General features: G+C 34.3%; 5 protein-coding genes and 1 long non-coding RNA gene across 10 annotated transcripts; 4 read left to right on the top strand and 2 right to left on the bottom strand.

Annotated features, from left to right (window-relative positions):
• Positions 1 to 16,229: 16,229 nt before the first annotated feature.
• On the top strand, positions 16,230 to 18,339 carry LOC121234295. Its single transcript, XR_005934363.1, has 3 exons — positions 16,230 to 16,436; positions 16,540 to 16,609; positions 18,245 to 18,339. It is a non-coding gene; the product is annotated as an uncharacterized LOC121234295 (long non-coding RNA).
• Positions 18,340 to 21,169: 2,830 nt separating this feature from the next.
• On the top strand, positions 21,170 to 23,537 carry LOC121234294 (probable calcium-binding protein CML18). The gene is made up of 3 exons (XM_041130185.1): positions 21,170 to 21,433; positions 21,505 to 22,188; positions 23,136 to 23,537. The coding sequence occupies exon 2, from the start codon at positions 21,673 to 21,675 to the stop codon at positions 22,162 to 22,164; it is 492 nt and encodes a 163-aa protein (XP_040986119.1). The 5' UTR covers positions 21,170 to 21,433; positions 21,505 to 21,672; the 3' UTR covers positions 22,165 to 22,188; positions 23,136 to 23,537.
• Positions 23,538 to 24,071: 534 nt separating this feature from the next.
• On the bottom strand, positions 24,072 to 34,861 carry LOC121234292 (dolichol-phosphate mannose synthase subunit 2-like). 5 transcript variants are annotated; one of them, XM_041130183.1, is made up of 5 exons: positions 31,865 to 32,708; positions 29,368 to 29,589; positions 29,084 to 29,329; positions 24,552 to 24,665; positions 24,072 to 24,420 (listed from the first exon to the last, which is right to left on the bottom strand). In XM_041130183.1, exons 4-5 carry the CDS (start codon positions 24,639 to 24,641, stop codon positions 24,268 to 24,270), a joined length of 243 nt encoding a protein of 80 aa, XP_040986117.1. In that variant the 5' UTR covers positions 24,642 to 24,665; positions 29,084 to 29,329; positions 29,368 to 29,589; positions 31,865 to 32,708; the 3' UTR covers positions 24,072 to 24,267. The 5 variants fall into 5 exon arrangements, with proteins under 5 accessions (XP_040986117.1, XP_040986116.1, XP_040986118.1 ...); XM_041130182.1 differs by lacking the exons at positions 29,084 to 29,329; positions 29,368 to 29,589; positions 31,865 to 32,708 and adding exons at positions 25,437 to 25,525; positions 25,608 to 25,649; XM_041130184.1 differs by lacking the exons at positions 29,084 to 29,329; positions 29,368 to 29,589; positions 31,865 to 32,708 and adding an exon at positions 34,812 to 34,861.
• Positions 34,862 to 35,788: 927 nt separating this feature from the next.
• LOC121234291 lies at positions 35,789 to 40,628 on the bottom strand. Its single transcript, XM_041130179.1, has 2 exons — positions 40,361 to 40,628; positions 35,789 to 36,577 (listed from the first exon to the last, which is right to left on the bottom strand). Exons 1-2 carry the CDS (start codon positions 40,489 to 40,491, stop codon positions 36,112 to 36,114), a joined length of 597 nt encoding a protein of 198 aa, XP_040986113.1. The 5' UTR covers positions 40,492 to 40,628; the 3' UTR covers positions 35,789 to 36,111.
• A 10,468-nt stretch (positions 40,629 to 51,096) lies between these two features.
• LOC121236128 lies at positions 51,097 to 52,147 on the top strand. Its single transcript, XM_041132637.1, has one exon. The coding sequence runs from the start codon at positions 51,225 to 51,227 to the stop codon at positions 52,074 to 52,076; it is 852 nt and encodes a 283-aa protein (XP_040988571.1). The 5' UTR covers positions 51,097 to 51,224; the 3' UTR covers positions 52,077 to 52,147.
• Positions 52,148 to 53,416: 1,269 nt separating this feature from the next.
• Positions 53,417 to 54,398, top strand: LOC121236039. The gene is made up of 3 exons (XM_041132533.1): positions 53,417 to 53,752; positions 53,843 to 53,887; positions 53,996 to 54,398. The coding sequence occupies exons 1-3, from the start codon at positions 53,482 to 53,484 to the stop codon at positions 54,130 to 54,132; spliced, it is 453 nt and encodes a 150-aa protein (XP_040988467.1). The 5' UTR covers positions 53,417 to 53,481; the 3' UTR covers positions 54,133 to 54,398.
• Positions 54,399 to 60,989: the final 6,591 nt, after the last annotated feature.

The following is a 60,989-nucleotide window of genomic DNA, read 5'->3' as shown; positions in this document are numbered from 1 at the left end:
ATGAAGATTAAATATGAACTGGATAATGCTTATATTTGCTAAGACAAATATAGGGTAAATCAGCAAGAAACTATTCATATATTGTTGATTTACCCTCCTTAAAATAGGATAAATCAACAATATGTTTCTTCCTATGCCAAAAAGCATTAGGAAGATCAACAAATTTCATCAACAAACTTTTTTTTTTTTATTAAAACTATCAATTTTTTACTATAACAATTTATCACATAATTGTTCAGGATTTTTTTAGTATTTGATTTCTTGCTTTAGGAAATTCAAATGTTTAGTTTTAGTAGAGATCAAAGCATTCAAACATTTATCAACATCAATATCAAACTTTGAAGCAAACTCAAACTTTATTTTCTGCCCAAAAGGGTTAGTAGTAATGCCATTATGTTCATTTGAGAGCCATTAGCATAAAATAATTTTTCAATGGACTTTTCATAGTATTTACTAGGAATTATACCCTCTTGGATACAATTCATATCAGCTTCTAAATCAATCAATGTACTAGAATGGATTAGCAAACTGAATCCAACTAGTTTTGTAAATAGCATTGGCATCAATCTTAGGAATACTCCATTTGTGGAAATCAGGGCAATCATATTCTTCAACAGAGTAGTCTTCCTTATTAATAATATTAGGGGGTAAACTAGATCTGGAGCTAACAGACAAATTGAATCTAAACATCCTATTCATTCTCAATCACACTAAAACCCTAAGGTCAACACTTACTTATCATGTTTTCTCTCAAGTCCCTATTGCATTTCATAACACATACCCTAATTAACCATATACCGCTCATGCTCTACACTCTAAACGGGTCTTACTACTTGGTGGTTGGAATTCACTTTATAACTAGGATGCACAACAGTGGCTAGAAATAGACACAATAGAGAAAATGGTGAGGATCGAAAAATAGAAGATAGAAAATGAACATAAAGAATAGAAATAATATGACTATCACTAGCCAAATCGAGTTGGCTCTAATACCAAAAGAAGGCAAAAGTAAGAATGAGAGAAAGTGACCAGATGACTGGAGTTCAAAGGGACCAGATAACTAGATTCAAAATAAAGAATGTGAAATTAAGTAAATATTGGGACCAGATAACAAAGGGATCAGATGATTAGAGTGTAAGTTGTAATTAAGTAGTAAGTAAATAATGGAAGTATAAAGAAAGTAAGAAAGATAAAATACTCAAGATACTCACAAATTCTCAATTGAAATAGTCATATTTCTTCATTTAAGATGAATAACAATACATGAAAATATTTAGGAATTACAAGGAAAGAGCAAGAGAGCAGGAGAAGAGAAAGGCTCTTAGGTTTTAAACTTCCTCAGGGTTCTCGAAAATAAAGTTTTGCTTTTCAATAAAGTCAAGCTCTCCTTACACTTTAGAGCATTGGTAATGGTGCCAAATCTAAAATTTGACTAAAAGTTGAGGTTTTGACTAAAGTCAAAACTATTGGAAAGGTTAATTCACATTGAACTATCAATCTAAAAGTTAAAATAATAATATAATCTTAGATATTTTAATAATATTTTTTTATATTTTACAAATACACTCCATATATTAATTAATAATTTAATTTTTACTTAAAATTATTATTTCCTAACTATTTTTTCCTCAATCTAATTATTCAATAGTAGCTATTAGGAATATTTTTAGAGTAAAATATTATTTTAGAGATGAATAGTGGTTGACCAAATTTAGAGAATTGAATGAATTTACTGTAGCTCAAAAGTGAAGCCTTGGAGTTGTGACTACTCCAATGCAGACCACTTTTAAACTATTTAGCCAAAATTTGGCTAGGTCAATGCTAATGCACTTATATAGGCAAAGAAAGGCTTACTAGTACAATAATTTTTGGGATGAAAAATAATGAACAGTATATTTGACTTTTTTTTACTATTCATTTGACCATAGAAAAGCCTCAAAAGCATGGATAAAGTAGTGAAAATCTGTTCAAATGTAACAATTTGTTAGACCATCCATTTGAATCTCTAGCAAACTTGTGTGCTAAAGGAGATTTTCGCTTTCAAATGGATAAGTGAGGGTTTGAATGTTGAAATCATATGGCAGGAGTGGAGAATCATATCCATTTTTCCCTTTATCCTCTACCCGTTCCCCACACCGATAGATAGGAAGATCCATTCCTTAACACATAATCGAGAGTTTGTCTTTTCTTTTGTCTTTATCTTGTTTTCTATTATATATAACTTATTTGGTTTTACAAAGGGATCTTAACATTGCCTTAGAGAGAGAGAGAGAGAGAGAGAGAGAGAGAGTGAAGGATCCTGACATGATAGTAAATTGTATGCACGTTAGTGTTTTAAGGTACCTAGAGTAATTTCATGCACACTCAACACAACTTTTGATAAATTTTTAGACAATACATAAATGGAATGATTAATTTGAGAATTTAGAAATTAGAGTTTTACTTCTCCCTCCCTTTAATTTTTTGGTTTGACTTGGGGATTAGAACCCACATCAATCTACCCTTTAGTATAAATGGAGGACTACCAATTGAACTATAATTTTCACAAATACTTGCAAAGTTTTAAAGTACCAATTGAGGACTCCTGCTTTAATGTCATGTGAAATCACGGCTTCTTCTATAAGGCTAAGTTGATAGGAAGATATAGATTTTATTATTGATTTTATCTTTTAATATACAATCACTTGGATGATTATTTATATAGAAGAAAAAATAAAAATCTCAAAGCTTCAGAGTGTGGCCTAGTTTGGATGTTGAAAGCCTCCCATCTTATCTCATCATATTCTATCACATCTCAATATCCAACACTACAAACATATTTCAATTTTAAATTTTTAACTTTTTCATTTAATCATTTATCTAAACATTACAACTTTTTCAAACTTCCACACTAAAGATAACAAACAATTCAATTTTCTCAAATCCCAAAATAAGAATTATACTAAAAAATTATATTCTAACAATATTTCTACTTTATATTATCTTTATTCAACTTTTTCTCTCTCCTTTCTCAAAACACATAAACATCTCAACTCAAATATTTTACTACTATTCACAAATCATTTTACTACTTTTTTCAAATCATCTCATCTTGCTACAAGAGATTGGGTTTTTTTAGACAAAAAATTGTCTCAAAAAATCCAAATTTCGTCCCAAAATATTTTTGGAGACGTCTCTATTTTGTCTCGAAAAGACCGTCTCAAAAAATCATTTTTAGGGACGAAATTGGGCGGAATTAATCAAAATTGTTCAAATGGGACTTTTTTTTTAGACGAATCAATTTCATCTCAAAACATTGTTTGAATGGAATATTTCTCAGTTCGAACCGACATGTCCATTCGAACAATATGAAATTTTGATTCGAACTAATAACTATATTTGATCTTGTTCGAACGAACGGAGTGTTCGAACAAATTTTATACTTTCAAACAAATAAATTTTTCAAATGACTTTTACTCGAATAAAAATTATGTCCATTCGAACAGACATTTGATTTTGGAAAATTCTGTATGTTTGAACTGGGTTTTGCATATTAGTGTTGTTCAAAAAAATATTTTATTGTTCGAACAGCCGTATGGATTGTATTTCTCGATTGTTGTTCGAATATGTTAGTTTTTGTTCGAATGGGTTTATAAGTGGTAATTTACCATTTGAACTGGTTATTTAACGTTCGAACGGTATTAATCATACATAACAAAATTTAATTAAAAATACTATACTAATATTATACAAATTGTAATTCAAGCATCAATTGTTCAAATGTTTTGAATCATCATAATATAAAGGCAATTAAAGAAAAAATAAATTTTAAGATTGTGGTGGTGACATAGAGTTTTGGGACATCACGATTTACTAGAACTTTTCAAACATTTTTTGGTTATTCAACTGCAGCCTCTCTTCTAATCTCGCCTCTAAATCCGTTGATTGATCTAATCGGGTCAGCAAGTCTTTTTCCTTGGACCTTAATCGTTTTATTTCAAGTGTTGCTTCCTCCAATTCCTTAGTTTTGTCATCATTCGATTTGGCTCGAGAAGAGGATGATAATGTTGATGATGGCTTTACGCAACATCCTAGACTCCTCAAATATCCAGAACGTGATCTAAGAACTTGAGAAATGATTTTAGCATCATTGACAGATGATTCATCAGATGGATCCACGGCACTTTCCTTAAAAGATATCATCTTGTCCTACAAAAACAAAAACATTAAAGTTAGTATAAGTAACAAATATATTATTAGACAATAGAATTAAAGAAATTTAAACTTATATAATTTGCCTTTGCTTCGAGATTTGTCCAAACACCATCACGATTTTTATGCATTTTAGCATACAATTGGGTCAGATCATAGTCAGCATAACTTTCTTCTTCCTGCAAAAGGAAAATCTATATTAAAACTTAAATCAGAAAAGTGTATTATATATTAATATTTAACAGAGACTAGAATAACTTATAATTTTTTTAGATGAATGATGAAAAGATCAAGAACCCACATGATGGTGTATATGATGGTGTATCGTTAATTTTGATCTATTTGCTTGGTTTATAGTACTTCGTTGTTAAAAAAAAATATTATGTCTATATGTTTAATACATTTATCATATACTATTAAAAGAAAGATAGCAGCAAAATTATCTAATAAGCAGAATCTTCAAACATATCACAAATCTTCTCTTATTCATTTGGTGGCATTGCATTCAATGGATTTTGGCACACCTATGGTGTAGTACTAAACTTCTTATAATGTGCATGGCATCGACCTTTGTCCCTCCAGAATACATTCAACATCAATTCCTCAATCGTTAATTGATCATTTCGTTGGCCAAAATTAAGTTCAAACTCGTCTTTTCAAAAATTATAAATAATTAGTATAAATACAAAATAAGTTTAAATTAACATGTTATATACTCAGTTGTTTGGGATGTAACTTATTACCAAGCAACGATTTTTTATGTGGTCTTTCATAACTTGGGAAACTTTAGACCAGGAGGATGTAGTCATTGGTGAATACGTGCGAAGTGTACCAACATAAGAAGCAAACCACACTGCCGAATCTCCGAAGTCACCGATGTGATAATCAAGAATATCAATTTTAATTTTACCCATTTTCCTTACTTTCTGTATGTAAACACCCCTCGTAGTGTCTCGACCTCACGTTGGTTTACAACAGCAATATATACAGTAATTAAAACATATATTTTAATTAAATCATTTTATTTTATAGATATATATTACTTAAATTGATCATAAAATGTGGTATTTAATTTGATAAAATACTTTATTCTGGGTCTGGTATGTTGGCCCACTATTGATGGCAGGTGAACTACATGGGGAGTCGGTAATGGATGGGGATGGCACACATGTTACTTTGTGTTTGGGAAGTATATCTGTTTAAAATTGTATCAAATTATTATTCGAACAAACGTTACGGATATTTATAAGAATAATACTTACAAAAATATATATTTGAAATTCATTCACTATCAGTTTTGCTGGACCAGTGGCCCTCATCCTCATTAGACACTTCAGTTGATTCATCTTCTTCCGACATTTCACCCTCATTTATTTCGAGTTGAACATCTTCTCTACGCAATGAAACCATGTTATACTAACTTTGATCAACAAATAAATTGATGTCTTATTCGTTTTCTTGATATTAGTATTATTATACTAATAAGTATATATAATTAATAATAATCTATTATATATAATATTTTAATCATCTATAATATACATATATACATATATACTAAAAGCAACTATTTTATATTATAATTGATAATATATAATATATAATATACTTTTGGTCTAATAGTTAATATAATACTTATACTGTATGTAGTAATTATTAATATATAGTACTTATTAATATATCCTATCTCATTTAAAAACTATTTTTTCTAAAAGTAAAAATAATTTATTGGAACAAATATCTAATAAATTAGAAAAATTAACTATTAGTAATATATGCATTAATTAAATACTTTGTTGGTGATCCTAGTCAATTCAACGAAAGAACCAGTGATTTATTGATTAAATGAAAATGTACTCAAGTATCTGATTTATGTTGGTATAAAGACGTGTTTCTAACTAAGGTTATTATCAGAAATGACTGCCAGCAGCCATACTAGAAGGAAAAGTTTATAGCTAAACTTCCATATTATTTCACCCAAAAGGTACGGAAATCATTAGTAAAATCAGATGGTATTATTGACTTTCATAATCTCACATATGGTGATATAATAACTATTATTAATAGAACTGGTTTAATTATGTGTAACGAATTAAGATTAAAAAAAATGGAGAAAGAAAAGAAATTTGCTAAAAAAGAATTAGGTACCTTTTGTGAGCAGTTTGGTTATACCCCATTATTAGCCCATTCAAGAAGACACAAAAAGGGAAAAATAATTTATAAGAATTATTCTAACAAAAAAAAACCCTATAAAGGACAAAAGATAAACAAATATATAATAAACCAATAAAAAATCCTAAAAAGACTAATAAAAAGAAAAAAATAAATTGTTTGTTATAAATGCGGAAAAATTAGACATTATAAATCGAATTGTAAAGTCAAACAACAAATTAATGAACAACATATATCTGAAACATTAAAAGAAAAATTATTGGATATTTTTATAATACATTCAAGTAAAGAAGAAAAAAATTCTTCAGAAGAGGAAGAAATATATCAATTAAAAGAATTAAGTTTTTCAGATCAATCTTCTGATAGTGAATTTGAAGAAGATGAGGTACAAGTTGCAATTGTTTCGATAAGAATAATTGTATTTATAATAAAACCATTAATGTACTTTCAAAACAAGAATATATTATATTAGAATTAATAGAAAAAATCAATGATCCTCAAGAAAGAAAAGATTATTTAGAAAAATTAAAAGATACTTTTAATGGTCAAAACACTTCAGTAACATCTTCAGCACCTTACAATTTTTCAGAAATAGTAGAAAGATTCAAAACAAAAAATTACGGTACAAGATCTACAACAAGAAATTAATGAGATAAAATAAGAAATTTGAAATTTGAAACATCCAACCTTAAACTAGAAGCTTCAAATGAACAATTATTATAAGAAATTATATTATTAAAAATAGATAAAAATTTAAATAATCTTCATAATAAAGAACATAATAAAAAACAATGAGACTGTTCAACAATAGTTATAAAAGACGAAACAGATAATTTCATTAATATCCTTGATAAGATAAATTTCTAAAATTGGTATACTGAAATAATAGTCTCAATTAATCAAGAATTTTCTTTCACTACAATTGCCCTATTAGTTACAGAAATATATTTAAATTGTATACAAGAGAGATTAATACATTCTAAATATTTTGAAAAAACAAAAGAAACATTATCACAAGCCAATGGAACAAAATTAAACATAAATTATAAATTATCCAAAGCACATATTTGTAATAATGAAATTTGTTTTAAAACAACATTTATTTTAGTAAAAAATATTAATACCAAAGTAATATTAGGAAATCATTTCCTTACCTTACTTTACCCTTTCTCTGTGACAGAAGAATGAATCTCTACTAAAATACTTGGACAAGAAATTCAATTTAAATTCTTATTTGCCCCTGTATCAAAAGAAATTAACTCTTTAAATGAAGTTTCATTAACCAGAGAAATTAATTTTTTAACAAAAAATAGAATTAGAAGAAAGGAAAAATAGATAAGTTTCTTAAAGCAAGAATTAAAATATAAAGGAATTCAAGAACAATGAAAAAACCTGTTATTAACCCAAAAAAATTGATAATTTTAAACTATAATTGAAAATGAAGTATGCTCTAATCTGTCCAATACTTTCTAGAATAGAAAACAACATATAGTTGAATTATCCTATGAAAAAGAATTTTCTGAGAAAAACATTCCAACTAAGGTTCGACTGATTCAAATGAATAATGAATTATTAGAATTCTGTAAAAAAAAAAAAATTAATGATTTATTAACAAAATGATTAATTAGAAAAAGTAAGTCACCATGGAGTTGTGCTGCCTTTTATGTTAAAAAATAGGCAGAATTAGAAAGAGTAGTTCATCGTCTAGTAATCAGTTATAAACCTTTAAATAAGGTATTACAATGGATTAGATACCAAATTCCTAATAAAAATGATTTATTATCTCGACTATATAATACTACAGTATTTTTAAAAGAATATCTCAAACAAGATTATATAAAAGAAGATTATATGAAAGAAGAAAATAGTCATAAAAGATTGATATTTTTTTCAACTTTTACAAAAATAGAAAGAGATTATATTCAAGAAAAATATTATGAGTACTTAGAGAAAATACAGATTAAGATACCTTTTTCTACATTGTTTGAGTTATATAAATCAAATCAATTGTCTACCATAAACATGACTACTAACCAATAGATTAAAAAAGAGAATAATCAAATTGTTTATGAAGAATACCCCCTTAACAGACCTCTCATTCTCAGGATAACTCAATAGCCACTCTTTCTCAAGATTACTCACCCTACCATCCAGTACATCTGATGGAATCCCAAGACCCATTCGATCTAGAATTAGCAAATTATGACCCCCAGATTATGTGATTCTAGAAGATTACTACTTTCTCAGTTAGTCAGCATGACAGATGGAAGTTGTCATATTATTGTCGCTGCCTAAGATTATTATCTAGGAAAACGATAAATGACTTTGTATATACTGTTCTAGTTCACGTGTTGATACTGGTCATATATTATTAGAATTACTGTTTTGTAATGTTCTAAGTGTCGGTTGTACTGTTCTAGTGTCGGTAGATACTATTCATGTATTATTAGAATTATTGTTTTGTACTGTTGTAGTATCTATATAAAGGAGTTTGCAAAGAAAGAATGGTATTCAGAAACTCTCATCTGAAGCCTCTTCCTTTCTCGCCCAAATCACTCTAGTCCTCCTTACTTCTCACTCTCAAAATCCATCCTTTGTAAATCTTCATTTCTTCATTTCTTCTGCTTCCACCTCTTTTGAGAATTAGTTTCCTTGTAAGTATTATGTCTTTAATGAATAAGTTGATTTTTTTATATATTTTCTATATTATTTACTTCTTCATGCATATAATTGGTTATACCGCTTTCATGCATATGGTTGGTTATACCGCCTATTATTATCATTAAATTATTATTACTTATTTATTACCTGGGAATTATGTCTTTGGTATAAGAGTCATTGGTGAAGAGGAAGAAAGCTCTTCAGAAGATGAAGAAATATATCAATTAAAATAATCAAATTTTTCAGAGTAATCTTTTAATAGTGAATCTGAAGAAGATGAGGTACAGGTCTGCAATTATTTGGGCATTCAGAAACTCTCATCTGAAGCATTTTCCTTTCTCGCCCAAATCACTCTAGTCCTCCTTACTCCTCACTCTCAAAATCCATCATTTATAAATCTTCATTTCTTCATGTCTTCTACTTCTAACTCTTTTGAGAATTAGTCTCCTTGTAAGTATTATGTCTTTAATGAAAAAGTTGATTTTGTATATCTTTTCTATATTATTTACTTTCTCATGCATATAGTCGGTTATACCGCCGTTGTTATATTGCTATTTTATTTTGCTGTTTAATTTTGAATGATATATTTTATGATGGATTATTATATAGTAAGTATATATAATACTTATATTATACTTCTAATTGTAACTAGTAACTATAATTAGTATTATAATATTATATAACACATAACTATACTCTTATATATAGCTATATAGTAATTATATTAATTTGTATAGTTATGATCATAACTTATAATAGCTATAGCTATATAATAACTATATATAATACTTACACTATAGTAGCTATATAATTAAGTGTTTATAATATATACTAAGTACTTAGTATGTTATAGGTAATAGAATAAGTATATTACAAATAATATACTAACTATATTAAACACAAGTATTATAATACTATTATTAGTATTATCTTTTTACTTTTGTACTTTGTAATATTAGTATTATTATATATTAGTATTAGTATTATAATTAGAAAAATATAGTATAATAACCGTTCGAACCAATTTCCTGTCGGTTCGAACAACATTTATTAGTTTAATATCCATTCAAACGGATTCTTTTACTGTTCAAAAGAGACGTCACGTACATCATATACCCAGTTCGAATAGATTGTCATTTACGTTCCCAGTTCGAACAAAAATCCATTAAGAACAACCAAATCGCCTGTTACTCCTCCGCCACGAAATCCGCCTCTCATCCGCTCTAATAAGCCCACATTTAAACTTCTAAGAGGTATGGGTCAACTTTCCTATTATATTGTTTCTTTTTTTGTTCAACTGAGTTGTGTTTTGGGGGGGAGGGCGTTATGGATTTCGAATTCGAAATCCTCAATTTTGGTGTTTTCTGGCCAACTAACACCAAAATAATTGGTAGAAATGATGAGACTTCACTCCTTGATCATTTCTACCGATTATAACAAAGGATAACATCTAGATTGAGTTTTTTCGTTCAAGGCTGAGTCGACTCAGCCATGGCTATTTGGCGTGTTCCCGTTTGAACAGACTCTAATCCGTTCGAACGCTCAGTTGCCAAACAGATATATTTCTTTTCAAACAAATTAAATTCATTTGAATGAACACAAATTTTTTGTTCGAATGAACAGAACATTTCGTTCGAATAGAGATTTTCCAAGTTTGAACTATGAAGTTACATTACAATGGTTAGTTTGAATAGAATATGTTTCGTTCGAATGAATTATTTCAATTCAATTCAATATAGTATAATTTTTCAATAATATAATTATACAATTATTTTAATTATATTCTTACTTTCCTTGTGGTTAAATAGTATACTAATGGCATCCAACGGAAGAAAATATGCGAGAGATCAGACCGGTCAAAATAGTGGAGTAGCTCATGCTCAGGAGACGGGATCTATACTTGTCGAGCAGGAGATCATTTTGGATGACTTCTGTGATCTTTCATGAGAGGGACGGAGCATACAGTCCATCATCACCAACCGCGGATGGACATCGATCTGTCAACAGTGAGAGACTGCATATCTAGATATGGTCGATGAGTTTTACCATGCCATGGGAAAGCATGACGCTGATACTCTGTTCTACACCTTAGCGGTTCAAGGAGTGAGTATTACTTTCAATCCCTACATTATTGCTGAGTTCCTTGATTTTCCGCACGTGGTCGGCGCATATCCTACAACGGTTGCGGCAGCTACATCGGGAGCAGTGGCTGTACCATCTGATTCGGACACACTGGCCATATCCTCATCGCTAGCGCCCGATGTAGAGTCGGATGCTAGTTCGGATGATAGTGAGCATGAGGATCTACCTGGTGATGGTCTTACAGACGATCAGGTTCGTCAGCTAGTGCGAGACCCTTCGGCTCCTCCATATGATGGGAGCAAGGTGATCCGACAGAACGAATGTATAGCATTTTTCAGAGTGCTTAATTTGATTGTTGGGTGTAACATCGATCTAAAAAAATACTAGACTGATTTCAGGGTCGATCGAGCCAGATTTTTGTTGTGAATAGCACGGGGGGACCCGATTGATCTGGCATTATATTTCTTCCTCCGAATTTGATCAGAGTCACGCTATTCCAATGGAAGTAGTCTACTATTTGCATTCCTAATATCTAACATCCTACTCTGATCGGGGGTTACAGTGTCTGGAACTGAGCGGAGGTCGCCACAGATGGGGCCTCTTAACAAGATCACATTTAGCAAGAGCAAGGGGCACTTGCGGAAGACTGCACCAGAACAACCTAGTGGCACGTCAACCAATCCAGCTTCTAGTAGTACTGTCACTGTTGAGAGACAGTCTACTGGAGCTACTTTGGATCAGGTACGAGCTCTATTTGTGGAGTTCATTGAGCCCATCATGGAGAAGCTTAAGGATCTAGATGGACGCATTAAAATGTTACAAGAAGATTTTGATCTACTTAGCAAATAGATCGTTTTAATTATTATTTACTTTTTTATGTTGTACAGAACATTCTATATTGCGATGCAATTAATGTATAGTTTTTATTTTTTATGTTTGCTACATTGTTTATTTTTTTCATTTTACTTACCATTCATGATCATATAAAAATTAACATTATCTTTAAAGTTATATTTATATAAATTTAACATAAAAAAAATCACTATAAGATTTTGAAATTAATTACATAAAATTAATTTATGAATTTATAAATATTTTAACTCACCATAAATCATAATATATAATATATACACATTTTTTATATTTTGAAAATGATAACAAATTAATGGAAAAAATGTTTATTACTTTAATGAAGAAAATATATACACAAATTAATGATGGTAAACAATTTTTATATAATTTTCAACTAAATTAGTCATTCGAATGAATAAATATAGTATTCGAATTGGTTTGAAAGATATTTTTTTTGTTAGAACGGTAAAGCAACCTTACCGCCACATTTTCCCACCAACTCTCGTCCGTTCAAACAAATAAATTTAAGTTTGAACGGTTATGAACTTTTTTTGAGAAAAATAAATTAATTTCCCACCAAGATTATTATTCAAACAGATTATATACTGTTCGAACAAACATTGATTTCCCGTTCGAATCTATTTTTTCCGTTCGAACGGTTTTGTTTTTTTAGACGATTTATTCGTTACAAAATATCTTGTTTGAATGGATATTTATCTATTCAAACGAATTTAGAAACTTGGCCATTTTTTTAGTCGAATTGTAAATTTTGTCTCCAATAATTACTTTTAGGGACGAAATTTAATTCGTCCCTAACAAATTTTGTCCCTAAAAGTAAAATTTATTATAGTGTCTTATCTTACTATCTAAACCAGACCTTAATTACACGATCGCTCACTTTGCAATTTGCATGAATTAATGAACAATACACCCAATAGATAAAAAGAAAAATAAATAAAAATAAAAAAGTGAATCACCAAGGAATTGAACAGTACCTATACCCCATAAACTTCCCATTTCTTGCATCAACAAAAGAAACATTAATGCCAGAGCAAGAAGGATTCAGACTTAAATCCCATCTGTCTATCCCTTTAACATATGCCAAAGACTGCATATTCATTTTCAAACTCAAACGAGTCACGCTACCTTTCCTTTTCTCCTCCCTAATCTCGCTGAGAACATGCTTCTCCAAGTGTCCGTAGGGCTGCCCTCGATCTACACAACCAGTAGTACTACTCGTGTTGAACCCAATCGAAACCCTTTTCTGCTTCTTCTTTTCAAGGTTTATTGATCCCACCAAACCACACGAGACTGCATAACGTTCATTGTAGTACACAACAACTTCAAAGGGCTTTATATGCAATTTACAATCATCATATTGGTTTTCAAACGTAAAATCTGCTCTCCATTCAGCTTCCAACAATTTCGAGGCTCTGATTCTGAAGTTTGATGCAGAAAATGAGACCAGATGTATCACCAAAGGTTTTCTTGATTGTGGGCTGTTCTTTGATATGTAAGTATTCAAGAATGATAAAGTCGGTGCCAACAGCAGCAACACAATGATGATGGAAAGAACAACAGAATTGTTTGAAGCCATGGTCGTTTGTGAAATATTCAGAAAACCCCACAACGAAGTTGCCTTTCCTCCCCTCGTGAATATTCCTTCTCGAATTGTAAAATGGAAAGCACATTTCCCTTTTGGCCATGCATGCAGATGATTACGAAAAAGCCAAAAAACAAAGGTGTCTAACAACTGTTTCTGGTGTTATATAATTATGAACATTCCAAGCAACTAAAACAGTTTTGACCAAAGTTTTGTTTTTTTGAAAGAAAAATATTATTGGCTATTTTAATTTCCCTTTTAAATTACCAGTACCGGTACTGAAGGGAGGGATGCCAATGATCTCTAACCATATCATAATATGGAGTCAATTTAATTAAATTGAGACCGTTGATTTGTCAGTCAAACCTGCACGTCTTTTCTAAACCGAGAGCTCATTTACTAGAAGAATTTAGATATGGTCCAGTTCATGACAAGCAGTTAGTTAATTCGTTTCAATTTCATGTGATGGCTTCATTAATTGCTGTCTGCTCTGTATATTCACCAAACGTGTGAGCTGCCAAATATAGAATCATGAGGTTTGAAATTGATATTTTTCACAGCCTCGATCGATCATTTCATTTCATCGTTCTGCATGTGTCAACCTTGTCCTCTAAATAATTTCCCCGTCCATATAGATCATCCTTCAACGATTAGATCAAGGCAAAAAGGGGTCCTAGCTAGCTACTTATTTGTTGCTATTTGTTATTATTGACAGAGAAGGGGATGATCATCAGTGGATTGATGCGAAAATGGAGGCAGGGAAAATCTCAATTTCAAACCTCGATATGCTCTCTACTAGGAGTGTGCAACCGGATCCGGATATCTGGCTATAACCGGATCCGGATTGTAAAAACCGGACGATTATCCGCCTGGATTAATCTAGATTTAATTCAGACGGATAATTGGATTCAATCCAGATATCTAGATTGTAACTGGATATCTAAATTTTTTTCCATTTTTGACTTAAAATCTGGATGTCTGGATTATAATCGGATTTAATCTTGATTTTTATTTTTTATTTTTTTAAAAAAAGACTTTAAGTGTTTTAGTTCTATATTGTTGTCACCAAGACATAGATTAAGCGAAACACCTACACAATTGCAAGCCTGCCATTTCCAGCTACCTTCAATGAGCACACAGAGATTGGACTTACCATATAGTTTCTTCCACAAAGACACCTCACGCTCGCTGCCCATTAGGCCAGTTGGCCTTTTGACGGAGAAGCCAATTGAATAGAAGACTAGCAATTGTTCTTTTAACTTGAACTAGGAAAGTGTTCTGTAACTCGTGAGGTCGAGAGACTTGAGAGAGGAGCCCAGAACTCCAGAAGGGAAAGACGAAAGCAAAAAGCTTCGATCAGTTTTTTTTTTTAATGACCCAGTTAACCGTAACCTGGTCATAGAAACCGGATTCGTAACTGGATCTGGATTTATCTCACTGGCCCGGGTGTAGTTCGGATGGGTAACAGCCTAGATGCAACGGGATTTCTAGGTTCCTGATCGGACCGGGAAAAAAAGGGGTCCAATTGCACACCCTTACTCTCTACTAATTTTAATCAATTATACATAAGAGGAACGAAGATAGAATTTTCTTAATAAAAGAATTAGGTGAGGTAATTTGGATAGTGAGATGAGATTATGGTATTTTAGATGAAAGTTGAATAAAATATTATTAGAATATTATTTTTTAATATTATTATTGTTTTAAGATTTGAAAATGTTGAATTTTTATTATATTTTATATGAAGATTTAGAAAAATTATAATGATGAGATGAGATGAGTTGGAGTGATTCTTGAATCCAAACCCCTTAGAATCTGTAGTGCTCTTTACCTTATTTCGTAATCTTTTAAATTATTTTAAATTTATGATTATTTAACACAAAAATGAATGATTTTAGCCCAATAAGAATAGAGCTATTGATTCGATAATTATACAAAAGACGAGATGTTATAAATAAAAGAAGTCGAAGTGGTTTTAATCTTTTAAATTCTTTGATCTTCCAAATTATTATTTTAAATTTATGATCATTCCAAATTATTGCTTGGAAAACTACATAGGTTATAGATCATCATGTAAATGATGTAAAATTGGACCCATATCAAACCTAAAATGTAATTATGTGTCAAGTCCATAACTAATCTACTACCAGATGTTTTACAAACATTGACGCATATCAATGCTCCAATTATAAGTATGGCACCAAAAACTTGAATTAATGCACGTACGCTGAGTAATGATACACTTATAAATTACAACTCCTTACAACTTATTTTATAATTAATCAATGTGATTATGTCACTGCATTAAAAATAAATTTTTAATTTTACAAAATTATCCTCTATTTTATACAGATCAATAAGAGAACTGTTGCAGACACAATAAATTATATAAAAGTAAACTGCCCATGGAAGCATCTCCAGAATTCATGCGCACGATTTCACATCCACCTTCAATTTTCATGCACATCTGTTCATCATTTTCCTCTAGGTTTTTTTTTTTTTCTCTTTACTATTTATAGCTTATATATATATATATATATATATATATATATATATATGTTAAGCAACCTCAACCCTAGAATAAGTGCCGCTCATTCTCCTCTTCACAGAAGGCCAAACCGATATCCACTCTCCACTGTGAACCTCTGTCCAAACCTCACCATCGTGCCCAGCCACACGAAGCTGCAGCCCAATGCCCCCGTAGCCCCTATTGCAAGCCTCAAAATCCTTTGTTTTAGTTGTCCAAAAACAGAGCAATGTTCAAGCCACTGCAATCACCCTCCATCGAGAGCTCCACCACGTTGTGACCCCACAGAAACTGCCAGTGAGGACTTCCTGTCACCCCAGTTCGCCGCACGCCGTCTCAAGTCCCCCAGTAAGCTCAGGCCATTTCTGGTTGGTGGGTCTTCTCTCTCAGTCTCCCCCTCATTCTCTCACCGTGTGCCTTTCTCGCTCGTCGCTCCCTCTTTCTCTCTCAGCCAGTAACCAGGCACCACCCCCATCCACCGTAGCCAACCGCCAACTTCACACCGTCGTGCCCCCATCTCCGTAAGTGTTGCAGCTACACTATTGTTGAGTTTTTTTTTTTTCTTTCTGTTTCCTGGTAGTTCATTATACGGTGTATACATACATATATATATATATATATGTATGTAACTTATGTTAACCAAATAGTATGAAGTACTATTACCTTTTTACCCCTTATAGTATACCTCCAGATTTATTTTTTTGGGAGTTTAGTTTAATGAGTTTATATTATGTACTTTGGGTTTGAAATCATGAGTATATTATGTGGGTTGCAGAGTGTGTTGTTTCTTTTTTATTATTTGGGAGTAGACGTGTGGATTTATACTGTTAAGTTGGTTTTTGTAAGTGACTAATATTTTAACGGAATATTTATTATGTAAATACTGATGAATTTTTGAAGTAATAGGTAAGTGCAAAATCTTATTTTAAATCCTTTTAAAAGAATATTTTTGATTTAAACAAAAGTATGATTTTCTACTTATGATGATTTCAATATAGTTATGTTATTTGGTTTTATAAATTATAGTAAAATCTCAATCGTAAATAAGTTAGAATTTAATGTTTTAGTTGAAGTTATTAAAGGGACATTGATGATTTTAGAAAGTGATGATACATTTTGATGTTATGAGAATTTTAAGGTTTGAGGAATTAAAATAAGTTATTTGAGAAGCTTAGGCTTAAATATTGAAATATATGGTCATTTGAAATTTATAGGAATTATGTGATTACCTTATAGGTGACGATTAATAATTGTTCGGCACTGTTGAGGAAATTTTTGGAAAAGCTAAGAAGTCCATGTAAGCGAGGTTCCTATGCTAGATTTGCATAAAAAGAAATGAAGTGAGATTGGTTTATAAAAATGTGCATGTTATTTAAAAAAAAAAATGCGACAAACAATCTTAGTATATGTTTTGCATTCACTCATAAGATACATATGAAAGAGAAAATAAATGCTTTTGACATGAATTGTGTAAACATGAGTAATAGTTGACATATTTCTGAAATGTGCAAAAGAGCAAATACGATATCTGTGAATTTTTGTACATATGATATGAAAATGATTTGGGTTTGTTTATGATCAAATGGAAATGATATGAATATGTTCAGTACATGGTTTAATATGATATGGATATGAAAACCTTTGGCATACTTATCTGTTTTGATTCTGATTCTGAATATGGTTCTGATATAATGATACTGGTTCACGTGATATTGTTGGTACCAACATGATATGAGTACACCTACTTTGGAAACAAAGTGGTCTTTTATGTGTTCTTTCCTGTGTGCACACTCGAGACTCTAAGATTGAAAAATGGAAAGTTGCACAATATGATACTGCATGGTTTGGCCACATGGGATAGCACAACCATACCACGGGGGTTAAATATAGTATATGATGTGTTATAATAAGATGAAAATGTGCAGTTATGTTATGTCAATGCGGTTTTGATATGAAAATAGTTTATGAATACGAAAATATTGAAAAGTCACTCTGATTTCTTTTTTGATAATACGTTTTGAGATGCGTACATGAAAATGAAATGTTTTGCTCCTGCATACTAAACTTTCTAAAAATGGCTCAAGTGTACATACTAATATATGTTCTCTACTTACTGAGTTGTGGATAACTCACCCCTTATCTTCATTATTTTTCAGATGACATTGATTACCCAACTGGGGGTCAGGAATAGAAATTGGAGCTTGACTAGATATGGATAGAAGGCCAAGTACCTAAGAGTACCATTGTTAGTAGAAGGATTTAACTTGAGTATTTGAAGTACTTTATGTTGTTTAGACCTATTGAGACCTAAAGATGTATCGTTTTATTTCATTAAGATTATAGGGAGATTGTGGACCCCCTTTTGATTTATGTTATTTTGAAATGATGACTTATGGAGTTTGCATTATAGTTATTTGAAAAATATGAGATTGTGTACTATTTGTGAAGTCTTTGGAGTTTTAGATGCTTGGAGAGACAAGTTTGTAAGTGACAGGTAGTAATTCTCTGACCCTTCCGGATACGGAGCGTTACAAGTAACTTTACAATCTGGCGTATCACATCAAGACACGTCAATTTATAGGTTTAATTTCATGTAATTCCTTTGTGGCTAAAGTATTTTCCATAAAATAATTGTAAAAAAAAATATTCTTACCTCATCAAATTGGAAAAAATTATTTGTGACAAGAAATACTCCATGCACCAATAATGCATAAATCACAAATGGTGGTTCATATATTAATCAGAAATTATAATCACCACTTCAATTTCAAGTAGGGGTGCTACCCGCATGGTGCGGGGCGGGAGCACCCCCTCCTTATCCCCCGCCCCGTACCATGCGGGGGTGAGGGTTTCAACCCCGCCCCAGTAGCCGGGAATGGGGTTAAATCCGCACCTCGCCCCCCGCTCAACCCAGTTATTCAATGGGGAAAAAAAATTTTGGATCTAAATTTTTTTTAGACCCAAATTATAATATAATATAATTATAAATTTTATTCAAAAGATTATAAACTCATTAGAATTATATTATGAATTGCCTTGGCCTCTTAGGTCATCCTTTGTATAGGAGGTCAAAACAATACAATAGTCATTTTTAAGCAATGTGAGAATTAAACATAATTCTCACATTGCTTAAAAATGACTATTGTATTGCTTTGGTCCCACATTATCAAAAACTCAAAACCCCTCCCCGAATTAATGTTTTGGATTTTGAGTTTTTGATAATGTATTTTGAGAGTTGCTACTCTACGTTGGTTTTGAGTTTTTGATAATGTATTTTGAGAGTTGCTACTCTATGTTGGTTTCAAGTTTTTGATGATGTATTCTCAAAGATACTACTTTATGAATGAAGTGCAGTTTTTAGTATTACTGCACACTAAAAATTTGTTTAAGAAGTATGGTTGTTGGACATTACATTGCTATATAAATAAAACCACAAAAGCAAAAAATTTATTGTAAACTCACAAGTCTGGTACAATGGTACAATGTAGCACATAAAGTGAGATTAGATGCTTACAACAGTTACAAACTTGGCAAAAGAGCTAAGTCCCCAACACAACATTAACAACATTAATCATCATTTGATCTTGATCCTAACAACCAAAATGAGATTAAAATTGAAGCTTGCAAATCAAAAATTCCATGATCATCCAAGTTTCTTTGTCAACAATCTGGCATTCACCAAGAGTAACAGAAGCTAAAGGGATGCCACCATAGGGACTCTGCACCAGACCCAAATCAGAAACTTTATTATTTTAAATCAGACTAGTAAACTAACAATGCAGCCACAACATCAACCCCAGTAAAGCGCCTCAATATATTGTTTTAGTTCCCCTGCATTGTGCTCCATCGATGCCTGCATACAAGAATAAATATTAGAAGCTAGCACACGAGCATAATGTTATGCCATTTATGAACATGATAGAAAGATACTAGAAGTGAAGCAATATTTAAATTATATCACAAAAATATAAAGTGAAATAATCATTGAAATAAATTGAAGACAAGTTAGAGACGTAAAGTAAAATAATAATCATTGCTGGATAACTTGGAAGAAATAATCATTACCTCACTATGAATATTTGCAATATGACAAGCAGAGAATATAAACATGGAGAAAGGAATCTTTGCTGGGCAACATATGAAAATGAATTAAACAGCTAAAACGAAACACAAGCAACTCAATGAAAAGCAATTCATCTTTTTGATATGCCTGCAACGGAAAACAAGTGCCATCACACTTTCAAGGGCCACCCGGTTCTCTCAAAAGGTAGTGAAGATCGTCATACACTTGGAGTTTAACGTTACAATACCAGATGGGAGAAAAAGAATTTAATGTGAAAATACCAGATGGGAGAAAATTTAACGAGAAATCAAAATTAAAATCCTCAAGAAGAAATACCCTCTGAAATCAAAATTCTCAAGAAGAAATACCCTCTGAAATCAAAATCAAATAAAATGGATTTTAACAACAAAACTTACCCTCTGAAATCAAAATCAGAAAGAAGAAATACCAAATTTGAGAGAGAGAGAGAGAGCCTCATCGCTTTCATCAATGCTATAGATTTCGATTATTCCTAATTCAGATGAGTTAAAATGGTTCCAGTAGTACTACTACACCAACATCTAATTCATACAAACGTACTAAGCTTAAAGAAAATGAGAGATAGAGAGAGAGAGATAGAGAGCACACCTTCGAGCAGTGAGCGAGGGTCCGCTCTTTTGGGGGGGGGGAGGGTTTGGGGAAACGAGACTTAAACAGGGATTTAAGGCAAGTATTAATCGGTAACGTTTAAATTAATTAAAGCTCACCGTTTCTTTTAGTCGTGAGTGGTGAAGCCTTATATTGAACTGCACCCAGAATTATTCCTTGTATATATATCCGTTGCACTGGCAGCATGGAAGACGTCGGCATTACCCACGGAATTCCCGCTTATTTCTTGAAATCTTCTCCGTAAAGAAAAAAGAAGAACGAAAAAGAATAAGAAAATCATGATTAAAGTTACAAAATTAAACATCAATCACGTCCTTGTCCTAAGCGAACGTCGGTTATTTCTCAAAGTAGATTAAGAAACACTAATGAAGTTTTTTCTCATCTTTATCTTTGGAGATCCTATTCTTTTGTGAAATAAATCAAATTACTGGATCCGATAATTGGCGAGGTAAACCCATCAAAAGAGGAGAAAGAAGAACGATATCAAGTAGACCTCGGATCTTTCAAAGCTTCCTTGCTTCAGGGTATACGAAGACAAAGTTATTTCTCTCTCCCTCACAAATCATAGATAGGAAAGAGTTAAGAGTGGCTCTGTTTGCTGATTCCTACGAATCCATTCAGAGACAAGAAAAGGGTATGCCTATAACTTTGTTGCAGTCTTGTTGTTGACCTGGATACAGTTCTAATCTGCTGATTTTGGTCCAGAATCTTGTGATTCAATCGTTCTGTGTAAAAAATCAACTGTAGGACTGTGATTAATTCAAGGTTGATCATATTTATAAGAGTTAGAGAGGATAGAGAAAGAGAATGTTTTGGAAATATACTAAAGTGGAATATTAGGGTTGGAGAAAAACGTCGATTTCTGTCGTTGACATGAGCAACAAGCAACCAGTCGAGTTAGACGACGAACAAATCGCAGAGCTGCGTGAAATCTTTCGTTCTTTTGATCGGAACAATGATGGCAGTCTAACTCAACTTGAGCTCGGATCGCTCTTACGGTCACTTGGTCTAAAACCAAGCCCGGAACAGCTCGAAACCCTGATTCAAAAGGCTGACAAGAACAGCAACGGAATTGTTGAGTTCTCGGAATTCGTGGCGCTTGTGGCGCCGGACCTTCTTCCGGCTAAATCTCCATATACAGAAGACCAGCTAAGGCAGCTGTTTGGGATGTTTGATAGAGATGGAAATGGTTTTATCACGGCTGCCGAGTTGGCTCACTCCATGGCCAAGTTGGGCCATGCGCTTACTGTGGAGGAGTTGACGGGGATGATCAAGGAGGCCGATACGGATGGAGATGGGAGGATTAATTTCCAGGAGTTCTCACATGCCATAACTTCTGCTGCATTTGATAATTCATGGTCTTGAAATGAAACATGGGATTTGGTTTTGGCAAGTACTTTTAATTTGATGTCTTTCTTAATTTGTGCTGCTTTTGTTTTGTTTTTGTTTTTTTTTTTTTTTTTTTTTTTTTTTGTCATTTTTTCTTGGCATATGACTTTTTGCGAGTGTTGAGAATTGAGATTGCTAGGAATACCATGGGTCGTTTTTGAAAATTTGAAAATAAATCTAAAATGATTAGTTTGGGAAAGTTGGCGTCTGTATTGTATTCAAATATGTAATAATGCAAGGTTTTATCATCAGATTACAACCATAATTATTATTTCAATATAATACTGATCTAATCTTGAGTTGATCAACTCAATCCAAGTTTAACTGTTACTTTGATCCATTACTTGCATTGAAATCTTCAAGTGCAGCCTGATCTGGACTGCATGAGTAATCTGATATTCTAAATCTTGAACTTCAAAATCAAAACCGAGGGATCGAGCTGGTGACTGAGAGCTTGTCTGAGAACTTCATCTTGAAGTGCAGCCCGATCCTTTTAACACTTCTGATATATGTTGTAGTTTTATCATGCATCCAAATGCTCCAACGTACAATTAAAACATTGGTTAAGAGCCAGCAGCTTGCTTTCTGTGCTAATTTATTCCATATTTTCATTCTCGTTCGTGCTGATCATGGCGCTTCTGCAATCTTAAAATTACAAGATTAGTCAATGGTGCTAATTTCAATTATGTAATAAGATCTGCACTAGGCCAAGCATATTTTATTGCTTTCTTGTTCATATACCATACATAGCAAACACCCTATATATGGTTCTTAGGCTTACTTGGCTTCAGTAAGTGCTTGTGTTTAATTCAAGCATTGTTTGTAATTTGTAGTGGCAGTGGGCTACATTTGAAAACTCTGAGGTTGCAGCTTTGGTCCTCTGCAATGAAAGACTAGGTTGTTTTTTCATTTTAATACGTTTGTGTTCACGTTCTTGGTTCTTGCAGGTTGGACAAACTTTCGCGCCCGCTGCATGTCGATGACCCATTCGGACATGCTCAGAAAACTAACTACAAGTTTAAGTTTATGCAGTGGTTGATTCCTTTCATTCATGAACCATATTTTTGCATGACAAATGCTGCAGCATGTATATATTCCTTTCTGACATTATCTGTTAGTATATATGTTGGGTGTCTGTATTTCCTCAATCTGCTCCCACTTCTAATTAGCTCAAGATATCTTCCCAATGATCTTAGGTTTATAAGCACTTTGTCTTGATTAATTTCATCCCTTTGGTTTTAGAGATATTGCAGTGTTAGTAACTTAGCATTATTGATCGTTAACTGTTTTCATTGAAGCTCAAAACATGAGAACTATCGTGTAATTCGAATTTCCTTCTTTTTGTTGAATCAACCATCTTTTCTATCACAGTAATTTTTCCATGTATATAAAACACGTAAATAAAATTGAGCTACAAACTGACAGAGGAATTTTATTCCCAAAAAAAGCTTGAACATCATAAACTTTTTTTTTTTAGGCACCAGAGACCTTTCTACTTCCACTTGATGATCTAGATACAAGCTTAATTGAGTTCCACAGAAATGTCGAAATTAGCTAAGAATTCAGAGTAAATTGAAAAATAGAAATATAAGATGCAAATACCTTGAGTTCCAAAGCAATGATATAAGATAACAATCCTATGATTTGTCAAACAGCCCATAAAATTTTCTCAGTAATTATTCTACACTCGAAGTATCTCGTTTAGTACTATCAAGTTGATCAATTGCGTTACCTGTGCTACCCAACAGAGCACACCAAATGCAAGGAAAACAATCATGCGATCTGTGGCGTGATAACAACCATGGGCAAATCATAAGCAAAATGCAGTACATTAAGCAGTTCACGTATAAATTTCAAAAATGAGTTTCAACCCTAAAATGATATGACGAAATGTGAGCTTCAGATAGTAGTAGAATGTAGAAAGGATACAGATCTATTCACAAAATCAGCATGCTGCAACAAATCCAAAACTAAAACACTCGGCCAGATTAGAAAATGTTCTAGAATAAAGGCAAAATGAACAAGACAAATAAGTTACATCTTTGAGTTGCTGTAAAAAATGACAAATAAGTACTTCCATCATGCCTTCTTCTTTTGGGATTTGAGCATCACAAATCCAATGAATACACATGGCAAACAAAGTAGTACCACACCCGCAAATACAGGTATTAGTATAGCATATTCTTGTGGTAGGAAATGCTGGTGGATGAAGTGATCACTGTCTACAAATGGCTGAAAGATAACAAGAGATGAATACACAACATTAATTGGAAGTTCTTACGGTACAGTATGGTTCTTTAGTTTTTGTGTATATTAAATAAAGAGAGTTCGAGAGGGAGAAATTAAGTTGAAGGCAAACTGACCAGAATTATGACCCAGAAAGTATAATATGTGAATATGGATAAGCTGACAAAAGATAACAGAAGCCCAACTGCTCTGTCTGCTAATTCCATTTTGATGTCTGTGGCTCTCAGTGCCTGTAATGTAAGCACAAAGAAGACAAAAAAGGAATTTCATATGTTGTAGGCAGACACTTTTATCAAACATTAACAAGCACCCTAGCATCAGATACAAAGGGTAGCCGTAAACCCCCCACCCCCACACCAAAGGACATCCTACACACCAACCACAAGGGAAACCATAACAAGAACAACATAACCCTGAAATTGGAGGGAAATCATAGCCTTGGAATTAAATATTTAGTTCCTAGGTATATTAATGAGATTGGAATTGAAATGTTCAAATTCCTAATCCAGACACTAGTTATAGTTTCAATTCTGAGCAAACAAATGAGTAGGACTGAGCTCCAACTCCGACGGAGTCAAAGTAGTAGTTTCCGGCCTCCAACTCGGAGGAAAATTCTTGCTCCGACTCCGATCAGAGGTCGAAGCTCCGACCGTTTATTGGGCTAACTCAAGGCCCTTTTCCAACTTCAGGGCTCACCAAAGCCCAATTCCGAACCTATAAAAAAATATTGAAAAAATAATAAAAAAACTTAAATACAACAGTTCAAAAACTAAATAACATGTAGCTATAAGTTATAACAGTCTCATTTATTACAACACTGAACATTGAGTTAGAGATAACTAAATAAACACTAAACAGTAAACATTGTAAACAGTTAACAACACGTGCACTTGTGCAACAAGGATTTCACTCAATGGTCATACCTGAAATGAAGATAGAAAATCGCAATCAATACAAGGAAAAAAACTGAGAACACGGTAAAAGTAGAATTTGATTCTCACCAATAAATGGGGTTCTCCATAGTCCATAGTCCCTCAACTTCATCCAAACTCTCAGTCATCGGCAATTATGTTAGAGTTCACAATTAGGTCTATAAAATCATAAAAAGTAGAAGTTAAATAAATGAAATATTAAAAATAATTAAATAATCATTTAAAAGCATATAAAGTTACCCGATTCAAGCCTAAAACTCTCAGCATCAATGCTAATGATATCTAGTCCAATAGGCATTTCGCTTATCCAATTCTGTGTGCAAACGAGGGCCTCCACGGTTGATGGTGACAATGAGCTCCGATAAGCATCCAACACGCAACCTCCAGTGCTAAATGCCGACTCCGAGGCAACCGTAGTGACAGGAATAGCTAACACATCTCGAGCTATACGAGAAAGGACTGGATACTTAGCGGAATTAACCTTCCACCAAGTTAATAACTGAAATACATCACTAGGTGTCTCAACAGCTTCCATAAAATATCGTTCAACCTCAGATGTACACTGCATAATATTCCTTGTTGTAATGAGTTGATGATACTGCTGCATGATACGATAGCCTCTAACCCTTACGGATGGGTCAATATCACCTAAGGAAGCTGTCGACCCCGTCGACCTCGAATGTGAGGAGCTACCAGCTGCAGATGAAGGCTGACAACTATTGCTATAGTGATTATATAGGTCATCAATATCACTTTTTAGCACTCTAATAAACTCTGCAGCCTTCACTGCCCCGAGGACGGAATTTACCCAAAATTCTAAAATAGCCAACTTATATCGGGGGTCAAGGATCACAGCCACAAATAGTAATCTATTTATCTTCTCAATATTCTCTCAATATTTATCATATTTGGTCTTCATCCTCGCAGTCATAGCAGATAACAATCCTCTAGAATCAGCACAACTATTTTTCAAGTGGAAGTGAAGCTCCGAGAGCTCGCTGAAGTACAAGTTCGCAGTCGTATATTTGGATCCAAATATCCGCATAGTTATGTCATAAAAAAATTTCAAGAATTGAATAAGGTACCTCACACTAGTCCAATCATGTGCGTCTGGCGCACTGAGCCCCTGTCCTGCCAGCTCCAACAAAGCATACCTCAAGCCCTCATCCTCGACCTCCATCTGCTCGAACGCTCTTTGATACTTCTGTGCCACATCCAACATTATGTATGTAGAGTTCCATCGAGTCGGAACGTCCAAGCACAACATACTAGAACATCCAATTTGAAGTTGTTCTGTTATTGCCTTAAACTTGGCAAGCCTTTGGGGGGAAGCCCTCACATATCGCACAATGCTGCGAACTCTGGTAATGGAATCATCAATCTCTTTTAACCCCTCAACAACTATGAGGTTGATGATATGAGCAAAGCATCGAATATGAATAAAGTGGTGCTGACGAATGACATCATCTTTTATCCTCATATTCTGCTTGAACCAATCAATTGCAGTGTCATTGGCACTGGATTGTCAACTGTAATACACAGCACTTTTCGAATTCCCCAATCCTTTATACAATCATCCATTTTCGCCCCAATGGATGCACCATTATGATCAATAATTTCTTTGAAGCCAATAATTCGGTTATGCAAACTCCACTCACTGTCAATGTAGTGTGTTGTAATACACATGTAGCAAACGTTCTGTATGGACGTCCATGTGTTAGTCGTAAATGAAACTCTCTGGCCAGTGGTAATAAACATCTTCTTCATCTCCGCCTTTTCCTTCGCATGCCTCTTCATACAATCTCGCATCACTGTATACCGTGATGGAATGGGAAATCGTGGCTCAATAGTTTGTACAAACTTTCGGAAGCCTCTTTTGTCAACCGTGGTAAAAGGCATCTCATCAGTAATTATCATATATTCAAGCATTTTCCTCAACATTTTCTCACTGTATTGAGGGATGACCAATTTCTTAACCTGTGGCATTGCAGATGCAGGTGGTAGATCTAGATCGTCCTCAATACCCATCTCCTCCTCATTAAAAGCATTCTCATCTTCTATGTCTACTGGGAGTGGGAATTGACTGCTTGCACAAGAAGTAGCTGCTCTAGAAGTGGGTCCTGATGTCGGTGTAGGACTAGGAACTGTGCCATCCGGATCTCCTAGTGGAGTCCCACTAGGTGTAGCATCCATATCTATCAACTTCTTTGTACTGAAAAAATGAAATAGAAGCAAAGAAATTAGAGTCATGATGTTGATAAAAAAGAACAATTAAAAACTAACAACCAAACGTTATCTTTATCTAATGTCTTTTTTTGTTTCTATATATTAGTATTGTTGCAATTCCTAGAAAAATAATTGAGCCAAATGAGTATAACACTAGTGTTATACTTGACCATACGGGCTATTTATCACAACAAAAAAGTATAACACTAGTGTTGAAAGTAAGAAATTCTTACTTTATCCAAGTTATATATACCGTTTTAATGTTTTGGTAAGTGAACACAAGCAATTCCCAAATTTACTAAAGCGTCAACCAAGTTATTCCCTTCTTTGTAGGTATGGATTAATTCAAAAGGAAATAAAGAATGGATGGTATGTATATTTCAATTCACATTTCAAATACTTGGAAAGAGGTTCTTATTTTTTGTTAAACCAATTCGCAACAAGAATCCATCTCCACAACTAATTTTAAAATTTGAAGCTGATAGCATGATAATAACCCCAATGGCAAGAAAAACCATAAATAATTATTTCTAATCAAACCCTAAGGGGTAGCTCAGCTAGTCCGGCCTTGGGTTTGCTCCCCAATGGTCACCAATTTGAGTCCCCTTAAGGCCACTGGAGGTTTACCTGATCGTTAACTTCAGGGCCTCGTGAGATTAGTCGAGATGCGCGCAAGCTGGCCCGGACACCCTCAGTTATCAAAAAAAATAATAATAATTTCTAATCATATCCCCAACAATTTCAATGGCAGAATTTCCTTTTGAAGCCCATCAATTAGCATAGGATTGTGAATGATGTATTTGGACTTGAGCTTCAGCAGCTAAGGTGTCTTTCTTGCAAAAGCTATGGTCTCTCACTAGTGATTCACCAATAAAATTAGTTCAAAAAACAAAAGTTGGTTAAAATACACTAAGCCTGCAGCCATTTACAAATGAGCAAGGAAATAGGCAACTGCTTGCATATATTGCTACAAGGTTTATTGGGAGTTCTTTTAAGTTTGGGACATGTGAGGCTCCTGCTCATGTAATCAGACAACTGAAAACTCATCTCCAACAGCAGGAACAAATCTGTAAGGGTATGCTTACAAAACAGACATGGTTCAACTAACCCAAAACTATAACTTCCATGGTTGCAGTGGTGCTGAACCGAGCAGTTGCAAACACATTTTGACTGACTTTCAGTTGGGATGTATCCTTCATTTAAGGATCACCGAGTGAAATAGTTTCATTTTCCAACTTCCTTTCACAAAGCACAACTAGTATTGGTCCGTCCAGTGGACAACTACACTGTCTTTTGCGAGAGTCTTTTGCATGCTCTTACTTGGGTACTATTCTTTACAACTACACAAGTGCCATTTCAGTGATTTCACGGTGTTCCACATTTACAAGCAACCCAACATCCAGGCAACCCAACATCATGGCAAAAAATAAAAATTGCGAAATTTAATTAATTTAGGGCTCGGAGTCTCGGACTACACTAAGTATACTTACCAGTTATGGCGTCGCAAAGGCTAAACAGCGCAAACAACGGCAAGATCAGTGGATCACGATAGCAAACAGGAACGGAGCAGAGTGAGGGGAACAAAGAAGATTCAGAAGAAGGGAGAGAGTGAGGGGAAGAAGAAGGAAGAAGGGGGGTCCTGCGTTTTGGACCCCCGTGTGAAGAAACGACGTCGTTCCACACTAAGTGGAACGACATCGTTTATTTATTTATTTTTTAAAAAACTAGATGTAAAACTCATCGTTTTACATCTAGTTTTTCTTTTTAAAAAAACATCAGAGTTCGGAGTTCAAAGCTTCATGAAGCTTCGAACTCCAACTCCGAATTCTGACAACTCCAACTCCGTCAAAGTTAGAAACTTAGCGGAGGTCGGACGGAGTCGGAGTAGGCGGAGGGTTTGCACAGCCCTACAAATGAGGCTTCAATACCAAGTCAAATCACATAGAGGAGGAACTTACCCAGCCATTAAATAATGACCGGTGCATCCTCATGTAACCTGTAACACCCCGTATTTCAGTGTATTTTTACTGAAGGATTATTTTTGATTGTTCAAAAATTTATCCTCTTATTTTAAAATTGGTTGGATTTTTAGTAAGTTTATTTCTATGATTTTAATTTGGTGAAAATTATTTTTATGTGCTTTCCAAATATTTATTTACTGTTATGCATTTAAATTGCTTTTAATATTTAAATTAATTACCGTGGGATTTAATTATTTCAATTTGACTTTACCATTACGTTTAAATTACTTTATTTAACTTGTGGTTTTAAAATCATCTCCGTTGGATCATTTTTATGACCCAAGTTATGAGGATTGGACCTCATTTCTTTTCCCTCCTTTTTTCTTTCCTTCCTTTTTCTTTTCTTTCTTTTCTTTTTCTTCCTTATTTCCTCTCCTTCCCGCGCACTCCCTCTCCCTCCCTCTCTCTCCGTCCGTTCTTCCTCACCGCCCAGCCCGCCGCCGTCGCGCCGCCGTGCGCGACACCGCCCAGCCGACCAGCTCCCCCTCCCTCCGGCGACCTCACCTCCCAAACCTCAGCCCCTACCTCGACGCCGGTAGCCCACACGCCCCCCACGAAGCCGCGGGCCACCTTCACGCCAGCGCCGCCGTGAGCCGGCGGTGGCCCTCACCGCCCAGCCCATTAGCTTCCCCAGCCGCCGGCGACCTCACCCCACCAATCTCACCTCCATCCGTGCCGCCGTTAACCACCAGTAGCTCTTCGAAGCCGCGGCACTCCTTCCGCCGTTGCGCCGCCGTCGCACCACCATTGGCCACCATCTTCCTACCACTTCATCCCCGACCTCTTGGCAACCCATTGGACCCAACCCCACCTCCGATCCGTCACCGGTGAAGCTCCACCAACTACATTTCCGATTTGGGCATTTTGGTCTTCTACCGCCCATTCCGCCGCCACCCACGGCAAACCACCACCACCATTGGCTTCACCGACCTCCCTAGGCCCTACCCTATCAATCTTGGGTCTTCGTTTGTCCTCGTTGAAAAGTGGGTATCTGTGACCCACGGCCACAGTGTATTTTACACTGTGGTGTTGCTCAGAAATCACCACTCGCAACTTCGAGATCCTCCGGAAATTATTATATTGCACTGTAAGTATTTTTCTTAAAGAACTTTCGTGATTTAAATATATTTTTGCACTAACACATATTATCTGTGAATTGGTTTGTTTTGCCGGACTGAGTCCGAGGAGTTTCGGGGGTCGGATGGATTGTGGACGGAGTTGTGTTTGTTTGCATTGTGAATTGTGGTTGTTGGTTATGACTTGTTCACGTACATCGCATATTGCATGCATGATCATGTTTGTAAAGAAAACTGGATTTTCGTGTATTGCATACATGTTCATGTATTAATTGGATTTGGATTTTCATGTGAGTAAAAGGAAAAGAGACTGTAGGGATGGTGGTAAGCAGGGATGGTGGTTGTGTCCCGCCTGTGATTCCCGCCTACAGTGCTCTGTTAAGTATTTATTGTGTGTAAAGGAACTGTAGGGATGGTGGTAAGCAGGGATGGTGGTAGAGTCCCGCCTGTGATTCCCGCCTACGGTGCACGCGGTAGGGATGGTGGTAAGCAGGGATGGTGGTTGTGTCCCGCCTGTGATTCCCGCCTACGGTGCACGCGGTAGGAATGGTGGTAAGCAGGGACGGTGGTAGAGTCCCGCCTGCGATTTCCGCCTACAGTGTCCGATAAATGGATTGTTTGTGTGAATCATTTTATGAGAAAATGTTTTACGGTTATTTTGGGCCAAAATGGGATTTTTTGACGTGTGTTGGAAATAATCATTTTTCTGGGAAAAAAATGATATTTTATGGCTAAATGTATTTTGCTATATTGTTGGTTGCATTAATGTATTTTTATCCCGAGAGTTGTTTGGTTTATACTTACCTGTGGTACCATTTTATGGTATCGCAGATTTTGATGCAGATGATAATGACGAGCCTTAGCTTGGCTCCGTTGGAGGAGTGATCTGGGATTGCTCCTGTTTAGTGAGTTATGTGTTTTTATCAGTTTATGTATTTACCTTTTGTATTATATTTGGGATGACTGTATATTTATTTTTTTTAAAAGATAAATTGTGTTAAATATTTGTATTTAAATTCTGGTACTTATTTGACTATCCGCTGCGTTATTTTATTTGTACACTGTTGCATGTACACACACTGGCACTTCGTTGGGATGTGTGACCGTGTTGTCACCATCCTGGCGTCTCGATCCCTGTGTATTTATATAAGGGGGATTGGGGGCGCCACATAACCTGAATTCGGGTGACAGGACATTCAACATGAGACAGAAAAAGGTAAGTAAAAAGAGGGGAAAACTAGTAGACGCATGAACAGGAGAACAACATCTAAGAATAAAACCACCCACACTGGATTGATATTGGAGTTGCCTTGTCAAGAGTAACTGACTGATCACATATCACCTATCATTTCCATCAACAATGCCAGATCTTTGAGCTTTGGAAAGTATCGACACATTCAGTTCAAAGCTGCAAGATCTTGGCATAATTAAAATGCTTATCCAACATTCTAAAAAAACAAGAATACCAGGTAGCTCTATCATTCTTTTTTACAAAACATCTTGTCATGATCCTGCCCCCTCTTCTCTCTCTTACTCTTTCTAGACTATGTTCTATCAATTTTATAACAACAATCTCCAACATGCATGGACCAGATTCTTCAAGAATTGTTTTGACCTAATAAAACCACCCCTCTTCATGATGTTATGATATTTAGCACCTAAGAGATCAGTGAATCAACTACAATCAATTCCACAATTAACTTCAGAGTCAAAAGAAACCTGCGCTCTTGAAAAAAGACATGTAACCTGCACTCTGGATCTCTTTCATGTTCCAATAACAGGGGCATATATTTTTTTTGATAGGTAATTACAGGGGCATATTCAAAACACTTAATCCCGTTTTCGAATTTCTGATTTTAACCACAGAATTCAAGCTCCCACAGCATAATTTAAGCATTCCTTTTCCAAAAAATCTATACCATGAACGAATAAAATAGCCAGCCCTCGTCTCATCTTCCACTTGAGATAAGCAATGCAGCATTTCCCTCAAACTCTAGTTTCGGATGACCAACATAGAAACAAACATCCCCACCCCCCAGAAAAAAAAAAAAAAAAAAAAAAAAAAAAAAAAAAAAAACCACCCACTTGTTTTGACTGCAGGTACTTTGTTTTATATTTAAGTATCACCTTTTTTTTCCTTTCCTCATTCAAAGCTAATTCATATCTTGTCAAAATCACACATTTCAGTTAAAGCATGCGCCTGACCTTTAATTCAATTTAGATGATGTCCTTCTCAGTAGTTCTGTCCCTCGTTAGGTATTTTTCAAAGCATCTCTACTGACCTACCAGATACGCTAACCTCTGATCATAATGTTGTTAATTTGTCTTCTCAACAGACCATTAAACTTGATCAGTTTTCAAACTCATTCACCATTTACATCTTTGACATCCTAATTCCCTCATCCCCCACTCCCAACCAACCTCTCTCCCCCCCCCCAAGAGAAAGAAAAAGGAAGGAAACAAGTAGGAAAAACAAGAAGCCATGCATCCATATCCTATATTAATAGTTAGCCCCGAGTAACTAAAATAATTTAAGATTAATATTCTCAAAGGTCGACCCCTTGGCAGCAAGAAAAACTGATCTTGTGCAATACTTAGGCGATCTCTTTCCTACCAAGGTATGCAAACTGCACTTGAACCACTGATGCACGAACTGGTACTGTTGTACAAGAGCAATTACACATTCCCTTGGCCTCTGATTAGTTCACTTGCCAGCAAGGGAAGGTATCCATCCAGGCAGTTCCTAATCAACTGACATTGGAGAACCCGATTCTTATCGAAATGCCTTTATAGAGGACGCTACCCAAGGAATTGAAAATCTGAAATGGGCTGATGGTGGAGACTAGAATGAAGGAAATAAAACCGTGAGTTAGAAGGATTCCTTGCATTGCTACAAAGGCCAACTCACTTGGCCACTCCATATGATTCTTTAATTTGAATTCCGTCTCCAAGCTTCCCCTTTAGTGCACGCTAACAAGTAAAGAGGCTTTGTGGTTTTTCCATAATCCAATCCACTACAAACCAAATGAACCATGGCATACATAGCTACACCAAAGGACCATGTAATATTGAAATGGCACACCCACAGCCGCCCATGGCTGATGAGGTAAATTCAACTGGCCATGGGACTAGCCAATCATGTGGGGACAGCCTATGTAAAGAAATTGAATCTACCAACTCCCTCGAGTTCACTTGCAAGGCCCAAGGCTGAAGAATCAATAGAATTGACTTTGTCGTTGCAAAAGGAATCAAGGAGGAACATCTAGAAGCCCCGCTTTGCTCCGTTGGTATAGTAAGAAAAGAAAGGCAATCAGTTTGAAGGCTATGGAGATAGGATCACAGTTGTCAAAAGGTGAAACTTGAGTTTTATTGCAGGGGGAGCTAATGCACAATCATTTTCAATAAGGGTTGTCAGAACCTAGGTGCCCCGAGTTGACAAGAGATGAGCTATAGAGGTGGCCGGGCAGTTACCAGATAGAATAGTCTTACGTGTCCTAGGTCGATAAAAAGCAAGCAAGAAGAGCTGCATACAATAGGAAAGATATTAATCCAAAATTTTAAGAGGTTTGGATTTCTTACAATAGCATCGAACATTCTTGAGAATAGAGATTTAACTGTCAAGAAATAAAATTGTTCTCACTGAAACCAAATAACAACGACCAAAGTCCGTGAAATTGGAATGGTAGTAGTGAAAGTGCCAGCCACATCAGAATTAAAGACATCACCTTAAAACACACAATAACCTTAAATGAGTTATGCTATCTATTATACCCACATTCTACTCTCACTGCACTGTGCTGACGAGGAGCTGTCCAATTTATGCTATCTACAAAATCTCACGCCTTAGTATGTTATCACAATTTATGGTAGAAAAACTACAACTTTCAAATCCCGAATCAATTCTAATGAAACATAATTTTCTACCACCAAAAACCACAAATTAATTAGCTTCCTTACAAGTGCCCTCACTCGCGCAGCTTCATCAAGAAAGAGAGAGATAACTTATCTTACATTTAATAAATAAATAAATAAGAGAGAGAGAGAGAGAGGTAGTCCTCACAATCCACATCGTAATTTTCCATATGTGAATCAAACGAACGGAAAAGGTAGCTGTAGATTACCTGTTAGGCCCGCCGGAGAAAGTCGATGGCAAATGTTTTGTTATATTGTAATGGACTCACTGCAGTAGACCGTACAATGAGAAAATATTAAAATAGAGTGTAACGCAGGTAGATGATGAAGATGGAAGCTACAGTACTTCCATTGATGATAACTTGGATTTTCGAGGAACCCAAAACCTCCCAAACAGAATTACAATTCTTCCAGATTTTACATGCCTATTCCCGAATTCCCTTCCCTACCTTATTGGCGTGATTCTAACAGAATACTAATGAAAAGACATAAAAGACCTTAGCTGATAAAACACAGCGTTTCAGAGTATTAAATCAAACTGCACCGTTTTGCATTATTCTAGATAAAGGATGTAAACTTGCTGAAACGACACCGCATATTTCTTCCCCTACGCACCGTTTAACAATCATACGAAATGCCCCCATTCCCTTTCTGCTTCTTCATTTACCCTAGCCACCCGATTTCCATCTTCCCCAAATCAAGCTCGCCCCTTTTTCCTTCTTCTCCCATGACACTCTTCATCAGTACCCTAACATATATCTTGTAAAAGAGGAATTGATTTCTGGCTACGATCAGCCGTTTGAAGAACGAATGAAAACTTGGAAAGGGTCTTACTTGGATTTAGATAATCGACCCGAGGACCCGTGAGTATCGGGTTTGGCTTTGGAACGTGCCTGCGCCCTGCCCTCTTGTTATTGTGAGGAGCTTCGGAGTTTATTGAGACGAACCGCACCAATATAAATATACCATGTCGTAAACGTAATATCTTGATTTAAAAATTAAAAAAATAAAAAAATTATGCACCGAAACGAACAAAGAAGATATGTTCATGCTCATAATAATTGGGTGATCATGTAAACGGGTCATCCGGATTTAATTCGAGTTCGTATTAAATTGATTCAAATCTACGTATCAAAGATTGCTAGCTCAACGTATGACCACAATGATAACCAAATGAGAAACAGCATTGCATTAGAAAATGACAAGCTTTTTCTTATTACTAATACGTCTCTGATCTCAAGCAGCAGCTAGTTCTCTGATAAAGAGAGTGAATATACAAAAACCATGGAGAAGATAAGAAGGAAAAATCTTCACGGCGATGAATCATAAAATTGTTCTAGCCATCAGTTTTTCGCATTGTCCTACCATCAAACTCAGAAACCAAAAACCAACTCTTCTGTGGTTCGAAAGTCTTTTTGCTCTTGTAAGAAACATAGTTTTGATCACCTTATAAGCAAGCAACCTTCTCTAATTATTTAAATGAAAAAACAGAGATTCTCGATTTCACATTTAGTTTTGTAGCATCCACTGCATAATGTCTTTCCGAAGACCTCCTCCCTCCGACCAACCTCTTGAATAATCTGATCTTAAAACTTCCATCCCAGAGAAGTGCCTATACTGGGTCATAGTCCCAGCCGGCTTTGGTGGCCGCACCATCATTGAAATGGTTGGAAAAGGCTTTGGCAAAATATTTCTCGATGAAGTAAACAGCTGCCTACCAGAATCCTGTTTTCTCGATGTTTGGTTCCCAACAGGAGGTTTCAGATTGGAGTTGTTCACCTTCTTTGTCATACTCAAGCCTGACCTAGCACCATCAGAGGGTTCCCCAGGAGAAGAACCCCGAATCTGAGCTGATGGTTTCATTCGGTCAAGCCATCTCAGAATCCAGTTACCGACATTTCGACCAACTTCTATGTCCCTCTCTTGTATGTTATGGTGAACCTTGACTGCTATATTAAATACAGCGCGTGTTCGTCTGTGAGAGGAAGGAAAAAATTGTAAGAGTCCTGGTGATGTCATTGATAATAGTTCCAAACTAACAGCACCCGTGAAATATATAGGTAGTTTCCAAAACTAGAAAAATAGCAATAGTAGTAGTCCAAAATAAGTAACAAATACAGCTGTTGTATATTTAAACCCTAACGCCAGTGTAAATTGGCCATTATATTTTAAAGTTCCCAGAGAAAGTTGTTGGGTTAGAGAGGCTCTGGTCCCTGGACTTCCAAAAAATACCAGTGGACCAAACCCAGCTTGTGATTTAAAAATAATGCGCTTCAATACATTTCCAGATGACAAATCGACAATGAAGAATGAACCCTTCTCCATGCTCCTTCATGAAGACAATATTAATGGAGATAACTTTCTAATCTAACTTGTGGCATGAAAGAGATTGATGGAAGTAGGTTACATATTCAAGTACTTCTGATCTGATCAACCCCAGAGAGTAAATTGTTTACACTCCGCCAAACAAAAAAAATGAACAACAAAGAAACTTTAATCCAGGCAACCAAGATATATATCCAGCATATGTAATTAAACATAGACAGGGTTCGATAACAACCTAATACAGGATAGGAGCAACATCGGATTTTGGGTTTCAAAGATGATAAAGGGAACAGAAAAAGTCTGATACTTTTAAGAATAACTTTGTGCATTTAGAAGTGTCACAATGCTGTATCAAAAAAAATAAAAGGTGTCACAATGATGATGATAAAAGATAAAAGTTTGTGAAAGAAGGCTTCATTGCAGCCACAAAACCTAACATAATTAACATGAAGGTACTTGCAAAAGTTCTTTTTCGCATTAAGGGCTAGGCAGAGCCCAAAAAAAATATTCTTATTTTTTTTGCAAGTCCCAGTGATGCCATATTCTTGCGGTTTGCATTGTTTAAAAATTAATCTACGCCACATCATCTATCCTGTATATTTGCAATGTCTTCATCTTCATATCAATGTGTGAAGACTTATGCTACAGCTAAATATGTAAGCCCAACACCTCGTTCAGGTTCAAAATCAGCAAAAAGAAACCACAAAAAGTAACAAGGATTTGCAGCTGGCACCAGCTGAAGAAATAAGCATTTGCATGTTTCATTGTCAAAAGAATTGTGAATAATACATTTTATTATTCAAAAGGCTCAATAATGGTGAATACCACAAGATGGAGGAGTATTAATTGTACAGAGAAAACCAAGGTTTCTGATACTGGAAAATAAGTTGGAGGTGTATAATAAGCAAGGTTTCTGATACCAGAAAATCTAGAGAAAAGCAAGACAGCGAGCAAAACAGGAAAAAAAAAAAACCCAAAGAATAGATCACACACATGATCCAAAAGAAACCCCTCTAAGGAACACACAATCACCAATTAAGGACAATTCCCATGAGATACAAAGTACGAAAACCCACTCACCCCTCAATGGAAAAAATAGTCTGAGATACGTAACACTGAAAAGAAGAGAACTCCTCTTCAAAAAAGCCAAGGGCTTAGACTTCTACTTTTCAAATGTTAATTGAAAATACATACACAGCAAAACTTTACATAGGCCAAGTTTGGAGTGGTCTCCAGATATAAATGAGAATTACAATAATATCGTTAAACTTGCAGAGAAAGAAAAAGATACAAACACCAATATACCCTGAAACGTGAAGACCAGACAAAATACTTGTAGACAAAGCAAAAGAGATAAGTTCCAAAAAAATAAACCCCTTAAAAAGACAAATCATCTATCCTACAAATCCATGTCAGTTTCTTACCCCAACAATGGAGGTCTCAGATTCTACTGACCCTTTGGCCTAGCTTTTGTTCTTTATGACCCATCAACTAATAAAGGACAACCCTTAAACCCATTGGTATTCATTGCCCACTTACATCAGATTCATGATAAGGATAGCATATAGAAGTAAAATGGCAAGCATGTGGAAGCAGAAAGCATATACTGATAGTGCACTGTTTTTGTTTTCTCTAGCTGGACTGGCAAAAGAATTGTTGACTATCATCCAAGGGGGTACTGTCTTCATCGGTGTGTATAAAGGGTCGGCAACAAGACTATTAAACCAAACCACCAACCATAATAGTCACTTTTAAAGGAGTCGCAGACATCACGGTAATTGCACTGAAAAATTCCATTAAAGATTAAAGCTCCATCTCAATGCTCCTATAATCTCACTAAAGTCAAAAGTGATTTTTTTTTAGGTCAGGTGCAAGTCAAAAGTAATTTTCATAATTTTCATTTTTCATTACAACACAAACTGACAAAGTCAATCAGTGGGGGAAAAGTAATCCAACAAAAAAATATTGCAGAAACTACATACTTGGACAACAATTAAAACTGTTAGCCTGCAAGTCATCTTAGACCCTTTTTTATTTAATCAAGAGTGTAATTTTGTCATTTTGTTTTTCAAAAGTATCAAGTCGAAATTCCCATTAGTAAAAATCTATTACCAATATAATTTCAAAGGCAGTTCTTATGTTTCTATTAAGCCACCTCATCATTCCTCTAATTAATTTTATTCTTATATTATTCCCTTAAAATTTATTACCTGTTACATATTTAATTTTGAAAGCATTAACTCATCATTATTATTAATCATTTTATATTATTTATCCATCTCCACTATGCTCAAGAGAAAAAAACCCTTCATGTCACATTCTAGTCATATATTCTTCCTTTTCATACATTCAATTCATATTCTTGTGTTGCCTATTTCCACCCTTGGTGCGTTTGGAGTTGTACAAAAGGACCATTTTAAATTAGCGCATTTATCACTACTTACGAGTTATAATTTTTTATGAAATGCAAGATGAATTACTTAAGTTTACTGAGAATCGTGAATTTTATAGCCGCAAAGAGAATTAATGGACTAATTATGGTAGGAAAATCAATAAAGCCAATATTGAACGCCTTTAGAATGACTAGCATTATACAGTTGCTAAAACACTCGCCAAAACAAGCATATAAAACTATGAGAGAACTCTCCAAACTCAAATAATAGTTATTTTAAAAAACAACAAGATATAGACAATATTTTGCATACAGCATTCATTTGCCTTCTAACTTCTATGTAGCTGCATGCTATATTCTTAATACGAAGTTTGCTTAAGGAAAAAAAACTACCAATAACCATCACATAGAACAATTCTCATTCTTGAAACTATAACCATTCCCACGCATCGAGCGCGTATAGGACTAGTATAACTAACAACTCAAGCTGCCTCTTTAAATAACTTCACTGTCATAACTCCTTGAAAATTAATTACTCTTTAAAAACAAGCATAAAAAGGAAGAAAATTAATCAAAAGTTATTTTGAACATCCCACAAGTAGCTTATCAGTGTTTCTTTCTCCCTTTCCCACTCTATTTTTGTTTTTTTTTTTTTTTTTTCAATACATCAGACCCCAGATTTTTACATTCACTAATAATCCATGCAATATTTATTCAAAAATTAAAATCACAATTACACACAAGCACACGCTCAGAGTATCCTCGCGCAATCTAGTATCTAAGCTTAAGCATTGTATTAGAACCCATTGATTCAGATACCTAGCTGAATGATCCCAAAATATAGAGTTTATTCTGAATCATATGTTTAAACTAACCAAATGTGCGAATCAAAGTGGACAGGTGCCGCCGACCCCCTAGAGAGTTCCACAACGACCAATATAGTAGATATTAGCATCAAACAATGATAAAGAACACTTCCACACCCAGCTTTTCAAACAATGATAAAGAAGCCGATAACGCCACAGACGTAAAGTACGATACCTGTGAAGAAACTGGCGGATCTTAGAGTGCTTAGGGCTGATGACCTTGCGTTGAATCTTCAGAGCGAGCCTGTACGTTCGCTTCAGACCCAAGAAATACGCAGTGGCCAACGTGATCTCCCACAGCACCATTCTCTCTGTCTGTCTCTCTCTCTCTCTGGGGCTCTCTGTTCGTGTTTTGAATTAGTTTACTATTTATTTACTCCTTTCGTTTCTCGCAAGTAATTCCAATTACCCTGTCTGAATTTTCCGTCTCACTGGCGTCTCTCGGTCCTTGTTAGCTAAGAGCTAACGTCACCGATCACAGGCGAAATCGAGACCGTTGTTTTGTATCTGCTCTATCCGAGCCGTCGGCTTTATCTTTTCTACCTCCTTAAGCGGCTAGCTGGGCCGGGCTTCTGAGAGTGACAAGGCCCAAATACTTTGATGTTGGAAGATGAGCCGTGGAAACTTGGAGAATATTCTACTAATTCTAGTGCAAAAATTCGTATACAAAAATTTGATGGCATCCTTCCGGTGCCTTTGTGCGGACATTTGTTTTGGATCTTTACTATAACTATAACTATATTTGAAAGAGTATCGCTAAATCTATAAAAAAAATTATATAAAATAATTTTATAAATTGACGTGATCTCATTCAATCTGTTAAATCTATTTTATAATAAAAATAATTTTACAAACTAACGAACCACATTAATTTATGATATTATTTTTATATAATTTTTTTATAGTTAAAGTATTTCTCTATTTTAAATAAGGGGTATTTTTATAAAATAATTTATAAAAATAATATTACTTTATTTAAATATTCTCATTTTAAAATATAATATATATAAAAAATTGTAAAAAAGAGTATACATGTATCATTACTCATTTGTTTTAAAATTTATTATCAGCAGCTTTCTTTTTTTTTTTCTTTTTTTTTTTTCTTTTTTGAGGCAATTATATATTTTAAATGCCCGTGTTTTATGTGTTGAATAGATGCTTTCTAAATATACCTAGAAATAGTTCAGATCTTAGTTTTGAGGTCATCTTGCAAAATAAGAAAGACAAATTTTTAAAGATTAGTGTTACAAGCTTATGTGTACTTATATTTTTATTTATAATTTTACTTATAATACTTATTTTGTTAGTTTTCTTTTAAAATTTAGATTTTGAATTTCAAATTTTATAATTTTCAGCATATCAATAACTGATATGTGAAGAAGTAAATTTTTTGTAAGTTCTTTTTAAATACATTTAGCATTTTCTTTTTTAAAATAATAAGTGTTATTTATCATCTTTTCTTATCATCATGCTCTTCTAATATAGAGTATCATTCATTACTTATCATCTAATCACGTAACTCGTATAAGAGGGTGATGAAAATATGGTAATTAAATGGAAGATGAATAGGTTTTTTTTTTTTCAAATTAATCAGCTCATTAGGACTAAGCGGATACTCTAATAATTAAGTCAAGTTAGTAAACTATTCAAAGATGAATAATGATACACGTATAACTATTTATATAACTGTGTTTTAAATTAAAGGTATTTCTGTAAAATGATATTATTTTTATAAGTTATTTTACAAAAATCTCCACTATTTAAAATATAATTGTATAAAAAATTACAAAAAAAAGTTATATTTGTATCATTTTTTTTTAAGATAAATCAAAGTGAAGTGAGCATGAAGAGGAAATGCTGCTTCTGCGGTGTTATGTACCTGATTTTTGTGGAGTGCCCCCCTTTAATTGAGTTTTTCTTAATTTTGGTGCTTGAACTCCTCCAATGTGGCTAGCTTGTAGCTATATTCTAGAAGGAGTTGATAGACTTGCAATTTATTGACAATTTATATATAATTTTAAATATAATAATATTTTTATTATATTTAAATCTATCAAATCAAAAGTAAAATTAAAATAAAATCTAAAATAATATTATTTTATTATATAATTATAAACTTGTAGAAAATGGGCTTGGGCATTTGTTGTTCATGTGGCGGGCTCCATGAATGGGCCTAATCGTCTCCTTATTAGTTCTCGCGCTTCTCTCGGCTGACATCTATATAACTATTCGGGTAATGGGTTTTGCGTATCTGCAACCGAAATTGCTTTTGTCGGCCTTTAAGCATGTGTCCCAACCATTTATTGAACCTCTCTGGATCATTCCTAGACAAGTCATACCTAACAGAAAAGATATTTGTAATCGTAAATTGTATAATTATTATATAATTGTTTTGAAAAAAAATAAATAAAATATGAGATCTATATGAAAAAAATTAATTTTTTAATAGTAGACTCTATTTTTTTTCAAAACAATTATACAGCGTTTACACATTTTACGATTGTATATAGAATTATTCTATATCTAAATGCTTAATTTTCTTTCAATGTGGTCTCATGGCCAATGCCTCGTGATGGCATCTAACGACTGGCATCTTAGGAGTTAATAGAGTTTGTAGATGTAATTTTTTGGCATGGTTGAAGTTGAACAATTCGGTTGAATGATCTATGATGATTACTTGGACATTAATATCATACTCGGATGCTCATCTATGAATTAGTTAATAAATAAATCATATGAAATGTAAATAAATAGAGAGATGTAAAGATTTACCTAGTTCAACATGAAATTTGGTGACAAAATTCACTATATTTAGTGATTATATAATCTCTCGTGGCCTGGCATAGTTCTCACATAGCCCAACAGAGTTGTATGCTTTTTCCGTTACAATTTCTTCCGAATGTGAAGGTCTACACCTTTTTGGGGAATGGAGCCGATCTCTAATCTTCTTTTTTAGACAATTGGGTTAGTCTCAATTTTAAATGCCCCAATGCCAATCTCGCCAGGGGGATATATAATTGACCTCTTTGGTATAAATGTGCATTCTGTATTGGAAACATACTAGATGCCAATGGTTGTTGAAGGGCTAATCCTAGTGGATGCGGCATTCGAATTATCCATATCGTGTAGGGGTGACAAATCGCGTTTGTGTCGTGTCAAGTTAGGAACATTCGACTCTATAGGTAAATTCGAACCCGACCCATTAAGCTCAACGCGTCAAACTTTCAAATTCTAACCCAACCCATTTAGATAACGGGTTGTGTTGTGTCACACTTTTTGACTCGTTTAATAATTAATTAGAAATAAATTAACACAACATGACCCATTTAAACTTGTTTCATGTAAATGGGTTGAACTAACATACATAACTCATTTGACCTGATTAAAATAATTTCATATAAAAAGTTAAAATCTATATTTATCAGTAGCCACAATATCTTAAAAAATATATATCAATATTTTAAGTTTTAATATATAATAAAATCAATTTTACAAACCATACAATAACAAATATGAACATAGGTCTAAAATTACAATCCCAACAATAAAAATAATAAAAATATAAGCATAATAAGAAATATCAATATTACAACTTTACAATAATAAAATTTTAATTTTGAAATAAAATCTAAACGGATTGAAATGGGTTGATTTCATGATAAGCAGGTTGACCCGTTATTGACCTGTTAATAAATCGTGTTTTAACAGATTAACTTGATCGTTTTGACCCAAATCCGTTAACATCAAACTCGGATTCGCTAATTTTATGTTGTGTTCGTGTTGAATTTACAGGTCATGTAACGTCACAATGAATGCACAAACCACATCTAAACCCATATTTTAAGAGAACTAATTAATGGTACCTATAAGTGTGGGATTCTATCGCACCTTATCTCATTATCGTTGGGTGCCAATGAAGTTCTCAATGAGCAAAGCTCTTGATTAAAGAAAAAGAGAAGATGATCTTCCCCAAGCAACATTCCCGGTCAACTGAGTAGCAACAGTCAATTAATTAACCCCACGGCTTTGAGGAACTGTAAGGGAAAAAGCGTTCCATTGACTATCGACCATAATACGATTTTCTTCCCCATGCTCTCTCCCTTGGTGTATCTCATAGAACATTTTACAAGTTTAATCATCAGTGTCCATCGATTTTTAGGGCCAACTTAATCATCAGTATCTAATGATATATGCAAGTCTCAAATGCATAAGTCTCAAGTAAACCTTTTATAAAAAAGTGAATCTCATTATAGAAAAGTATGAAAAACTTACTTTTTCTGAGTGGGGCCCACATGTTTATTAAAGGATTGTACAAGGTTTGTATATTTGAGACTTGAACCAAACATTACTTATTCTTGAGTCTTTTGCTTGTCGTGCAAGAGGAACTGGTTGATGGTCTAACCTATTTTGAGGCATGATCATCATCACTATCTATTTTAAAATGAAATGGACTTTCTTCTTCACATATTTTAAGTTCTAAATAAGTATCACTCTTCATAGAATGAAATATTTATGTGGTAAGGTTGCATTTGTTTCAACAAAATAATTTCTTTTTGAGGGTCATAAAAAAACTTCCCAAGGGAAATCCTCGATTATCTATGCTTGGCAGCTATCTCTAGAAATAATGTTAAAGTGACATGCTACTTAGCATCCTATTTGATAGCCATTTTTTACTACCATCAACAAAAATATTTCAGCCAATCATATTTGACAAACATCAATTAAAAAAAGTCATTTTCATTTATATAAATTGCAAAGTATTGAAGAAAATCGTTTTTGTTCATGGTTGTAAAAAGTAGTTGTCAAATGAAATGCTATGTATATTTATTTTCATGTCAAAAATATTATTGTTTGTTTGCATTGATAGACATGGGTTGGATGCTGATGCTTGGGGGAGAGGGTTGGGTTTCGGAAAACGGATTGCTCCCCTTGAGAAATATAAATTGCTTTATGCATATAATGTCATTTTGTTGTTGGACGTGGACTGGATATCATTTTTGGGTAGCTAGCTTTTTATTTCCTTTTCCAATATCGGAAAATGTATAAACATAAGAACACACACAGTTTGGTTCCAAAACAGTCACTCAAGTTACAAAACAAATTTCTAAGAGTGTGCAAAGACAAGACTTTGGTTGTGCAAATACCAACAAACACCCTAAAAAAAATATATCACTTGATGCCAATCTCATCTCTTATAAACTCTATAGAGATCTTTTATAATTGATAGTAGGATGGTCGGGATGCATTTAATACCGTGCAAGTATCGGGTGAATAGCTCTGATATTGTCCTAGTAGTCAAGGGCTCTAGCAGCCATTTTGGTGACAAGTGGGTCATGGATTCAGCTTGTCCATTTCATATGTGTCCCAAGAAGGATTGGTTTATTACCTACAAATCAATCAATGGTGATTCCGTTTTGGTTGGGAATGATATGGCTTGTAATATTATTGGAATTAGTTCAATCAAGATTAAGAAGTATGATAGAACCTTTAGAAGTTTGTCTAATGTTTGGCATATTCCATCTTTGAAGAAAAATCTTATATCTTTGGGCATTCTTGATTCCTTTGGTTATCAATATTCTACTGCAAGTGGAGTCATTTGAGTCTACAATGACTCTTCGATGGTAATGACAGGGGAGAAGACAGATGGTGAGACATTGATTGGTGTAGTTGTATATTCAGACGTTCCAGATTCAGGTATTACTCGTTTATACACATGTGATTAAGCCATATGGGTGAACGAGTGTGGTCATTTGTGAGTATGCAGCTTTTGCTCTGTGTGATCAGAAGATAGGGAAGCTTTATTTTTTGTGTTGGCATTGTATTCTTGTGAAGTAGTGCAGAATCAGGTTTACTGCACTTTATTTGTTCTAATTGTTGGGATACATCTTATGCAAGGTGGTGCCCTGTTTGTACTCATATTGTTTGATGACAATTTTGAAGAAAGGCTGGACTTATTTTCCAGTGAATGACGTGTTTGATGTGTTCAAGCACTTGAGAAGGTTAGTGGTTTACAAACAAGAAGGTATATATTTTTTTAGACCGTACAGTTGGGTCCGCTCCACAGAAACGTGGTAACTGAACATATAAATTGGATTCTTGAGGAGAGCTTGTAGTATGCTTTTGGTATGTCAGGCTTGTCTAAAGATTGGGTAAAGCGGTCAATACAACTTGCTATTGGGTGAACCTTCCTTCTTCCACAGATTTTCAGTTGTTGTTTCCACAAGAAATGAAAGCAAGGTTATAGCAAGAATGTGGAATTGCTAGGAGAGTTTCACAATAGAGTGCATGTGGTACTCTTGATCATGCTATTGGAAAGGAGCATGATTCTGATTTTGGCATTGGCACATAGTGAGAACAAGTCTACGGTTTCATCTGGTAGATAGATGAGGCAGTTTGGCCACCTTAGGGATATGTTCATGCTGACTTTGTGGTGTTCTTACTTTGGTAGATAATATTCGTTATTAGCCTTCGTGTGTATTCAAAAGCCGTTCTTCAATTAATCAGTCTGTATTGCATAGCTTTTATGTGAAGAGGTTGGATCTCTTCATTAGAACCAAGCTTGTGATTTGGTCAAGTCGTCTATGGAGATGAAGATTTTTGGGTGGAAATTGAGTTCTTCAAGGATAGACGTTGTGTTCTATTGGGGATTTGTAGAGGAGTTTCGTTTTTTTGGATCTTTGGTAGTCATCTTTGATGTCTTTGCTGTCGAATGGTAAAATTCGATTTTGTGGAATTCATTTTTTTTATGCTTGATGGAATTCAAGCCAAAGTGGAGATTTGTTGAGTGTGGCTTGATTCTTGTTGAAAATGTCATTCTAAAGACTTGACTTGATTGTGGCTCAACCTTCGCTCGAGCGAACTTTGGCTTGGCACTTAGCTTGATAGTCTGCTCGGGTGAACCCTAGACAAATTGTCCTCTCGACAGTCCACTCAAGCGAACCCCAGGCAAATTATTCACTTGATAGTCAGCTCTAGCGAATGTCAGGCAGATTGTTCGATCGATACACGACTCAAGCAAATGTTCATAATTAGGTTTTCCACGTAGTACAATATATATACATGTTACTTTTAAATTGTATTGTGACTTTGAGCGGCTAGAACAAAGAGAAAAGAGAGAAAACTCATTTTGTGAGATTTTGAGAGCTCATTAGGTGTATTGGGGCTTTTGGGATTGAGGAGGGATTTGTGATACCTCTCTTGTACTCCTTTTTATTGATAGTGAATTCCTTGAGACCGACTCCATCATTGAACGTAGAATTGTTCAAGCCGAACCACATAAATTTTTGTATTCTTTGTGTGATTGTCAAATTTTCTTTTAATTGCTTTCGCTATTATATTTTAAATTAGTTGTTGATAGCTCGTTAATCCCAACCGAACAAGATATCAGACGAGCAAATGCTTTGGGTGAGCAATGTGCTAGGTGGGTGAGGTATAATACAAATAAAGCTTAGGTGAGCAAGGTGATATCAGTCGAGCTAGTGCTCGAAATGCCTTTGTATACTTCCAAGCTAGTGCTCAAAATGCCTTAGTATAAGCCTGAGCTAGTGCTCGAAAACATACAAAGTATTTACACAGATCTGTTGGAGAATCTTCATTCCACCAACACGGTGTCATTTCGCAAGAAGCATGCGAATTATAGATGGTCACAAATTTCACCATCATTCACACTCCAACCCAACCATTTGCAACTGGCATTAGAAAGCTTTATCAGCACGTGCTTTACATTCACGAGCAGTAGACCAAAAGGACCAACTCTGATGGAAGAGCTCATTCCTCCTTGGCTGAGCATCAAGTTCACAAAAGAAATCATTGTCATCTCTGTCCCTCCTTCCAATCAGACGGATGCCTGCCAACTGACAAACCAATCACATGACGAATGAGCAGAGAACCCATTAAGTTGTCCCCTCCCTTTTTTCTCCTCATCGACCATACCATTTCCTCACATTTTGTTTCCAAAACCTTTATCTCGAGTTAGTCAAAGTTCTCTCTCTCTCTCTCTCTCTCTCTCTCTCTGTTTTGTGATCAACCCAGAAAACCTTTCCTTTCTAAAGTTTCAAGCATGCACACACTTAAAACATCTCAAGATTATCATCAGACTAGCTATCTTGGCTTGAAGTTCTGCGTATCAAAGACCAACCAAAGCTTAGTGAATATTCACTAAGGTAATTATCATTATGCTTACAAATGTGTGTTAGATGACTGTGGGTCATACTTCCCATTCAGCCTACATCAATTATATCTCTAAGGGTAACTGGGTGAGTAGGTTTATTCTTGTATTTGAAGGTGTGGGTGGTTTTAAGGATTGTTCCTCATTAACCTATATATTTTTATAAGTATGCTTTTCAGTTTTCTATCACGTAAGATGATTATGTAAATGGTTTTATTGTTGTATCTCGTCTCATAAGATGATATTATATAAGTTTACCTTTTGTTTAACAAGGGTGTGTGGGTGATTCACGACTCCAAGTTGGGATGGAGTATTATCTCGATGAACCTCTCTTGATCACTTAGGAGCTTTTAAAATTAGAGTGGCATCCCCTGATTGACGCAGGGATATCAACGCACTCAGATGAGATTGTGACGGTCTTGGGCTAAGCAAAGAATTCTCTCTGCTGGCGGAGGCTAGAGAACACTTGTAGTAAGGACGATCACGCGAAGCTAAAGCGATTCTTAAGACGAAGCCACATAGATAGTCGTAGGAGTGCTTGCCCTCGCTGCCCCGCCCCGCATGGAGAAGGCCTAGTGGGGGCAAGGGCAGGACGACTCCAACGGGGGCCTGCCCCACCCTCCCCTCCGCTCCGCTCCATATATATAATTATATATATTGTATATAGATATATACAATTTACTAAAGATTTGAAATTGTAATCAAGTCATTGAATTGCCTTGGCTTCTTAAGCCAACATTTATATAGGAGGCCAAGACAATACAATAGTCATCTTTAAGTAATGTGGAACTTAGTAGTAAGTTTCACCTTGCTTAAGGATGACTATTGTATTGCCTTGGCTTCCTATATAAAGGTTGGTCTAGAAGTTCAAGACAATTCAAAATATAACTCTAATGAGTTTAAGTTCTTTTTGTATTCATAAATTTTAATTATATTATAATTTGGGTCTAAAAAAATATTTTTGGACCAAAACATTTTTTTTTACACCCAATGTATTGTCTTAGGCAGGGGCAAGGGGCGGGGGCGGGGGAAAAAAACCCCACCCCTGCATGGTGCGGGGCGGAGTGCAGGGAAGGGTACCCCCATCTCGCACCATGCGGGTATCAGCTTTAGACAGTCGTGTGACAAAGGGAGCCAGAACCTGCGCATGAATATTTAGGGAAAGCCATGGTGCACGGGTTAATGCAGAAAATGGTTATGGTGGTTTTATGGGATGTCGGAGAACCTGGAAGGTCTGAGACTCCCGGGCCATCATTTTTAAGTTATATTGTCAAGGACTTTTATTATTTAAGAAATGCATCCATTTGAAGTTGGGCATTTGTTGCTTGAGACCATTACTGTTTCGAGGATGTACATATATGTTGCTCGGGAAATTTCTTGGCTTAATTTAAATAATTGTTGCACAGGTTCTTACTTTTTTTTAACATACGTATACATATTGCTTGGGTTTTCTTGATGTTTTGAAGTCACACGTCTGATGTTTGGGAATCCTTATTGTTTTGAAAGTATAAATGTATTTGTTGCTTGATACTTTATATTATCCTAAGGTAATGCACCTGTTTTGCTCGAGATTAAGAAGGGTGTCTGTCCCACATTTCCATCATTAGATTTTTATCTGCTATGTTTCCAGCCTTTAGCATATTTTTGTTATTATGTATAGGTTACTCCCCATATGGGGATGTGGTTCTATATAGTCCAGATTTGAAACACTATGATTTGTAACGGTTTTTCCGACTATAGAATTGTGACATTGTGACTTATGGATGTCGCTTGATGCCGTGTTTAGGCTTATTTGGTTTTCCTCTTATACTGATCAATTATAGAATTATATATATTTGCCCTTTATTTTTTTCCATTTCGGACTTAATGCACACGTATGCTAAGCATACAAGCACACAAACATCCATATTCGTTGTGGGGTGTGATCCGTACAGTATACATATTGACACCATACTCAACCAAAACATAAGTGGAAGCTGTGGTCGTCACATTAATTCGCGATAAAATGTACCTTAAATTTTAAAATTTCTATTACACTTATTGTTGTGGTATATTTTAACTAATTTCGTATGTAAAGAAATTAGGCCAGATGAATCTTTCAGTCCTAATCTCATCATTATAACCTTTTAAAATTTGTAGATAAAATATGATAAATAATTCAACCTTTTCAAATCTTAAAACAATAATAATATTAAAAAAATAATATTTTAATAATATTTTATTTTATTTTTAGGTTGCATTTGGACGTTGAGCTAAATTGAGCTGAGCTGAGCTCAATTCTTTATGAATAAAAATAAGTTGAGTAGTTGATGGAGTTATGTGGGGCTCATATAAACTGAGTTTAAAATGTGTTTGAATGTTAAAATGAGTTTAATACTTTTTATGAAAAATTGAAAAAAGTTGTAGGTCCTGAATATAAAAATATGTTAATTTGAAAAAAGTTATGAGTCTCACATGTGAGTTGAGGTAAGTTTAATAATTGGAAAGTTGGGTGTTTAGATTTTAGATTCAGTTTAAAATTAGACTAAATTTAACTGAGATTAACTTAGTCTTGTAACCAAACATAATCTTAATTTTTATCTAAAATCATTTCATTTTCTCTCCCTATCCAAACGGATCCTTGATGAAGCCGGATCCTCTCTAAGCCCAAATAGACAAATCATTGAAGCCGGAGAAGGCACCTAGCCCAACATGAGGATTCTTGTTGACTACTCAAGCTTTTGTTTTGTTTTGTGTTGTTTTGTTTTTTTGTGCCGAAATACTTCAAATTTGACCATCGCTTGCCCAAGGCCCAAAGCACCTCTCTCTCTCTATCACCCTCTTATCTTCTCCATCTCTGGCGGCGGATTGTTTTCGATATTGAAGCATCTCCATGACCCTCTTTCTTCCCCAAACTTTTCCTTCAATTCACTTCACTGTTTCTTATCCTCTCCGTCTTGCCAAATGCTCTTCCAAATTCAGAACTAATTCAACCCCAAGACCACTCATCAATGCGACAATCCCAGCTAGAGACCGAGTCATAGACTTCGGAAAGCACAAGGGAAAAATGCTCGGAACCCTCCCTTCAAGCTACCTCAGATGGGTCTCCAAGAACCTCCGTGCCCGCGACTTCGAGGACTGGGCAAAGCTAGCCGACCAAGTCCTCCTAGATCCAGTTTACAGAGATCGGATCGAGTGGGAGTTAGCGGAGAATCTACTGAATGGCAACATTAACGATAGTTCTTTAAGAAACGAGAGTGTGGTTTCGGAGTTGTTAGAAATTAGTGAAAGGTTCGGTTGGGATAACGAAGATAAGAGTGGCTGGAGCAAGGTCAAGTTTGAGCTTTTAGGTACCTCTAAAGGCGGTAGAATTCCAAGAGCCGGCAAAAATGGCGGAAAAGAGACAGACTTTGGCTTGAGTAAGGGTATTGATCAAAAGGTGGTTGAGGTTTTATCAAAAGGTGAGGAGAGGAGGAGAGCGAGAAGACGGAGACTGAGGACGAAGACAGGAGCAGCAAGGGAGGAGGAGGAGGAGGAGCTGGGAATTAAGAAGGAGAGCATTATGAATGGTGGGTTTGGAAATAGGGTTTATGGGAGAAGTGATGAAGATAATGTTATGATCAGAATGCAGAGGGATAGAATGAATGGTAGAGATGGCCTGATAATGGAGAATAATAATAATAATCCATTTCCTGGACGTGAAGCTCTTTTGAAGAAGGTGCTGAACCGTAAAAGATCTCTGTAAATTGTAATTTCTTTTCTTTTCCTTTTTGTTGTGTGTAAATTCTGAAAAATATTTACATACAATACTTTTTCGTAATATTTTATATAATTATATTTAATAAAAAAAAAGAATATTTTTATAAAATAATGTATAAAAATAACATCATTTTATAAAAATATTCTCAACTTAAAATATGATGTGTGCATTATTATTCTAATTGAAAAATGATTGATTCCATTCCCTTCAATTAACTTTTGTATAGAAATTATGGGAAGAGAATTTGTACTTTTTTATGTATAGAATAGAGGGTGATTGATGGTACAACATTGGCTGGGGTGATGCCAATGATCAGAAGGGATGGATGGGTATATAAATGAAGGAATACCCTTTTAAATCCTAATATTAGTCATTCCATTTCACATTTGAAGATATGATAAATTTGTAGTTGTCAAATAAGTTACTAATCAATTGCGACATCACCATAATATGATTGGAGATGACAGAATCCAAGATAAAGAATAGCTCTTGTAATATAAATTTTCTTTTTCAACAACATTAGAATAATATATATATATATATATATATATATATATATATATATAAAGGGGACTAGAGAAAATAATTGAGATGTATATGAGATCAATCATAAAAATAATTGACTTAGGCACAGTTTGGATTCAGAAAGTATTTCATTTCATCTTATCTCATTATTATAACTTTTTTAAAATCTAACATAAAATATAATAAACAATTCAAAATTTTTAAATTTTAAAATAATAATAATATTGAAAAATTAATATTCAAATAATATATTTTTCAATTTTCATCTTTTATTTAAAATCATATCATTTCATCTCTAAATCTAAATCAACTCTTAATTATTAATCTTTTCAACAAGATTAGAACAATTGGAATAATTTTATTTTTCTTATAATAAAAGGAAAATAGGTGATGGCATATGATTTGATTCTCCAAATGAAAATTTGAATTTGAAACTCTTGATCCTGTATTAAAAAAATTAAAAAAAAAAAGGAAAAATAATACCAAGCAATTACGTGGGATTAAGATTCTTTCAATTTAAAAAAATGAAGAAATAAACACAAAAAGAATTAATACCCCCGGACCCAGGTGACAGGAAAAGCCGAATATCCATTGCTCCCCAAATCACAAAGACGCGCCCAAATCAATACCCGCACACCTTTTTCACCTGCCTCTCCTTCTTCCTTTTCCATCATTTTGGCCGAAATACCCTCATTTCAAATATTCTTTAAAAATAAATAAATTAATTAATTAATTGAAAATTTAAGAAAAGTAAAAAGGAGGAGAAGAGGTTGCAAGGAATAGCTTTTTAGTATTAAAAACCTAGACCACACCTGAACTTCACTAATAAGCAACCCCTCTCCCTCTCCCTCTCCCTCTCCCTACGATGCATAGACAGTCTCTGGGGTCACCAGTCTCGAAGCTCCACGGCCATGGCGGAGCCAAGGACGACACCCTCATAGTCGAAGAGCCAAAGCGCAACGACAACCTTTATGACGACAACGAAGACGAGGAGGAGTACAAAGCATCGAAACCCCCCCGTCTGTCTTTGTCGCCGCCGCCTCCGAGGCCCGAGAAGTTCGTCCACGTTATCCCCCTTCTCACCCTTTTCTGCTTCCTCATCCTTTACCTCTGCTCCCACAATCCCTCTCAGTCTGGTACGTCTTCGTCCGACTTACAATCAACCACCTCCCCGTCATTTCTGTTTGTTTAATCCTTGCAGTTGGATTTCGGTTTATTTGTTTCAGATTTGGCTCAGTTCAATGGATTTAAGAGACCGGCTAAGCACATAGGTATAATGCACATTCTGATTCTGATTGTTCTTTAATTACTCTACTTCTTTTCCATGTTTTCGCCGTTTGCTTATTGACTCGTTCGCTACGACTTCTTCTAAAACTCAGACGAGATTAACGATGTCGATCGATTTATTGACCTCCAAAAAGGCGATGTTTTGGCGATCCGAAGCCTCCGCAACCTGCAAGAGCTCGAAAAACGCTCCCCGAAATATCGCTCCCACCGAAAACACGCCGATTTCTAGGCCGCATTTTCTCCCGGTTGTCCTCATCTTCTTCACACCCCCGAATCTCCGTCTGCTCTATCTGCGGTACGGGGTTCCGACCACGCGAGTGTCTCAGTAGAAACCACACGTGCGTTTCGTCTTCCCATATCAGTATTATTATTTATTTAATTCTGGCACGTGTATGTACATCCGATTGCAGCATTGCTAAAATGCTAGGCTTGTTATATTTTTGTTTTGGATTTGTAGAAATATTTTCAAACGGACAGAATAATCATCTTAAAGAATTTCCAAGTTTTTCCTTTTTTTTTTTTTTTTCTTAATGCAAAAATGCGATTTAAATGTGAAAAAAAAAAATGAAGCATAAAACAAGGCAAATAACGTTTATAACTCAGAAGTGGCGTAGGATAAGCGGAGCATGCGCTGCTTTTTTTGGTTGTCGTTGTTGGCATACAGCTGGCTGTTCGGACCGTTACTGCACCTCGTTTTGCGGTTGGAACGCCAGCTGGAAAGCTGTGCTGGTGGTACCAGGTTCTCCCAGTTTCAGTACCCATGCCTTCTCCCTAGATGTTTCTGTTAATCTCACAACGAGATGTTCACAACTTTTTGTGCTCCGGGTCTTTCCTCCACTCACACAGTCACACGTTGGCAAAGTTGCCCGTGTGACATTAAGCATTCAGGCTTGTTTTTCTTAGTGTTTTACCTTACGTGTCGCAATCTGAAGACGATCGCACGGGAGAAGAAGAATCTAAGAATATCTCGAAAGTGTCGGTCACTCAAGGAAGTATAGCTGTACGTACTCCGATTTACTTGAATTAATAATAATAATAATAATTGGTAGACTTTTCCTGTGTTGTGTCGACCATGGGAACGACCGGATTGGGACACGGATAATAATAGACTTGGTGATAACGATCACTTGCCACGACATTATGACAGATGTCGTGATATAACGAGGGTGCAGTGCTTCGGGTTGATCTTGGCTGTCCATTGCAACTATTGTATGTACTACTAAAGTGTAACAATTATCTTCCCCGATTGTGATCAAATTCGATGTTATAATTTGATGAACATGCATGATGCATAGACAGACACTCACATGAGATATATTTATTCCCCGAGACATTTTTTTTTTTATATATACATTTATCCTAGATTTTCATATAAATAATATTGGATATAGTCATGATTGTACAAATACTGCATATTTCTTTTAAAAAAAGTGTGAAATTTTTTATTAAAAAATAAATTTTTTATGTAAATTGTATATTTACTTATTTTTTTTTAGATTGAGTGCGCACGCTTATCAAATAAACTACATGAGGTGCATTCATTCTCTCACATGATGGGAAGTTATTAGAAATTAATATTTATCTAAGGCTCTAAGCAATTTTAATGGTATGCTTTTATCATAAGATTGGGTTGCTGTTGCTAGGATTGTAAATGATTCAGTCTGTTTGATAGCTCGCTTAGTACTCACTTGATTAAACTCGAATCGAACTCGACTCGTGAAATAAAAAATTTGTTCGTGGAAGCAGATACCTACTCGATTTGTAAAAAACACATATTTGACAAAACTTGAATTGACTCGGCTAAAGCTCATTAAAGCCTGCTCATTAATGCTCGAGTCGACTCGTTAGTTCGATTTGATTAAAACTCATTCATATATTGAAAAATATATACATACAATTATGTATATATATATATATGTATTAGCTAATAATATAAGCATACCACTTTTATAATTAAATATATAATATGTAATCTAATTACTTATGTCTATATCGTGAATATACTTTATAGGTATATTTTATAATTTGTATAATAATTAATCGATAAAATTTAAAAATTTCATATATTAGTATGTGAGAACCATATATAAAATAGATATATGTTATCGTATTAAGTGTATGTATTAATAATATATGTAGGCTTTTGGATAAATATCAACTAGTTAGATATTAATTATTTATAATTTTTTTTAAAATCTTATAATTCAATAGAGGTTCTACTTTTTAGTTATATAAATTCAATATTAGATCTTATATTTTTTATTTGTTTAATTTATTAATTATTAAATCTTTTTCAAAAAATTAAAAAAAATAAACAATTCAAGCTCGAGTTAAGAGTTTAGATTATTGAGTCGAGTTCAAACAAAGAATAAAAAAAAAATCTCGAGTTTAGGTATTTTGAGTCGAGCCGAGCTCGGCAAGCCAAAGACTAGCTCGGCTTAATTACAACCCTAGTTGTTGCATTATTCATATTGTAGAAATATCTAATAATATAAATGATATTTACAGTCGTGGAATGCATAAGTGTCATGTAATTTCTTTGAAAAAAGTGAATAAATACAGAATTTATATGAAAAATATGAAAAATAAATAAATTATTTAATAATAGACTCTAATCTTTTTTAAAAATATTACGCGACGGTTATATACTCAAAACTCTATATAGCATTCATTACTCATCTAATAAATGTTATCAATATCTTTCCTTCTTTTTCAAGGCCAAGAAGTGTAATGCAAGATAATTTTCTATGACACATGTAAGGAGACAACTAAGTTTTTCTATGTTTTCTTTTTCATTTAAGTACTTTCTTCATAATTTTTGAACTCTACAAAATTAAATGCAGCTAATGAGTAGTGCTTACCAAAACCATGGAGATAGGAAGCAGTTGCATAACAACAACGTGGAAGCATGTATAGATGAATTGAAAGGTAAGTTTTGTCAGCGATTGAATAGACAGGAAGAGCAGTCGGCAGTTTGGCTTTGCTATCGCTCATAACTTGGTATAGAGTACGTGTAGTTGGTTAGAATATTATTTTTAATATTATTATTATTTTAAAATTTTAAAAAATTATAATAATAAGATGATATGAGATAAATTGAAATGAATTTCGAATCCAAACGTGACTATGTAGCGGAAGAGAGCCAAAATAGATTAGTTGAAATAATTAAGATAATCATAATTTGGAACCAATAATATAAGGGAATTAAGCCTTTACGTAGCAGGTAAGGTAAGTTGAAGGTGTGATCTTTTTAAGCGAAATAATGGAGACTATGCTATGATTAAGATGGGAATAGAATAAAAATAAAATAAATGGTCCCTCTTCATTTGGAATAAAAGCAGAAAACAAGTGTGGCCCCCACTATCTATCACGAGGTGGTCCAATACGACACATCATCACATGAGGTCGTGATTATTGTGCTCAATCACAGTCTGTTCAGTCTGTGATTATTGTAATGAGTAAATATGTTTTGGAAAAATTAGATTTTATCAAGAAGGATGGATAAATTAGAAGAATTAGTTCAACCAATTATTTTATTCTAAAATTGCTATACAAAGTATATAATTCACGTAATTTAAATTATAAGATTTGATTTATAAAATTAAAAAAATTTATTTTTTAATAATTATATAAATATTTTATTATGTATTATCTACTTTGACGAATTATTTTAATGAATTTTTTTTAAAAGTACTTCAAACAAATCATAAATAATGGTAAATTTTTGCTGTATTCATTTTTCAACGAACCTATTCCCATTTTAATGAATCAATTTGAACTTGCTTACTGAAAGGGAGAGGTGAAAACATTACCGAAATATTGTCTGGCATGTTTGGATAGTGAAAATATTTTATCTTATCTTATCTTATTCATTATTATAATTTTTTTAAATATCAAGATAATAATAATATTAAAAAATAATATTTTATTTAATTTTTAATTTTTATTTAAAATTATCTCATATCATGTATTACTATCCAAACCTCTACTAAATGTGATCCACCACGTGTTGAACATTCTATTTGTTTTTTTTAAAAGAACTATTTTTTGTTTCATTAACGACGAAAGATGAGTACGTGACAAAGTTGAGGCTTCAATGGCTACTGATCTTTTGTAGGTTTTGGATTTTGCAACGTCGCATACAAGGGAATTCAAGTGGCGTGGCCACTTCGAAAACAATGGCAACTTTCCTATATTAAAAAGCCTAAACTTTTTTTTTTTTTTTTTTTAAATCTCCACGAAAAATAGAACTACATTTTATATACCCGACTTTTCATTGTTTTTTAAATTTACATTTTAAATTAATTAATTAGATATTTTGCAGTCGAAAAATAGAATATAGAACACAATTATAAGGAGCAGATCATGAAAGAAGGTGTAGATCATGGCTAAGATTTGACAATATAATTAAAAAACAAAATAAATTATTTGCAACAAAGGAAAATACAAACAAGTACTAGATTGTTATAAATAGATTAATATTACTGGATACAGATCAAGAGTATGAAAACCTCTTCCATTTTCTTTGGAAAAAAGTAGGGTATACTGTATATTATTAAAAAATTTATATTTTCATGCGAATATGCGAGACTTATATATTCCATAACTGTACAACTTATTTTCTACGGTAAATATTGTTGTCCATCAAAAGCGTTATCATTAAGTTGGGGATCAAGTGGGTGAGTAGTTTTGAATCTTTTGATTCTTTGAAAGCTTGAGAGTTAAGATAGTTTTGTTTTTTGAGTAGCAGCAAAAAGTGGAGGAAAGCAAACTCAGCAGTGTTTATCCTTTGGCTTTTCATTCTCATTTCAAGAACTTTATAACCTTCAATTCTCATTTGATTTGCAATTAAAACATTTATTTTTTTAAAGTGCTAGTAACGTGAGATTTGGATAGTGAGTTAAAATAAGTTGAGTTCAGATAAAATTTGAATAAAATATAATTAGAATATTATTTTTTAATATTATTATTATTTTAAAATTTGAAAAAAATAAATTATTTATTATATTTTATGTAAAAATTTAAAAAAATTATAATGATTAAATGAAATGAATTGGAGGCATTTTTGTATCCAAACCGAGCCTAAATAAAAAAAAGTAATCTACATGGTGTGGTTTGATGCTAAATTGGTGCTTCTTCTTGTGATCTTTAATCCAACATTAAAGTAACTTTAAAATACTGTAGGAAAAAAAAAAAACAAAGTTGGCATATAAAAAGTCAGAAGATTTAAAACAAAAATAAAAGCTGAAAAAAAAAACTTAAGACAAAAAAAAAATATATATATATATAAAGTCAAATTTTAACTTGATTTTTGATATTCTAAATGAAGTAGGAAAAACGTGAGGGTCTTAAACTTGTAAGAAGAGAAATCTTGACAGAGACATAAACCGATGCGATATAGTCATTATTAGATGATCTCGAAATACAAAAGTGATATTTTCATGCAATTTATATTAGAGAAATAATCAAGGCCGGTCGGGTGAGGATGTTTTTTTTTACACCCATCAATAGAAATTGGCCACATAGGAGGTGCATGAACTAAACATATGCACCTGCACGCAGCAGATTTCTTCTTCCCCTCTCTCCCACGAATTCTTCTTTCCCCTCCTTCAGATCTTCCCCTCCCTTCGGAGGAAAACGAGTTCCCTTCCTACCCCTCCCTCTCTCCCACGATTTCATCAAGCGAGTCCTTGATCTCCAACTTCACCGCCGGCTTTTCACGACACGCCGCGGTCTTCTTTTCAAGCTCATGCTTTAGACTTGCGGATTTCATCAACTGCACCGTCCCAACTTTCGTCTACTGAGTAGAAACAGAATCCAAAGGAGATCAAACTTCCACATGAGAAAAAACAAAATCCACAACTAACCCAAGAAAAGAGCAAGCTTTCGATAGAAAGGGATTGACCCACAACTTCCAATTTGAAAGAACAGCAGTGAACCACTCCTACAAAATGACAAATAATTTAAGATACAAAGAAACTGCAAAAAATCCTTCCAATTAAGACTCCGTTTGGTTCAACTCATCTCAATTCATCATTATAACTTTTTTAAATTTCAATACAAAATATAATAAACAATTCAACTTTTTCAAATTCTAAAATAATAATAATATTAAAAAATAATATTCTAACAATATTTTATCATCTCAACTCAACTTAACTTAACTCAACTCACTTTAACATCCAAACACAACTTAAGTCTTTCTAAAGATCATCTCAATAAATGCCTTTCAAATTTAAACCACGAAGCTTGGGATTGACTTGTGATGACCTTCCTTCTAGCGTAACCAGCGTAGCTAAGAAAACTCCAATAAATATAGGAGAAAAGAGGAACTGCAATATTATCGTCTTACATTCAGATACCAAAGAAAAAACATGCTGCCAAGTGACCTAAAAATTATTCAATATGAGAGAGAGAGAGAGAGAGAGAGAGAGAGAGTATCTTCAGTCTGAGAGAAGAGAAGAGGAAGGGAGGGAGAGAGAGACGGGAGGGGTGGGGAGGGGGAGGAGAAAGAGTTCACCTGCATGTGGGTGCAAAATACTTTTTGCTGAAATGTCTACGTGGCAGTTTCTGATTGAAGGGTGTAAAAAAAACATCCTCACCCGACCGGCTGGAAGTGAAACTCTTTATATTATGCTATATAGGCCCAAATATCTGTGATTCAAAAGCTATGCAACCTTGAGAAAATACATAAACCGAAGTTCTAGAGTCATTCTTAAATGATCTTGAACTACAAATAATGATATTTTTATCCTATTTGTATGGACGGGTCTAATGTATACAGAAAAATTTTATTCAGCAACTTTATACCACACACCTGTTGAATAAAAAATAATAAAAAAAATTTCTACTCATAAGTAGGTATGTATTAATGTAGAACTGTTGAGTAAAATAACTCATATATATATATATATATATATTATATACACAAAAGTAGCTTCAACATTTTTTCTTGTCTACGTGTCTCTCTATATCATATATGACTTGTGATAATAATTTCAAATCACATGTACAGACACTACCAACTGATACTAACCAACAAACCGACCCCATTATCCACTTATTAATGAAATGAGAATTTTCTTC

Source organism: Juglans microcarpa x Juglans regia, chromosome 6D (genome assembly GCF_004785595.1).
Source record: "Juglans microcarpa x Juglans regia isolate MS1-56 chromosome 6D, Jm3101_v1.0, whole genome shotgun sequence".
In the NCBI taxonomy this organism is placed as follows: Eukaryota; Viridiplantae; Streptophyta; class Magnoliopsida; order Fagales; family Juglandaceae; genus Juglans; species Juglans microcarpa x Juglans regia.
The sequence above is the reverse complement of the archived record's forward strand: the minus strand, read 5'-3'. Positions and strand labels throughout refer to the sequence as shown.

Bases quoted from the DNA above. Each gene is read 5' to 3' on its own strand.
- LOC121234294 (XM_041130185.1), top strand. From the start codon at position 21,673: ATGAGCAACAAGCAACCAGTCGAGTTAGACGACGAACAAATCGCAGAG.
- LOC121234292 (XM_041130181.1), bottom strand. From the start codon at position 26,847: ATGAGGATAAAAGATGATGTCATTCGTCAGCACCACTTTATTCATATT.
- LOC121234291 (XM_041130179.1), bottom strand. From the start codon at position 40,491: ATGGTGCTGTGGGAGATCACGTTGGCCACTGCGTATTTCTTGGGTCTG. The intron at 36,578-40,360 runs GTATCGTACTTT...TTCCTCTCACAG, and splicing joins ATCCGCCAGTTTCTTCACAG to ACGAACACGCGCTGTATTTA.
- LOC121236128 (XM_041132637.1), top strand. From the start codon at position 51,225: ATGACCCTCTTTCTTCCCCAAACTTTTCCTTCAATTCACTTCACTGTT.
- LOC121236039 (XM_041132533.1), top strand. From the start codon at position 53,482: ATGCATAGACAGTCTCTGGGGTCACCAGTCTCGAAGCTCCACGGCCAT. The intron at 53,753-53,842 runs GTACGTCTTCGT...TATTTGTTTCAG, and splicing joins CCACAATCCCTCTCAGTCTG to ATTTGGCTCAGTTCAATGGA. The intron at 53,888-53,995 runs GTATAATGCACA...TCTAAAACTCAG, and splicing joins GAGACCGGCTAAGCACATAG to ACGAGATTAACGATGTCGAT.